We start from the raw sequence: 50,537 nt of genomic DNA, 5'->3' as shown, positions 1-50,537 counted from the left end.
TCCTCGTAACCCAGTGTGTTGAATAATCGATCCATGAAGATAGCCCCCCCCTTCAAGCACGAGCTCCTGCGAGCCTTAACCTTAACTTTTCCTTTCAACGGTCCAGGTACATCGGGGTAGCGTGTATGGAAAATATAAACGGCAGTGGTATTGTCGTGGTATGCGGTGGGTTTCCAGCTGGGGTCGGTGTAATGGAGCCATTTCAACTGTCTGGTGTATGAGTACACACAGGGCCCGGTTACATGCTGAGAGTTATTGTTAGAAGCCAGTTGCACGGTGATATGCAAGTACTGGCAGTGTGGTTAACTACCAGCTGTTAGAGTAACTACATTCCGGGTGCTAGGAAGGGGATCTATTCATGGGAGCAATGACTGACGAGTCTATGCCTCGCCAGTGACTAGAAGACCGGCCAGAGTTAAGCTCTGATTGCCCGGTGATCCTCTGTATCCTCTTAAGCATTATGAGTCCGCCGAAGGGCAGGAACTATGCTAGGGAAGTCTACAATAAGTGAAAGCTCTACAGCAATGATTAAGCTTACACCTGAGCGGCAGCTCATTCATGCAGGCCCTCGGTTGTGTGGCAACCAATGCTGCAGGTGTTACAAAGGCTTTGACTAAGGGTGGTTGCCTTGGGTATCGGAAACACCTGCTGACGCTTAGAGAAAAGCGGGGTAGTGGTGGTATTGTTTCCGGCACCAAGGAAAGGCTTCACCGGAACTTAGTAAGGAGTTAGGAGCAGAGAATAGAGGCCTTCGGAGTATAAGTACTCAGGTTCATTCCCGCCCTTCAGTCGGATTCTCTCCAGTCTTCATTAGAAAGAAAAACCAAGTTCTTATCGGTAGCAGAGCCCTTAAAGATTATTGAGTTCTAGCGATAGTATCTCTGAATAATCTGCAACCTGATTGTCTATCTTGCACGGCCGTCTCTATTCTATCCGATTCTATTTCTCCTAGAAAGGACCCCCGTTACAGATAATCTTTAAGGCTCAAGTCACCTTCAGATTATTCTTCCTCTATACAAAATGTCCGCCCTCCCAGCTCCGGATGTGCCCCTTCAGATTGAATGGCAGCCGGTGCCCCTCCAGCTTGATGCCACCGGGCAGATACAGCTTGTTAAGAAGCCCAGGACCACTCTACAGACCTACATTCCCGGTTGTGAGCCTGCCTGGCAAGATACCGACGAGGTTTCCCTTCAGCAGTTCTTCACAGAGCTCCAGACCTACCTCCAACACAGCCTGCAGAATCAGTTGACCCGAGGCGGTCAGGCACTCCTCGTTGTACAAGAGCATCAGGCAGCACAGAATGCTCTTATGGCAGAAGCTCTCGAGTACATGAAGATGGAAGTCAACGCTGTCCAGGAAGAACTCCGGAGGTATGCGGAAAGAGATGAACTGGAGTCTGATGCCATGGAGATCGAGTGGACAAATCCGGCCACCCCACCAGACTTTGTTGCCGAAATACAGCGAGCCCTCGATGAAGGAAGGCTGGTGGTGGGTAGACCAGGAACTCCGGCACCAAATCCTCACTCCAGGTCCTCTTCTAGGGCAGCCACCAGAACAATGCAGCGAAAGACCAACCCCTTCGCAGCATTTCCGGTCCGATCCTCTAGGAGAGTTATCCCTATTGTGCAGCCAGCAGTGGGAGCATCTCCCTTACCTCCCAGCCACTTTAGTGGAGTACTCCCATATCTTGGAGGAGCCGACCGATCCTTTGACTATGAAGGAGAGCTCTTCCCAGGTGCAGGGCGAGGACCTCCCAGTCCACTAGCCAGGAACATGGGAAGGTTCACGATGTCTGGGGCCGCTCAAGCAGCACCAACCTCACCGTTGGCCAGCAACCCGTCACCAGTAGCACCTGTGGCCCCTCCTGCTGCGGCCGCCGCTCCCCCTCCTGCTAATGCACAAGGTGGAAGCGGTGGAAATCAGAACCCTCCACCTCCCGTGGCCAGCGCTCCCGCCCCAGGAGATTCAGACAGTTCTGACAGTTCAGACTCGGAACCAGAAGGTGGTGATAGAAGAGGCTGGTGGAGATACCTTAAGAAGAAGTTGGAGAAGCAGCAGAAGAAGCTGTTGGCAATGATGTCCCAGCAGTACCGACCTCCGGCCGCCTCTCCCCCTTCTGTATCTACCAGGGCCCGAGAACCAAAGGCACCACCACCCTCTAAGTTCCAAGGCAAAGCGGAGCAAGTGGAGACCTTCATCAGGCAATGTGAGAATGTGTTCTCCATTGAGAGCCTGTCATTTACCTCTGAGGAGGTTAAAATTCGATATGCAGGCAACTTGATGGAAGGAGAGGCAGCGATCCGATGGTATGAGGCATACCACAACTCAATTGATCAAGCCTCCGCCAACCATCTTGCTGGAATGCCGGTAAAGTTGGAACAGAGATGGAAGCGCTGGGATTCCTTTGTGGATGCTTTTAGAGTAGCCTTCGGTGAAGCCATCTCTAGAGATGATGCGGTAGCCCATTGGAATACCCTTACCCACACGGCTCGAGGAGGAATAGACCTCTTCTTGAATACTATCATTCAGCTGATGTGGAAGACTGGCTATGAGGGTCAGTTGGTGGATGATAAGATCAACAATTCCCTCCTTCCGGACCTATGCATGAGTTGGGCCCTTTTCAATCCCGAGCCAAAGTCCTTAATGGAGCGGATAGCTGCTCTAAGAGAGTTAGGGCACACCCATGAGAGGTACCAAGGATTGGCAGCTGAGAAAGCGCCCCCTCGGACGAAGAAGGATCCTCCCGCTCAGAAGGACCAGCAGCCCAAGAGGAAAAGAGAAGCTGCTAGCTCCTCTAGACCTCAGAAGGCCCCTGGACCTAAGGACAAAGCGGTGGAACTGAAGGGTATCCCGGGGGATATTCTAGAAGAAAGAAGGAAAGCAGAAGTATGCTTGAAGGTATGACCTTCCGGTACTCCCTATTGGTAGAGTGCATAGACTGACTTGTGCAATAGTGCGGCAAGTCCAGACACAAATGGACCGATTGTTGGTCAAAGGAACCTACTGTTGTCCGAGTGGCAGCAGTGAGAGTACAAAAGCGGAAAAGAGGGAATGGCAAGTCCAGCTCTCAGAAGAAGGCTAAAGTGGCTGCTGTTGTAGCAGAAGATCCACTTGTTGTACTCCCGGAGGTTACAGAAGGTTTTGTTTTTCAGCCTGAGCAAGACTCGGACAATGAAATCATCTGGTAGAAAAGTCTCTGTTTGAGTCTATGTTTACTAGTTTTCTGTTATATGGGTTTTCGGTTTCTATGTTTCTCTTGAATAAATTATGATTGAGTTTCTGCCTATTTGATTGCTCCAAGCACTCTGAGGATGGGTTTAAGACCCGAAACAGCTGGCCTGTCAGTGCTCTACCAAAGTTACATTTGCTACAAAGACACTTCCAAACCGCTACCTAAAAACTACTACACATCATACCTGCTATATAATCGCTTGGGAATAGAACCAAAGGATCTTTGATCTTAGTAGTGCCCGAAGCTATTAGCTATGTTGAAAAGACAAAGAGAAACGAGTTCAGAACCCGCTGTTAAGCAGAGAAGGTTGGAACAGAGGCTTCCCTCCTTACCAGTACATGGAAAAAGACCTATACTGAAGGCAGGACTGTCATGGACGGTCAAAGGAAAGGATGAAGGCACCCAAGGCTCTTTCCTGTTTGACACCGGTTGTACAGGAGCTATCCTCAACCAGAGTTTTGTCAGAAAACATGGAATTCCCTTAGTGCGGCGGGATCATCCTCTGACAATGTTTGATGCTCAAGGAGATGTCATGATGGGAGGAGGCGAGTATTACACTCACCCGGTCCGCATGACTATGGGAGATCATAAGGAGACACTCCGATGGGAGGTGGCTACACTGGAAGAAGGAATGACCGGTTACCTGCCAATTAGTTGGGCCAGGAAGCATAACCCAGACATCAATTGAGAACTCAACACCATGAGCTGGAGGAGTGACTACTGCAAGCAGAATTGTCTCCCAGTGGCCACCAAGATCGAACTGATCTCTCCATACCAGATGTTGGAAGAAGAAGAGACAGTCTATCAATTGGTTGCTTCAGTATGGCATGATGAGGACGGAGGTGATATTGCTGAGAAAATACACCACCTATACCGGGAATGGGCTGATGTGTTCAGTCAAGAGAAGATTGGGGAAATGCCGCCGCATTCCCATAATGATTTGAAGATCAAACTCTTGCCTGGTACCGCTCCCCCATTTGGCCCGCTGTACCCATGTTCCGCTCCAGAATTGAAGGCCCTCCGAGAGTACCTGAACAAGGAATTGGCTTCAGGAAAGATCTCTAGATCTAATAGCCCTGCTGCGGCGCCCATATTGTTCATTCCTAAGAAGCATGGTACATTGCGGATTTGTGTGGATTACAGAGGTTTGAACAAGGTCACTGTCAAGGACAAGTACCCGCTGCCTATCATGAGTGAGCTCAGAGATAGGTTGTTCAAGGCCAAGATCTTCACAAAGATAGACCTGAAGAACGGCTTCAATTTGATCAGAATAGCCGAAGGTGATGAGTGGAAGACCGCTTTGAGAACCCGCTATGGACTGTATCAGTATAATGTGATGCCGTTTGGTCTATGCAATGCTCCCTCCGCCTTCCAGGCAATGATCAATGATGTGCTAAAGGAACTACTGGATGAAGGAGTGGTTGTCTATATTGATGACATCCTCATCTACTCGGAAACTGAGAAAGAGCATGAGCTACTGGTCAAGAAGGTACTACAGAAGCTTAGAGAAGCTAAGCTCTGTGCCTCGATCAGCAAGACATCCTTCCATGTCCGAGAAGTAGAGTACCTAGGCTATCATATCTCGGAAAAAGAAGTATCTATGTCAGAAGACAAGGTGGAGGCAGTTAAGGAATGGCCGGTCTCTGAGAATATCAAGGCAGTACAGGCATTCCTCGGATTTGCAAACTTCTATCGCCGCTTCATTGAAGGCTTCAGTAAGGTTTGCAAGCCATTAACTGACCTCTTGCAAAAAGACAAGAAATGGTATTGGACGGCAGCACATGAGCAGGCCTTTGAAGAACTCAAGAGGCTGTTCACAAGCGCCCCAATTCTTCTTCATTTTGACCCTAGTAGGAGAACGGTGGTCGAGACTGATGCCAGTGATTTTGCCAAAGGAGCGGTGCTCTCTCAGTATGGGGACGATGGAAAGCTACATTCGGTGGCATTCTATTCTAAGAAGTTCTCCCCTGCTGAGATCAACTATGACATTCATGATAAGGAAATGGGAGCTATTGTAGCCTCTTTCCGGGAATGGGAACACATGCTCAAATCTTGCGAGCAGGAGATCACGGTTTTTACAGACCACAAGAACTTGGAGTATTTTAATTCTACCAAGGTTCTCACTAGGCGGCAAGCTAGATAGTCTGAGGACCTCGCAGGCTATAATTTTAAAGTTGTCTACAGACCGGGAGAAAAGAATGGCAAGACTGATGTGCTATCTAGGCGCTGGGACCACCGCCTTGGAGAGGGAGGTGAAACTCTGCAGCTGGAGCCACAGATCTTTTTTAGGCCAGGTCAATTGGTTTTGGATCCTGCAAAGCTAGCGGCTGTCAGGGTGAATCAATTGCAGAATACATTCTTAGAGCGCCTATATGCGGCTGCTAAAGAGGATAGTTTCTGGCAGGAACTGCACCGCTCCCTGGTTGAAAGGAAACCAAATTTGGACCAGAACTTGTCGGTCAAGAACGGTCTCATCTTCTACAAGAATAGATGGTATATACCCAAAGACAAGAAGCTTCAGATGGAAATACTGTCCGACACCCATGACTCTAAGGTGGCTGGTCATTTTGGCCAATTCAAGACACTAGAGCGGGTGAAAAAAAACTTCTTTTGGCCCAAAATGGATAGGGATGTTGAGGAATATATCCGGAGCTGCGACAGCTGCCAGAGGAATAAGACCTCAAGACACAAGAAGTTTGGTATGCTCCAACCGTTGGAGATACCCTATCGGCCATGGACTTCCATCTCTATGGACTTCATTGTGGGATTACCGGAATCTAGTGGGTTTACAAAAATCTGGGTAATAGTGGACCGTTTTTCGAAGATGGCACACTACATCCCTCTCCCTACCCTCAATAAAACGGAAGATTTGGCTAAGTTGTTCTTCAAGGAAGTTTGGAGACTCCATGGTTTACCTGATGACATAGTCTCGGACAGAGACAGTAGGTTCATCTCTCACTTTTGGCAATCTCTCATGAGCCTCCTCAATGTGAAGCTGAAGATGTCCACATCCTTTCACCCTCAAACAGATGGTCAAACAGAAAGAGTTAACCAGACCCTGGAACATTACTTGCGAAGTTATTGTTCATATCAACACGATGACTGGGTAGAACTCTTGCCTTTGGCAGAGTATGCATATAACTCGGCGGTCTCTGAGTCTACCAAAGTATCGGCTTTTTATGCCAACTATGGTTATGAACCCAGGACCAACTGGCCGGCCCCAAAGGAAGGAGTAGAATGGAACAATCCAGCAAGCGAGGTCATGATTTCTCAATGGGAATCTATCTGGCAGGCTATGAACGCCAGCTTGGGTAAAGCTAGATTAAGGATGGCCCGGTGGTATGATGCTCATGCCCTGGCACCACCTGAAATCAAGCCCGGAGATGAAGTAATGTTGGACCGGCGCAATGTGCAAACAAAGCGGCCTTTGGGAAAACTGGATCAGAAGAAGATGGGACCTTTTAAGGTCTTAGAAGCTATTGGTACCCGTGCCTACAAGCTCTCTCTTCCCCCTCAAATGGGAATCCACCCGGTCTTTCATATCTCTCTTATGGAACCTTACAGAGCACCGGTAGATCCTGAGAGAAGAGTTCCGCCACCGGAACGCGAGGAGATTGAAGGAGAACAGAACTGGGTTGTCCGAGAGTTAGCTGATAGCCGGGTCAATAAGAAAGGGAGACGAGTGGAATATCTAGTGCTGTGGGAAGGTTATGAGAATGAAGATGCTACATGGGAACCTTGGGAGCATCTCAAGAAGAGTGCTGAAAAAGCCCTTCGGGATTTCCATATGAGGTATCCTAAGAAACCCAAGGACAAGCGGATTGTTGGGGTGTAGTTTTTCTTTAGGTTTTCATTCCTTGCATATTACGGAATTTCTTGTCACATAGAATAGATGGTAATAGATTAGTTATAGATCTCGGAGACCAAGATCCTGGAAGAGGGGAGTGGTGTAACGGAGCCATTTCAACTGTCTGGTGTATGAGTACACACAGGGCCCGGTTACATGCTGAGAGTTATTGTTAGAAGCCAGTTGCACGATGATATGCAAGTACTGGCAGTGTGGTTAACTACCAGCTGTTAGAGTAACTACATTCCGGGCGCTAGGAAGGGGATCTATTCATGGGAGCAATGACTGACGAGTCTATGCCTCGCCAGTGACGAGAAGACCGGCCAGAGTGAAGCTCTGATTGCCCGGTGATCCTCTGTATCCTCTTAAGCATTATGAGTCCGCCGAAGGGCAGGAACTATGCTAGGGAAGTCTACAATAAGTGAAAGCTCTACAGCAATGATTAAGCTTACACCTGAGTGGCAGCTCATTCATGCAGGCCCTCGGTTGTGTGGCAACCAAGGCTGCAGGTGTTACAAAGGCTTTGACTAAGGGTGGTTGCCTTGGGTATCGGAAACACCTGCTGACGCTTAGAGAAAAGCGGGGTAGTGGTGGTATTGTTTCCGGCACCGAGGAAAGGCTTCACCGGAACTTAGTAAGGAGTTAGGAGCAGAGAATAGAGGCCTTCGGAGTATAAGTACTCAGGTTCATTCCCGCCCTTCAGTCGGATTCTCTCCAGTCTTCATTAGAAAGAAAAACCAAGTTCTTATCGGTAGCAGAGCCCTTAAAGATTATTGAGTTCTAGCGATAGTATCTTTGAATAATCTGCAACCTGATTGTCTATCTTGCACGGCCGTCTCTATTCTATCCGATTCTATTTCTACTAGAAAGGACCCCCGTTACAGTCGGTGTAGCCTGTCCATTTAACAAGATATTGCAGGCTCTTATTTTTTGTTTCCTGTGAGTCGAGGATTTCTTCGACCGCGTACTCCTCTTCCTGTTCAAAGATGATAGGTGGTGGTGGTGTTAGGATTTGCCCAGGGATGGAATCATTTGCAGCGGAGTCTAGCAGCGATACATGGAAGAGTGGGTGCATTTTCATGCTCCTAGGCAGCTCGATTCGGTACGCATATGGCGATATAATCTCTTTGAAAGGGAACAGTCCCAGCTTCTTCCAGTGTAATTTTTGAGAGTCACGGGCAGTTCGGATGTTTTTTGCTGAAACAAACACCATATCACCGACATCGTAGCGTAGGGCAAGCGTTCGTTTGGCATTAACACTTGGTCTTGTTGGTCTTGTGCCATGCAGATATTGGAATATAGGTATTCGTGGAGCTCTTTCATATTCGAAGTGAAGCCCTTAGCGTTGAGGATTGGTGGGATCCTGTCAAGCAGCTTAATTATCACTGTAAACCGGCGGTGGAAGCTATAGTTCGCGAAGAATGGTGTGGCTTTGGTAGATGCGGAAACCTTATTGTTGATGGAGAATTCTGCCATAGGGAGCCATTTTACCCAATCATCCTGTTGGTACGAGACGTATCTACTAAGGTTTTCTTCCATTACGGCGTTCAGTCTTTCAGTTTGGCCATCGGTCTCCGTTTGGAAGGCGGTGGACATTCTTGCTTCGATGCCGAAATGTTTACAAAGAGCTTTTCAGACTTTGACTATAAATTGCGTGCCGCAGTCAGAGGTGAGATGTGTGGTAGACCTTGGAGTTTCCATACATTTCGCAAGTATAACTGGGTGAAATCTTCGGAGTTGACGGTCGTATTGCAGGGTATGAGATGTCACTTCTTTGTTGATCCATCAACAATTACTATGATTGCGTCGTACCCTTTGCTGTCTGGTAGGTCAGTAATGAAGTCCATTGATACCTCTTGCCATGGTTGTTCAGGGATCGGTAAAGGTCGAAGTAGACCGAGTTTTCCATGGATATTGAGTTTACTTCGTTGACAGGTATAGCAGTTCGAACATTGCGGGCAATAAGATTCCGTATCAGGGGCCAGTAGTAGTCACGACTGATGAGTTCAAATGTTTTTTCATGTCCAGGGCCTCCGATGGAGAGAGCGTCATGCTATAGTTTGAGGATCCGTAGTTTGAGAGGGTCATAGTCAGGTACATATATGCTACCTCGTTAGAGCAATCGGCCTTCAACCTTGGTACACTCGGTGAGTGATATATCTTTGATTGTTGTTCACCTTTGTTCCGCATGTCCAGTATCTTTTGTGGAAACGGGTCAGTGTTATATCTCTCATCGAATAGTCTATTCAGTGAGGCGTTCTTTTCAGCGGGTTTGTTTGAGAAAGAACCCGTCAACAAACTTAGCTTTGCTTCAAAATTCTCCTTTTTCAATACGACTTGACTCTGCTGTAATTGCCTTTCATCCCCCTCTTCAGGGAGATTTCCTGATCTCCTTATCGATGCGTCCAGTTTTCCTCCTTGTTTCCCTGGTCGGTACTTGATGACAAAATTGAACAGTGAGAGGTATTCCACCCAGCGTGCTTGTCTCCGGTTGAGTTGTTTAGTACTCATAAAGTATTCGAGATTTTTATGATCGGATATGACGGTGATTGGGTATGCAGCCGTTTTAAGGTCCGGTCGCCATTCTTCAGAGGATCGAATGATCGCCATTAATTCTTTGTCATAAATCTCGTAGTTGCATTCGGTGGGGGAGCGCTTCTTTGAGAAGTATGCGACGGATCAAAGGGTACCATTATCATGGTATTGGGAGAGTACACTGGCAGAGACGTAGTCAAATGCATCTGTTTCTACAGTAATTTCCTTCTCAAGGTCGAAATGGGTGAGGATGGGAGCGGTTGTAAAGACTTCCTTCAGGACGTTGAAGGCAGCTTGGGCTTCGAGTATCTATTCAAACGATATGTCCTTGCGTGTCAGTTTGGTAAGGGGAGAAGCCAGTTCTGAGAACCCACGTATGAATCGGCGGTAAAAGTTGGTGAACGCCAGGAATGCTTGCACATTCTTGATTGTTTTGGGGATGGTCCAGTTCCTCACTGAACCCACTTTCCTTGGATCCATTTTAATGCTATTGGGTTCGATGATGAGGTCGAGGTAGGTGGTACTTTGTGTATCAAGCTCGCATTTCTCTGGTTTCAGCAACACTGCATTTCTTTGTAGGGCTTCCAGGACTTTTTCGACATGTACCTGATGTTCCTCGACAGTGTCGCTATAGATGAGAATATTGTCAAGGTAGGCTGTACAGAATATGTCGAGGTAGTCACGGACGGAATCATTGATAAAGTGTTGGAAGATGGTTGGTGTATTGGTGAGGTTAAAAGGCATTACCGTGTATTCTAAATGCCCATAACTCGTACGAAAGGCTGTTTTCCTTTCCTTACCCTCATACATTCAGATCTGATTATACTCTTGTCGAAGGTCGAGTTTGGTATACCACTTGGCTTTGGAGTGGCGGTCGAGAGTTTCTCGGATAAATATCTCAATGGGGTGAGTAGTGAGTATTCCGCAGGGTACGAAGGAGGTAGTAGGGGTCAGTGGGGGAACCTGCAATTGGGGTCTTGAGGAACTCCAGTGTTGGTAAGGGCCAACGGGACAAGAGGAGCAGCAGCGCAGTGTTCTTCTTGAGTAAAGAAGAGGTGATGATATTGTATAGTAATAGATAGCGTAGGTACAGAAGACATTGCGTATCAAAAGAGAGAAGAGAAAGAGAACAAATACAAGGATGAAAACCTCCTAATATACCCAAGGAAATCCCAGCGTTAACAAATCCAAAGTGACTTATACCCTTACGACCGACAGAACCCGATAGAATTCAATAGAATCTTTCTGACTAATCCAACTCCCTGTAACCAAGTGTATTAACGAATGAATCTATAAAACCCCGTCAACTCAGCCTAAAGATTTCTCTATTCCCCACAACGTCTAGTTGAAGTGGGAATGTCCAGTACAGTAAAGAGCCCTTGGCAGGTTCCAATACTGTCTGGCCACGATGGAATGTTCCTATATCGCTGGTAGTCCCATATCGGCCGTAATAGTCTTGCGATGTAGGTCTTGCCGTGGGCTTTGGAAATATGTACACATGTTCTCATTACATGTGCTATGCTCTCAAAACAGGTTGATCCCGGAATACGCATAAAGCATGCAAACAAATAATAAGATGAGGCGAAATGATTTACCGTAAAGGTAACAGTACTAAATGTTGTAGAAATTACGGAACGCTGTGGAAAGAGGAATCACAGTGAAGAAAATGAGTGATGGGTTGTGATGCGAGTATGGTAGGGTAAGGAGAGGACAAGCATAGAAAGATATTGGGTAGTAGGTCTAGGACAATAGTATGATACAGCTCGGCTACTAGCATTTGCAAGGATTCAAGGTTACGTGTCGGAATTCGGAAGGAGAACGGGACTAGACAGGGGCGCTTTTCTATTGGGGTTATCTTCAGGTTGATGGTGTTATTCTATTATCGTCATGTTTTAGCATTAGGAAGTGGGCCTTGGCATAGGTTCCAACATGTATAAATAGGAGACGGTTCTGGCTCGACTTAGTGGTATCATCGGCCGTCAAGCGAGTGGAATCCGGTCCACAATATTAAATCGTTTAAAAGTTACAGAATTATCGCTTAGCCTTGGCATTTCCCCAAACACTACGTAAATCTGGAACGCCGCTTTCGTAATATTGTCGACTCGCTGGGTGCTGTCGCGCTAGTGAGCGCTTAGATAGAATTATGGACTCGTGTCACCATGTGGGACCTATACTGTGTCCCGATGGGTCACCACAATATAGATAGATAGTTACCGAGGAATAGCCTCCTAATCCATCAGTCTTCTGTCTCTCGATTAGGTCCTATTGATTCTAGTCTTGATACCGTTCATCCATCACGAGAACAGCGCCCCGCCTTACAGTGCCAGAACCTTTCCTCCAACTCCCACTCACCAAAACTGACTCTTTAATCAAGACTCGGGGCTGGCGGTATATCACACATAAGATGTCACCGTTACCGTTACCGTTATCTAGCCTGGGATTGTGAGGTATTCCGGCAATAGATTTCCTCTACTTTTGGACTTGTAGAATCTTCACATCGTCTCCTGAGGTCGGAAGTGGTTCATGTTTTTAGGTTATCTCATATTGGTCGTATGTAGACCTAGCCCAATTCGGAAGCTACATACATACGTGTATCTATCTATCTATATACCTGTTCAAGGGATCTGTTGCGGCCGTGGGGGTTTGGGTCCGAGACCACTACTTTGCGCTCGAAACGATTTTTGAAAACATTTAAGATCTTCATACATGGACTATGCCACACGACCTACGCGTTGGGTATAGACCCCGGAAGGATTGGGGTATAGCAAAGTTCGAGCTCGGAGGAAAGGCGGGTTTTGGCTTGAAGGGGGTTGTCTACATAGCCGGGCTGAAAGGATCTTGTGGCGAGAAGCGGTACTACGGGGGGCAGGGGACGGACACGTTATTGTGAAAACAGAAACCTAGCCCTCGCGCCAAGACGATATCCTCGCCGTCCCTTCCAGAGGACCAGCCAAGTTCAACACCTCCGGAACCATACCACAGCAGTGGGCTATCACATTTCCTCATTGTCCGCAGTGTTCCAGTGTCTAGCATTGGCGAACTGGTATATGGAGGGTAACCAGCCGCGGAGGCTGTAATTTCACTGCTCGTGTTTGGATAAAGATCAAATCCGTGGAGGCCCTGGTAAAATCCCCTGAAGCATGTATATTCCTTTTCTTAAACGCCTGATCCCTCCATCGATGATCTTCTCTACAACCCACAGCTCGAGAGTTTGACATCAGGCGAGTTCGGAGACCACATGTATGAATCCGTTGCATTTACTGTTCTCGCTCTTGTGAAACATACCTTTCTATTACAACCACGGATAATTGACAAATGTACTCTACAAAAGATGTTACTATCACTATCATGTTGAATACGGGGTTGTGTTGCGTTCTTGATCAGTTTGTACCATTCCTACATGTATCCAAGCACCAATGAGCATTTTTGGCTGCCGCTTTGAGCTTTCACATGCGTGGGACTTTGCTGTGGGCTCACGCTGCTTGAGTACAGGTATGGTGCGCCCTATCTTTAAAGGTGACATGTCACTATTGCAGTTGGAACAGGTTTAGCCACCCAGGGTGTTTTTGGACCAATCAAATAAATTAAATTTATTGATTTCCAGCCATAAACTGGGCCAGGTGAGGGTATAAATAGGTATAATACAGTTCCACTTCAAGTTTTAGCGCTTCTTACAAAAACGCCCGTTTTCAAGCTCTAATAACTCCTAAAAAACATAGATAAAATAGTCCCGGCTAAAGAACATCTAGAAGATAGAGGAGCGGGCTTTCTATAGACGGATTCTTGATATCTTGCTTGGTTAGAAAGTTATTAGCGATGCCAATTGCTGTCACCTTTATGATCGGGGGTTTCATACGTTTCGGACAAGCGCCTGATGTACGGCTCGAGAATCGATGGTGGGTGTAAACTTTCAGCAGACAATCTCAAGGCCCGCGGGGGGGGGGGGGGATGGGGTTCGCGCGGAAGCCAGCCACACTTCGCCACAGCGATACTAAACCGCGGGCTACATCTTCTTCCGCTTTTTTAATTGCCAGATATTTTTTTGTTTACACACGTGCCCCCCCGCCGGTTCTTGAGCCATATCGCAGATCTACTCGTAGAGGTTGAGCAGGAGTACAGTGGTGGTTATTAAGTCATCGGACGGCCTAGCCACAATTTTACCTGTAAACGTACGTCAATGCGGTACACGAACAGGAAAGATAACGTATTACTTACAGAGGGTCAAATTGTATCCATTTCTTTTTGAAAAAAAAGAAAAAACATATATACAGCAGATAATATACCGATAATAATCATTCTACCAATTGCAAGATAAGTCTATCCTAAAAACTCCTGAAAGTACACGAGTTGTGTATGTGGAAGCATAGATTATCTTCGAAAAGAAATTTATGTCATGATATTAGTATTAGATCACTCACTATCAGGGCGGCAGGGATAGTGCGGCAGTGCAGCGGGCGTAGTGCGGCCGGGCAGCAGGCTCGTAGGCATTAGCGCGGGAGGGGTCAGCAGCGCATTACAACAAATTCAATCATTGCAACCAATCAACGTTAACCAATTCAGGTGCTGTGCGAGTGACCCGCGTGCGCAAGTGTCTCCTCATGAGTGGTATTGTACAAAGGATACAAGCAATGGAAGTCTAATCAGGCGATTGCCAACGTACTCTAGGGAGTCAATGCAAGGGTGGATCTATAATTCCTTGGCTAATCAAAGCCAAGCCTGTCAAACAATGCTTCGGATTCCCCAGCGCAAAGGGTCTACTGCTCCTCATAGGTATACTTAGTTGTATGGCTTGCAATAGCGGTCGTGTTAGGAACGTTTACCAGGATCGAGGACGGATTTCAGCTGAAGTTTGATATGCAGGGCGCAGATCGGTGCACTAGCGCGCCAGATTGGCCCGTCAACATGCTGCTGGTGTGGGGTATGTAGTTGGTTCGCTAAAATACCTTATTTCAACATGACCGCTATTGCATAGGTCTAGAATATAAAGGTCCGACGCACTCTTTTGTATGGTATACAATATCAGTCATGCCCCGGGATCGCCAACTACGAGGATCGAGAACGAATTTCAGCTGAGGTCGGTCAATTCTAATATGCAAGGTGTTGTAGCGCGAAGAGATCGGCCCCTCAACATGTTTCCTGTCTGGTACTAGCTGCGCAAAAACACTTTATTTGAACACGACTGCTGTTGCGTCAAGTGTAAAAGTCCGATGCACCTTTTTGTATGATATGCAATATCAGCCATTCTCGGGAGCGTCAATTACGAGGATCGAGGACGAGTTTCAGCTCAAGTTTGACAGATCTGATATGCAAGGCGCAGATCAATACCACGGTTTTATGTCTTGGCATACTCACCATGAGAACAGTCCTAAAAATAGCTCCCCACGTTCTCAAACAGGGTGTTCGAGCTTTGGAACTGAGATGTTCGTCCGCAGGAACTGGGGTGTTCGAAGTCATGAACATGAGTTATACAAACTGTTTATACCGACTGTATAACCGGTTTGGCAGATTCCTAAACCGTTCAAACAATGTAATGAGAACGATGAACACTGCACCAACTGTTAAGTTAAACGGTGCAGTTAAACCGGTTTGAACCATATAACCGGAAAACCACTGGAAACCCTGGTCAGTTGGCACTCAATACACTATATGCAAAGCTCTTTGTATGGGCAAGGCCGTTATATCTCGAGAAATCCACTATTACTGTATTCGTATGTGCTCGGTCCACACCAAGGCGAATTGGAGGCATCAAACTTCACGTCTTCGTGCAGGTTATACACTCCTTTCTACCCCAGAATTAACCTTTAACTAAGTGGAGATATTACATTTCGCCCTCTGCGCAGAAAGTGCTGGCTCCAAATTCCCCCTGTATGATCAATTGGTTGTGGGAGGATCGGCGCCGGTCGGTTTAGTGTGGTTTACAGCTAAAGTCATCTGGGCAAAGGGACTGTCATGTGTAAGACATGCGAGAGGGCAAGGATTCACCTTGAGGTGAAACGGTGGATAGGACGAGTCTTAATCTTTTCAATCCTGTGTACTTGGCAAATAAGGGCTAACTTAATACGTGGGTATCACCCGGACGCTCAAGACATTTGCTAAATCTCTCGAGTGCATAGATACCATAGAAAACGACTGGGTAGGTATCCCTTGGACTGCTGAGACATGAAGATTCGCTACCTTCCTGATATGGGAGGTAGAGGCAGTGGCTCAGTGACTTCGCCATAAGAGAGCCACGGAGGTAAAGTCACTGACCCACCGCATATACCTCCTAAGAACGGAAGGTAGCGAATCTGCATGTCTCAGCAGTCCAAGGGATAGGCACCTCTTTGCTGCATTATCAGTCTCTAAAATAATCAGCAAGCCCATAAACTTCACAGATTGGTTCTCTACTTTGGCTCATCATTTCCTCGTAGGCCTGTTAGCGCATGAGAGAGATTTTGCTTCTTCAACATCCAGGTGATGACGACCGGCTCAGGTTGATTTCTGTAGATCAAGTGTAGAAGGAAGTAGAGATCTCTTTCTGGTCCGCTGCATCTGTCGTCTGATTTCTATCCACCATCCATTGAACTAGAGCGGTAGAGGATTGGGCAGGACGAAGGGAGGCTATGACGAAAATTGTTTCTGAGGTTTTGATTCGAATCCGGTTCGTCGTTAATCGCCTCAGTATTCTCCGTCTCGCCCAACTATATGTTCATTTTATGATAGATCCTCGATGCACACAGACCCCTTCAATTCTAGCTTCAGCCTAGGGAATAGGGCGATGATGGATGCAGCTGACCCTCACTGAACTACGTCATGGCAAAGGGAAGGGCGACAGTACAATATATACGGGACTAGTGTCCGCAAACCAACGCAAAATAGTCTTTTATCGCACTTTAACGAATACCAGCGGTGTAAATGAGTGGGATGAGTTGTCTGTGAAGGGAGCCAAACCCCAGCCTGAATCACGGGTGGGGTAGTAACTACAAAGTTCATTAGAATTAATGTAATGTGCAAATGAGCGGATAACTGCTAAGTAAAACAAGAGATCCTGTATTTCTGGTTAAATCTGGGTTCTAGCTCCGCGTGTGTGAGTGGTATGTCCGGACAATTTGGAAGAAGGCTCCGCGTGCGCATATGCAGAAGTTGGTTAATATTGATTCTACCAACCTTTCTTTGACCCAGACATACAATTCATATTTGGCGAGATAGTCGATTTGACGACAAATAGCAGGAGGCTATCTGGTGAGTTCTGAGCTTATGGTAGGTTCTTTCTTACCTGAATGTAGCACTCTTGCATAAAAGAAAAAGAAAAACCAGTGGTGTGCCGAAATGTGCTGGAGTTTTGAGAGGTCCACCCGCGACTGAGGTGGAGGGGTGGGGGGATCGATTGATCAAGTAAACTGGGACCCGCACGCCTTATCAATTCGACCAGAGGAAAAAAACTATTTAAGGTAGAACATCACCGTGCCTTCCTACCTCTCGTCACGCAGACTCAACAGCCAACTTCACTCTTCAACAATCAACTTCACTCTTCAACAATTTACAAAAGTGCGAAACTCCTAAGCCTTCCTTGAGTATATCTTTCCAATAAGCAGCGAGTAGTAGGCGCAGTTCAACCAAGAATTATTCCTCCAGGCGGCTATTATATATAACGTTTAAGGTAGGTCCCCGAGAGCGGTAATCTCTCAAAACACATTTAACTAATGCTTCTAGATGGAAGGCGAACGCCGCGTTTCGCTTCAACCTGGGACCCGCTTTAACCTGGTCATCAACGAACGCCGCCTGATCCTTGACTGTGACGCCATACAGGGCTGGAACATTGAGCAAGTTCCCAATGAGGCGGAGCAGTTCCGCATCCGGAGCATCGGAGATAACTTGAACTTAGCGGTGCGAGTTAACACAGTTGTGGAGCCCAATGTCATCCTTGTCCCTCTTGCAGAGGAGGCAACCCAGCGCTGGAGGATGGTTCCAACCGACGATGGGTACGTAGCTTTGCCAAATTTTATATTTAGCTATTTACTAACCCGCCTTCCCTAACCGTTTAGCAAATTCCTATTTGAGAGCGTGGCAGTCCCTGAAGTCTACCTAGTTGGTGATGAATCTATGGAAATTGCCCGAGGCAAAATGAGTATCCGAGTCATCAAATTCTCGGGTATGATGGATAGCCCAATTCCCTCCCGGGCCAAATGGAACATTGAGGGCACACAGGTGCGTGTGCGAGATTCATAAGCCTTCTTTGAGTCTTATAATCTCTCAAACACATTTCACTAACGCTTTTCGCCTATCTCAGGTTTCGCTGCGACTTAGACAGTATAACATGGTCAGAAACGGGGAAGACGTGATGATGAACCGTGCGGCCGGACAGGGCTGGGAATTTGTGCAAGTTCCCGGTGCAGCGCAAGTGTTCCACATCCGGAATAATGGAGAGAACGTAGCGGTGACCGTTGACACGGTCGACGGGGAGACGGTTGTGGGGCCCGGTGTCAGCCTTGTCGCTGCCGGGGAGGAACCCACTCCCCAAGAGCTCGCCGCCCAGTCCTGGGAGAGGGTTCCAATTGATGGGTATGTTGCTTTGCGAAATTTTATAGTTAGTTATTTACTAACCCGCCTTCCCTAACCGTTAAGCCAATTCCTTCTTCGAAGCATGGTAGACCCTGACGTCTACCTAGCTGCTTATAATGTTCTCCAGCTTCGTTTCGACGCGGTGTATATCGAAGCTATGAGAATCTCGAATGTTATGTTTAACCCAGACCGTGCCCTGGCCAAATGGAACATTGTCGAGGACCCGCTGGTGCGTGTGCCAAATTCATAAGCCCTTCTTGAGTCTTATAATCTCTCAAACACATTTAACTAATGCTTTCCCTAGAATGGAGGCCTATTTCACGTTTCGTTCGTACCTAGACCCTTTAACATGGTCGCTAACGAACCCAGCGTGGTCCTTAACTGTAACGCCACACAGGGCTGGAACTTTGAGCAAGTTCCCAATGAGGCGGGGCAGTTCCGCATCCGGAATATTGCAGAGAACTTGAACTTAGCTGTGCGCGTTAATATGATCGGCGACAACATGGCTGTGGGGCCCGGTGTCATCCTTGTGACTGCCGGAGGGGCACCGACTCCCCTAGAGGAGACAGCCCAGCGCTGGAGGATGGTTCCAATTGATGGGTATGTTGCTTTGCCAACCTTTATAGTTAGCTATTTACTAACCCGCCTTCCCTAACCGTTTAGGCAGTTCCAACTTCAAAGCGTGGCAGACCCTCAAGTCTACCTCGGTGGTGAAGAAACTAGTCCCGACCTCCCCCCTCATTCAGGCCAAATGTGTGTCCGGACCAAGAGTGTCCCGGCCAAATGGAACATTGTTGAGGACGCGCAGGTGCGTGTGTGAGATTCACAAGCCTTCCTTGAGTGTTATAATCTCCCAAACACAATTAACTAACGCTTTTCGTAGAATGGAGGCCTGCGTCACGTTTCGTTCTTACCTAGACCCTTTAACATGGCCAGCGGAGAAATGCAGGTCTTGGTTAAACGTAGCGTCGCACAGAACTGCATCTTTGAGCATGTAGATAATGAAGCGGGAGTGTACCGCATCAGATTAGATGGATCGCTCCCCAATATCGTCACCCTTGACGTAGTCCAAGGTAGCCAGACCGGTGGGAATGGGTCCCGTATCATCCTTTCTCTTCCTGCGCATCAGCAAGCCGGGGTGGGACGCCAGCGCTGGAGGATAGTTCCATTTGAAGGGTATGTAGCTTTGCCAAATTTTATAGCTAGTTATTTGCTGACCCGCCTTTCCTGATCGTTTAGCAAATCCCTACTTCAAAGCGTGGCAGACCCTACACTCTACCTAGCTGGCCGTTATTTACCCCACCTCTCCGAGGCTGCTGGAGACATCATGGAAGTCGAGGCCGCGCTAATCCAGAATATGGATAGCCCACATCTTGTCCGGGCCAAATGGGACATTTCGGACCCGCCGCCGCCACCCACGCCGGAGGAGGCTCGGCAGGCTGCGCAGGCTGCGATGACTGCGGCGGTTGCGGAAGCTGCGGAGGCTAGGGGGGCTGCGGTCGCTGCGGTGGCTGCAGTGGCTCTGGCGGTTGCGGGTGATCCGAATGATGCGGCTGGGACGGCTGCGACGGCTGCGGTGGACGTGGTGGCTGCCAGGGCTTTGGCGACTCTCAATGCTGCGTGGGGTGCGGCACTTTGGGTGGCTGCGGTGCTTGCGAATCAGGCTGCTGCGACGAATGCGGTGGTTGAAATGGCTACGGCTGTTGAAGAGGCTATCGATGCTTCGGGGGCTGCGATGACTGCGGTGGCTGCAGCGGTTGCGGGTGATCCGAATGATGCGGCTGCGACGGCTGCGACGGCTGCAGTGGCTCGTGCGGCTCAGAGGGTTTTCGAGGTTAGGATTGCTACGAATATTGTGGGGGCTCAGGTGGCTAGGGTGGTTGCGATTCTTGCGGGATAGAGTGGATTGGTCTTGGGAGCCACGCTTACACTTTTCGCGGGACTTGAATCCGAGTTTCCGCCAATGGCTACTGACTGGTTATGTTTGTTTTCCGTTTGGTGTGGATGAATCATGTCTTCTTGCAGTCCGATGATGCCTGTAGTGTAAGCAAGAGATGCGGATTCGAGCTTGTTTAGCAATTGAAAAACTTGAGGAGAAATTACATGTGCTGGTGTTCCTTGGACTCAACCCGTGATGGGCTTTGCTAGCCAGCTCAACATAGATAGATAGATAGCCCTATACACCAAAGAATATCAGTCAAGTGCCAAACCATCAGGGGCCTACTTGGTATATCGTATACGTAGCTCTGTGATATAGCATCCCATTCGTAGGATACGGACATGGATATTTCAGAGGAAGCCACCTTGGCCGTTTGATTTTATAATGTCTGTTTGCTAGATGCCGTACTAATTGCTGACTGTTCTTAACAAGCAAGCAGGTATCAGATTTCGATGGCATAGTATCCAATCTGAATCTTTCGGTGGTCTTTGATAATAGCCAGCATATCTGTGCATACATACACACTAGTCATCTTCTGGCCCGCCTGGCGGATGAATTAAACAAAAGAGAAAAGAGAGACGACCTGTCTGGAAGGACCACCGCTGCAGATCCGAGACCCTAGTCCCCCTGTGGTGGCAAATATATGTCAACAGGGTTTCCAGTGGTTTACCCGTTCCAACGCGCGAACCGGCTCTGATAAGTTCTAAACCGGTTAATGTTGATGATGATTCAGTTCGGTTTATCATCTATAAAAGTTGAAAACCGGCTTGAGCTGGTTTGACGAACCGTTCTAGCATGCGGCTACCCGTTAGCGATTAGTGGACCACCGGAACTGCTCTACATTAGAGTAATCAAGTTTCGGTCGGGAGTACCATAATAGAAATCTTTCGTTGTAGATACTCTTATCAATTCTCCCAGTGACTGGCTCAGTTCTAATGATAGGCTGCTTACCTGGAGTAAGACAACTACTACGAAAGCAGACCACCGTTCTGGAAGGGAAAACCGGTTTACAAAACCTCTATCCAGTCCAGTCCAGTCCAGTCCAGTTCTGCGTCCAATCGAGTCTAGTTTGGTACGGTATGAACCTCCAACCAACGTGGTCTTTCCCTGATGAGCGGGGTACCCGATTCGTACGCTGTGTTGAATCGGAGGGCTTACAGGTCGGTTAGTAACGCCGCCACAAGAGGAAGACATGTTGAAAACCAAGAAATAAGTAGAAGCTCAACCTAGCGTGACATTAGAGGCCAAAGGACTAACAACGTGAATTACCTCAATAAGTAACTAATTTACTCTCTGTTAAAAACAAACAAAAGGATCGTATGTGGAATATTGGCTGGCTCCCACCACCGAGCTGGCTCTCAACTTCGGGAATATTGAGAGGGTTTAACTGGTGAGATTGCTGTAACTAACGAGAATACTGGCTGGCTCTCGCCACCGAGTACGTATCCTAGCTTTAGAATTTCATCACCAACATGTCTCCCACTTGTACTTGCTGGCTTCCACAACCGAAGTGCTCCCACCACCTCTTGAAATAGTACGCTCAGCACATTTCATAGTATTGGAGGATTCTCATTTGTCATTATGAGTCATGGGTTCTGACTCATTATCTCTCTGGTATTTATTAGTCATGTCTTTCTATTACTTATACGGTTATGATTTACTATGTTTTGTGTTACCTTTCTTTAGTATAAATATGGGGTATTCCCCCCTCTAGTTAGTTGGGATAACACGCTTAATTACTACACTTCTCTACATACATTTTCTCTACCACCGACATGGCTTCCATCACCGAGCCAGCTCCCACCACTCACTCACCTGACTAAACACTCGTCCCGACCACACCCCCCGGAGTCTGGAATCCAACAGGCACCTAACACCAAAATGGCTCTCAATCTGACCGTTACACCTCTGAAGTTGCAATATAGGTGGCCGACTCTGCTTTGTATGTGAATTGGAAGCCAGGCTTCGACCACCAAGAGGGCCTCCAGTGGGCTTCCATGGAGCTGGCTTCCGCCGCCGAGTATATATGCAGGCTCCCACCACCCAGCGGGCTCCTAACACAGGCTCTCGCCACGGACTCACCTCCCCCACTACCGACATGGCTCCCAGCACCGACTGGCTTCACCACTCAGTCGGATCCCACCACCTTGATGGCTCCCACTACTGCGGTGTTCAGTCACATGTGTGGCCCAGGAGGAGAGGAGGATTTGGATTGCGTGTGTTGAGTATGAAGAAGGAAAGAGGGGGGGGGGGGGTCGAGGGCGGTGTCGAGGTTGGTTTGTAGGTGGAGGGAGGAGGTGGTGGGTTTGGAGGTGGAGGGAGGAGTGGGATATGGTGTGGTTTAGAAGGAGGTTGTTCAAGGCACGACGACGAGAGGGGTTTAACCTCCTTTTCCTGCAGATCTCACTAGATCTCGTCGAACCGAAGACCGTATGTACCCCCCTCTATCTCTATCTCCGCGCCCTGCATGGCTGCGCCCACTATGTTTAATTTGTATCGGAGATCTATTATATTTGATAGTAAAGCCACACCAGATTTTTCTTGTTTCGCAACCGAATACTTCGCTTATGATCGCACCCCAAGTTACATACGTATACCACCGCTTCACCCCCGAATCAGGCCTTTCACGAAGACTCCACTTCACGGCCGCGCCCAAAAACACCGCACCTCAAGATCGCAAGCTCACATCCAACTACATCTCCACACCGAATGTAGTCGTCGATTTGGAGGCATCAGAATACGAGGCGAGGGGGGTACTCCAGATGGAAGGTGGTTGAGGGGTGCAGGGAAGTTCAGAACAATACGTGCTCGCACGTAAGGTGCCTACCACTACTGGCAGTACAGGTATCAAGTAGTGTCTTGAGATAGATCCACGGTTTCCTGGGCCAAAAAGCCCGCAGAGCAGATCCTGAGGCAGATGCCCGCGGTTTCCTGGACTAAAACGCCCGTAGTGTCTTGAGGATGTTGGAGATGGAGAGGATCCTCCGGACCGAACCCGCCGCATCGTAGTAAAAAAGAAAACAAAACAAAACAAAACAAAAATGAGGCATGCGGAAGAGGTTGCAGCCCCGGAAATGGGTAAACAAACAATAAAACACTACCAAGACCAGACGGCAAAAAGGAGCAGGTTATGTCTTCGCTGGTTGCCGGTTTTCACGACTTATTAGCGTGAAGATATTCAACAGGCTAGGTGTTAATGGGGCTGTCACACTACCAATAGAGAACAAATTTGCTCCAAGTAAGAAAGATCTGCCGAAAGAGGGGTGACGGGCGTGACGGAATCAGGTTTATGCCCACTTAAGGTAGATTTACAAGGGCCTGAAAACAGACGAAGACATCGGAACGATTGCCGACTGCCCCTGACGGGGGTAGCAACCACGGGGGTGAGGTGATTCTCCGACCCCAACGTAGTGAGTCCAAAATGAATTATCAAACCTCATACGCGATTGGGAATATACTTGTTTTGTTAATTTAGCTGCCCTGTAGAAGGAAAAAACCTTAAATCCCCACACCCGTGAGCGCCATATAAAGTATCTTGAAAAGTTGATTATACTGATCATGTTTGTTCCTTGGATGAGATCGGCCTTCTCCCTATCCTCTAGGATGGGTTGAGACCACCTTATAGCTGCTACATTGCGTTACTCGCTTTCTGAATACAATCACATCTTGCTTGTACCTACGTGAACATGTGTTTGTATATGTTTTTTTCACTCGAGTGATAGGGGTAGATTGGTAAGCACAAATTGCAGAGCAACCGGCTCAACCCATAAAAATGAGAGTGTTGCTCGCAGCGGGTAAGAGATGTCCGAATATGCATGTTCTGAGATGTAATTGGTATTATGGGTAATAACAGTTGAGTTAGACGAGCCGGGTGAGTTGAGATTTAGTGCCTCTATGGACCCTTATGCTGCCCCCCCAAAGAAAAAACAAACCTGGTATGCCTTTAGTATTAAGCAGGGGCGCCAACAGTCACGCCAGGCAGCCGGGCAATGGTAAACGTTGGATGAAATTGATGGCACTGGAATGGATTGATCTCTCAGCGAACTGAACCTTGGTTGATGTGATTGCTCAACCTGAATCCTATCACCTATGCTACGAGACAATATATTGAATTGACAACGCATTGGCACCATGGGAAAAGCATTATCTGGGAAAGGCATCGCGGAGAGGCATCAAAATGATGCATTTCCCCCCTGGTGCAAATGAATCTGAGTGCCTCTGACAAACGCGTGCCCTGAAAATGAACCAGAAGATTCGCTTCTCAAAACCTGCTTCGTGGGAAACGAATCAAATGATTCATTTACATGGCTGGTAGAGCCTCTACCCCTTGGACGGATGAAACCGTCAACTTCGCAGCTTGCCTTTTTGAGCTGATAATAGCCTAAGCAGGTATCTAACAGTTATTTATGATTGGCTCTATGCATATCATCAACCATTAAGCGCGAACGGATGAACTCAACTCAGTGCACGCACGGCCCAGACCTGGGCTAAGAATTTGACAGTTTCAACAGTCCAAGGGATAATACTTATGAAACGCATCAACTGATGCGTATACCCCATGGTAAAGATAGTTGACGACTATTTCTTTCTCTTTATTCTCCTAGCGATGTAAATAAATCATTAAATTTATGCATTTCCTATGAAGAAAGTCCTGGGAAATGAAGCTTTTTCTTCACTTTCAAGGGACGCTTGATTGTAAAGAAGGCAAAAGATTCGTTTACAAAGTTCATTTTGTCCCTTTTTTATGCCCTTCTTAGCATCAACCTCTTATGGTAAGATATTTACAAAGTTAAATACGTGTGTTGATAATATAGGTAGTAATGTACACCCGTGTGAAAAAAGGGAGGAAACAACCTCTACCAAACCCCAATGAAAAGTGAAACGAAAAATTACGAGAAGTTCTTTAACTATATCATGAGAAAGAGAATCGATACTACGGCCTCTGAACTGTATTCACCATCCTGTATGGCCTCCCTTGCCGGACTTGCCATAAGGTATGGTTTTTGATTTCAAGTCATTGTTTCGTCACCTTTTTCAAGCGGGTGTACGAAAATAACGAAAATAATCTCAGTGTTGGGGTAGAATTAGTTAGTTACATGGTGGTCATTTGGTTGTATTGATTATTGAACTAATTAGCTAAATATAGGTAAATAATTAGTTACATGTTGGTCGTTTACGATGGGATGAATCATTTATCTAAATAGTCAATTATTTAAATTCTGGTCGATGTCTTTTTAGAAATTCATTTAGAATTGATCTTGACTTGAAAAATGACGAAGTCATTTGTTAAATAGCTTAGTGATCTAAAGGTGTCTCCTAGAATTTATGAAGTATAACTAGATTTCAGTATCTTTGCTGGGAGCAGCAACTGTGTCCCGTAGCATACGCAGTTGATCATGAATCTATGCCAAAATCTTTGGAAATAATATCAAGTAAATGAATTTAAATCTCTAGTTCCCATCGAAATAGCTCTGTAGTGATACTAAGAATACACCTATCTATCCCAGCTATTTAAACCTTATACTTTCTTTTCTTTTGACAAGTTCCTTAAGAGTTGTCAATAGGTCAACCCTCTGATTCTTAACAGGTGATGGTGTGTCATCATGTAACTCAATGTCATGTGATGCAGTGCATGATCTCTCGGATTCATCCAAAATATTTTTGATTGTATACTGGTTCAGGCCAGGAGATTCCTCCATTGGTGCTGACTCATCTTTCAATGATAAGTTTGATTATCGATCTCTTGTATAGGTTCTGCCTAAGGGAACAACTGTTATTATGCTTGAGACAGTGATTGTATGTGGAGATTACAGTTACAGCATTACTGATTTTTTGGATACAGAAATCTCTGGCTCTCTTGCATTTACAAATTCCTCTGCATGAATCACACATTGGCCAGTTGATTATTGTTTTTTTCTCCATTATCCTTCTTTCATGGATCGATTAGTGAATACACTGGGTTATGGGGAGTTGGATTAGTCAGAAAGGTTCTATTGGGTTCTACCGGGTTCTGTTGATCGTTAATGTATGAGTCACTTTGGATTTGTCATCGCTGGGATTTCCTTGGGTATATTAGGGGGGGTTCGTTTGTATTTCTTGTTCTTTTTCTCTTTCTTTCTTTCTTTACGCAACGTCTTCTGTATCTACGCTGTCTATTACTATACAATATTATCTTCCTCTTCTTTACTCGAGAAGACCACCGCTTCGCTTCCCCTTGTCCCATTGACCCTTACCGACGCCAGAGTCCCTTAGGACCCCTATTGCGAGTTCCGACACCGGCCCCTACTACACCCTTCGTACCCTGCGGAATACTCGCTACTCGCCCCCTTGAGATTACGTTGCTTCGTCATCCGCACCGTATGACATGTCCACCCCCGACCCACCTACATGGGCCCCACCCAACGATGTAGAAGAATTCAAGCGGCAGTATGAGGTCGACGCTGCCGACTTATTTAACAACATCGCCATCCTTGTCCAGCGCATCCGCCTCCAGAGGGATACCTTTAGTACACAACTCGCCACCGCCAATGAAACCATTGACAACCTTGAGGAGCAGGTAACCCAGCTCAACCTCGACCTCAATGTCGCTTGCGCTGCCCCCGCCCCTGCCGCCTCTGCCCCCGTTGCCGCTGCTCCCCCACCCACTACTGTCCCCGCCTTCAGGTCTGAAAAGTTCCCAGACCCTGAAAAATTCGACGGCACCCGTACCAAGCTCCCCGGATTCACCACCCAACTCCGAATGAAACTTGAGGTCAACCATGATCGATTCTGAAACGAGGCAGCAAAAGTTATCTATGCCGTCAGCTGCTTGGAAGGAAGGGCCCTTGACCAGGTCGTTCCACTTGTTAACGCTAACCCTGCTGCCCCCTTCTCCTCCGTCACTGCCTTAGTCACCCACCTGGAAGCCTCGTTTGGAGACCCAGACCCCCGGGGTACCGCCCGTCGCCAACTCATCGCCCTGAAGCAAGGCAAAGGGGACTTCGCCACCTATTACTCACAGTTCCTCCGTATTGTAGCCTACCTAGACTACAACGAAGGAGCCAAGATCGATGCCCTGGCCGGAGGACTGTCGGAAGACCTGAAGGATGCTATGACATACCGGACAGGCAGGCCTAACACGGTAGAGGCATACGCTACCATGTTAATGACAATCGACAACCAGGTTCGGGGCCGTAAAGCTGAACAAAGGGCCATCCGTAATACGATGGGACAATTTACCCCCCGCTGCTGTCGCACAGCCATCTCATACCACCGGAGGCCTCGCCCCAATGGACCTCTCCGCCCTCCAGGTCCGTTCCGCTCAACGCCCTGCCGCCGAACAAAGATACACCTTTGTTAATGGAAAACGCAAAACCTCTGCCGCCGAGAAATAATGGCGAAGGGACAATAATCTCTGTATGTACTGCGCCAACCCCGGCCATGTCTTCGCCACCTGCCCCTGTGCCAATCGCCCGCGTGGTAATCAACCGGTTATGAGGGGCGCCCTCCTCGTACCAGCTCATAATGCCGCCGACCCCCCTACCCCACCGATCGCTAGTCCCGCCTCCTCCTAGTCGGGTTTTCAGTAGTTCCGGGCTTGATCAATGGCCACTGGCTGGGACCTTCTAATGTTTCTCCTTTGTCTGCGTTCTCTATCTCTGGCTTCTCGGTATCGTCTGTGGAGGATAAATTGGATGGGGATCATTTTGTTGCTTCGTGTAAAATTGTAAACAATAAAATATCCATTCAAACCCACGCATTGATCGATACCGGTTGCTCCGGGTTCGCATTCATTGATGAAACATTTGCGCGCCATAACAACCTCCCATTTCTCTCTCTCAACTCACCTCGCACTCTTGAAGTCATCGACGGACGGCCTATATCCTCCGGACAGATTACTCACCTCTGCTACCTACCGCTATCAATTGACTCCCACCATGAAACTATCGCCTTCTTCGTCACCAAACTCGGCTCATATCCACTCGTACTCGGAATCCCTTGGCTTCAATTACACGACGCTACATTACGGTTTAAGGACAATAGCATACTGTTCGACTCCGAATACTGCAAACGCAAGTGCAACTCCTCCGTAACACCCGTTCCCATCAGAGGGATTACACCACCACCCCGTTTCCACCTCGTCAGTTCAGCTGCTCCCTGCCGCTTCGCTCGAAGGGACAAGCTCCAAATCTTCAGCACAACTATCGAGGAAATAGACCAAGCCACGGGCGAGCCCCCCAAGGAAGACTGGAGGAGCCGAGTCCCAACCCGGTACAAGAGGTTTCATGAGATGATGGACGAGAAGTTCGCTAACGAAATGGCGCCTCGCCTCCCCTATGACCATAAGATACCGCTTAAGGAAAGAAAAGAGCCCCCGTTTGGGCCACTTTATGGTATGTCCCGTGAGGAGCTCATCGTGCTTAAGCAGTACATACAGGACAACCTCCAAAAAGGCTTCATTCAGGCTAGCTCTTCGCCTGCCGGTGCCCCTGTTCTATTTGTTTAAAAGGCCGATGGCACACTCCGTCTCTGTGTCGATTATCGTGGCCTCAACGAACTCACTGTTAAAAACCGCTACCCGCTGCCGCTCATCCGGGGAACTCTCGACCACCTCTCCAAAGCCAAGTGGTACACCAAACTTGACATTCGCCAAGGGTATAACCAGATCCGAATGGCTGAGGGTGAAGAATGGAAAACAGCCTTCCGTAGGCGTTATGGGCATTTCGAATATACGGTGATGCCCTTCGGCCTTACCAATGCGCCGGCCACCTTCCAACACTTCATTAACGATTGCGTCCGTGACTACCTCGATATGTTCTTTACAGCTTACCTTGACGATATTCTCATCTATAGCGACACCTTCGAAGAAAATCAAGTACATGTCGAGAAGGTCCTGGAAGCCCTACAAAGAAATGGAGTACTGCTGAAACCAGAGAAATGCGAATTTCATACACAAAGCACCACCTACCTCGGCCTCATCATCGAACCCAATGGCATTAAAATGGATCCAAGGAAAGTGGAGACAGTGAAGAATTGGACCGTCCCCAAAACAGTTAAGGATGTGCAAGCATTTCTAGGTTTCGCTAATTTTTACCGCCGATTCATACGTGGGTTCTCGGAACTGGCATCCCCGCTTACCAGACTGACACGCAAGGACATATCGTTCGAATGGATGCCCGAAGCCCAAACTGCCCTCGACACCTTGAAGAAAGCCTTTACAACCGCTCCTATCCTTACCCATTTCGACCCGGAGAAGGAAATTACCGTGGAAACCGATGCCTCTGACTATGTCTCTGCCGGTGTACTCTCTCAATACGATGATAATGGTACCCTTCGACCCGTCGCATACTTCTCAAAAAAGCACTCCCCCGCCGAATGCAACTACGAGATTTACGACAAGGAATTACTGGCGATTATTCGATCCTGTAACGGCGCCATTTCAACTGTCTGGTCTATGAGTACACCCAGGGCCCGGTTACATGCTGAGAGTTATTGTTAGAAGCCAGTTGCACGGTGATATGCAAGTACCGGCAGTGTGGTTAGCTACCAGCTGTTAGAGTAACTACATTCCGGGCGCTAGGAAGGGGATCTATTCACGGGAGTAATGACTGACGAGTCTACAATAAGCGAAAGCTCTACAGCAATGGCTAAGCTCACACCTGAGCGGCAGCTCATTCATTCAGGCCCTCGGTTGTGTGGCAACCAAGGCTGCAGGTATTACAAAGGCTTTGACTAAGGGTGGTTGCCTTGGGTATCGGAAACACCTGCTGACGCTTAGAGAAAAGCGGGGTAGTGGTGGTATTGTTTCCGGCACCGAGGAAAGGCTCCACCGGAACTTAGTAAGGAGTTAGGAGCAGAGGATAGAGGCCTTCGGAGTATAAGTACTCAGGTTCATTCCCGCCCTTCAGTCCTATTCTCTCGAGTCTTCATCAGAAAGAAAAACCAAGTTCTTATCGGTAGCAGAGCCCTTAAAGATTATTGAGTTCTAGCGATAGTATCTTCGAATAATCTGCAACCTGATTGTCTATCTTCCACGGCCGTCTCTATTCTATCCGATTCTATTTCTCTTAGAAAGAACCCCCGTTACAGATAGTCTTTAAGGCTCAAGTCACCTTCAGATTAATCTTCCTCTATACAAAATGTCCGCCCTCCCAGCTCCGGAAGTGCCCCTTCAGATTGAATGGCAGCTGGTGCCCCTCCAGCTTGATGCCACCGGGCAGACACAGCTCGTTAAGAAGCCCAGGACCACTCTACAGACCTATATTCCCGGTTGTGAGCCCGCCTGGCAAGATACCGACGAGGTTTCCCTTCAGCAGTTCTTTATAGAGTTTCAGACCTACCTCCAACACAGCCTGCAGAATCAGTTGACCCGGGGCAGTCAGGCACTCCTCCTTATACAAGAGCACCAGGCAGCACAGAATACTCTTATGGCAGAAGCTCTCGAGTATATGAAGATGGAGGTCAACTCTGTTCAGGAAGAACTCCGGAGGTATGCGGAAAAAGATGAACTGGATGCAGATGCCATGGAGATCGAGTGGACAAATCCGGCCACCCCACCAGACTTTGTTGCCAAAATACAGCGAGCCCTCGATGAAGAAAGGCTGGTGGTGGGTAGACCAGGAACTCCGGCACCAAATCCTCACTCCAGGACCTCTTCTAGGGCAGCCACCAGAACAATGCAGCGAAAGACCAACCCCTTCGCAGTATTTCCGGTCCGATCCTCTAGGAGAGTTATCCCTATTGTGCAGCCACCAGTGGGAGCATCTCCCTTACCTCCCAGCCGCTTTAGTGGAGTACTCCCATTCCTTGGAGGAGCCGACCGATCCTTTGACTATGAAGGAGAGCTCTTCCCAGTTGCAGGCCGAGGACCTCCCAGTCCACTAGCCAGGAACCCGGGAAGGTTCACCATGTCTGGGGCCGCTCAAGCAGCACCAACCTCACCATTGGCCAGCAACCCGGCACCAGTAGCACCTGTGGCCCCTCCTGCTGCGGCCGCCGCTCCCCCTCCAGCTACTGCGCAAGGCAGAAGTGGTGGAAATCAGAACCCTCCACCTCCTGCGGCCCGTGCTTCCGCTCCAGGGGATTCAGACAGTTCCGATAGCTCAGACTCGGAATCAGAAGGTGGTGACAGGAGAGGCTGGTGGAGATACCTCAAGAAGAAGTTGGAGAAGCAGCAGAAGAATCTGTTGGCTATGATGTCCCAGCAGTACCGACCTCCGGCCGCCTCTCCCCCTTCTGTATCTACCAGGGCCCGAGAACCAAAGGCACCACCACCCTCCAAGTTCCAGGGCAAAGCGGAGCAAGTGGAGACTTTCATCCGGCAATGTGAGAATGTGTTCTCCATTGAGAGCCTATCATTTACCTCTGAGAAGGTTAAGATCCGATATGCAGGCAACTTGATGGAAGGAGAAGCAGCGATCCGATGGTATGAGGCATACCATAACTCAATTGATCAAACCTCCACCAACCGTCTTGCTGGAATGCCGGTGATGTTGGACCAGAGATGGAAGCGCTGGGATTCCTTTGTGGATGCTTTTAGAGCAGACTTCGGCGAAGCCATCTCCAGAGATGATGCTTTAGCCCATTGGAATACCCTTACCCACACGGCTCGAGGAGGAATAGATCTCTTCCTGAATACTATTATTCAGCTGATGTGGAAAACTGGCTATGAGGGTCAGTTGGTGGATGATAAGATCAACAATTCCCTCCTTCCGGACCTAGGCATGAGTTGGGCTCTTTTTAATCCCAAGCCAAAGTCCTTAATGGAGCGGATAGCTGCTCTAAGAGAGTTAGGGCATACTCATGAGAGATATCAAGGGTTGGTAGCTGAGAAAGCACCCCCTCGAACCAAGAAGGACCCACCTGCTCAGAAGGACCAGCAGCCCAAGAGGAAAAGAGAAGCTGTAAGCTCCTCCGGACCTCAGAATGCTACCGGACCTAAAGATAGAGCGGTGGAACTGAAGGGTATCCCGGGGGATATTCTAGAAGAAAGAAGGAAAGCAGAAGTATGCTTGAAGGTATGACCTTTCGGTACTCCCTATTGGTAGAGTGCATAGACTGACTTGTGCAATAGTGCGGCAAGTCCAGACACAAATGGACCGATTGTTGGTGCAAGGAACCTACTGTTGTCCGAGTGGCAGCAGTGAGAGTACAAAAGCGGAAAAGAGGGAATGGCAAGTCCAGCTCTCAAAAGAAGGCTAAAGTGGCTGCTGTTGTAGCAGAAGATCCACTTGTTGTACTCCCGGAGGTTACAGAAGATTTTGTTTTCCAGCCTGAGCAAGACTCGGACAATGAAATCATCTGGTAGAAAAGTGTCTGTTTGAAGTCTATGTTTACTAGTTTTCTTTTATATGGGTTTTGGGGTTTCTATGTTTCTCTTGAATAAATTATGATTGTGTTTCTGCCTATTTGATTGCTCCAAGCACTCTGAGGATAAGTTTAAGACCCGAAACAGCTGGTCTGTCAGTGCTCTATCAAAGTTACATTTGCTACAATAACACTTCCAAACCGCTACCAAAAACTACTATACATCATACCTGCTATATTTTCACTTGGGAATAGAACCAAAGGATCTTTGATCTTAGTAGTGCCCAAAGTTGTTAGCCATGTTGAACAGATAAAGAGAAACGAGTTCATAACCCGCTGCTAAGTATAGAAGGTTGGAGCAGAGGCTTCCCTCCTTACCAGTACATGGAAAAAGACCTATACTAAAGGCAGGGCTGTCATGGACGGTCAAAGGAAGGGAATAAGGCGCCCAAGGGTCTTTCCTGTTTGACACCGGTTGTACAGGAGCTATCCTCAACCAGAGTTTTGTCAGAAAACACGGAATTCCTTTAGTGCAGCGGGATCAACCTCTGACAATGTTTGATGCTCAAGGAGATATCACGATGGGAGGAGGCGAGTATTACACTCACCCAGTCCGCATAACTATGGGAGATCATAAGGAGACACTCCGATAGGAGGTGGCTACTTTGGAAGAAGGAATGACCGGTTACCTGCCAATTAGTTGGGCTAGGAAGCATAACCCGGACATCAATTGAGAACTCAACACCATGAGCTGGAGGAGTGACTACTGCAAGCAGAATTGTCTCCCAGCAGCCACCAAGATTGAACTGATCTCTCCCTACCAGATGCTGGAAGAAGAAGAGACAGTCTATCAATTGGTTGCTTCAGTATGGCATGATGAGGACGGAGGTGATATTGCTGAGAAAATACACCACCTATACCGGGAATGGGCTGATGTGTTCAGTGAAGAGAAGATTGGGGAAATGCCGCCGCATTCCCATAATGATTTGAAGATCAAACTCTTCCCTGGCACCGCTCCCCCATTTGGCGCGCTGTACCCATGTTCCGCTCCAGAGTTGAAGGCCCTCCGAGAGTACCTGGACAAAGAATTGTCTTCAGGAAAGATCTCTAGATCTAATAGCCCTGCTGCGGCGCCCATATTGTTCATTCCTAAGAAGGATGGGACATTGCGGATTTGTGTGGATTACAGAGGTTTGAACAAGGTCACTGTCAAGAACAAGTACCCGCTGCCTATCATGAGTGAGCTCAGAGACAGGTTGTTCAAGGCCAAGATCTTCACAAAGATAGACCTGAAGAATGGCTTCAATTTGATCAGGATAGCCGAAGGTGATGAGTGGAAAACCGCTTTCAGAACCCGCTATGGACTGTATCAGTATAATGTGATGCCGTTTGGTCTATGCAATGCTCCCTCTGCCTTCCAGGCAATGATCAATGATGTGCTAAAGGAACTACTGGATGAAGGAGTGGTTGTCTATATCGACGACATCCTCATCTACTCGGAAACTGAGAAAGAGCATGAGCTACTGGTCAAGAAGGTTCTACAGAAGCTTAGGGAAGCTAAGCTCTGTACCTCGATCAGTAAAACATCCTTCCATGTCCGAGAAGTAGAGTACCTATGCTATCACATCTCGGAAAAGGGAGTGTCTATGTCAGAAGACAAAGTGGAGGCAGTTATGGAATGGCCGGTCCCTGAAAATATCAAGGCAGTACAGGCATTCCTCGGATTTGCAAACTTCTATCGCCGCTTCATTGAAGGCTTCAGTAAAGTTTGCAAACCATTAACTGACGTCTTACAAAAAGACAAGAAATGGTATTGGACGGCAGTACATGAGCAGGCCTTTGAAGAACTCAAGAGGCTGTTCACAAGCGCTCCAATCCTTCTTCACTTTGACCCTAGTAGGAGAACTGTGGTCGAAACAGATGCCAGTGATTTTGCCAAGGGAGCAGTGCTCTCTCAGTATGGGGATGATGGAAAGCTACATCCGGTGGCATTCTATTCTAAGAGGTTCTCCCCTGCTGAGATCAACTATGACATTCATGATAAGGAAATGGGAGTTATTGTAGCCTCTTTCGGGGAATGAGAACATATGCTCAAATCTTCTGAACAGGAGATCACGGTTTTTACAGACCACAAGAACTTGGAGTATTTTAATTCTACCAAGGTTCTCACTAGGCGGCAAGCTAGATAGTCTGAAGACCTCGCCGGCTACAATTTTAAAGTTGTCTACAGACCGGGAGAAAAGAATGGCAAGACTGATTTGCTATCTAGGCGCTGGGATCACCGCCTTGGAGAGCGAGGTGAAGCTCTGCAGCCGGAGCCACAGATCTTTTTTAGGCTATGTCAATTGGTTTTGGATCCTGTAAAGCTAGTGGCCATCAGGGTGAATCAATTGCAGAATACATTCTTAGAGCGCCTATATGCGGCTGCTAAAGAGGATAGTTTCTGGCAGGAACTGCACCGCTCACTGGTTGAAAGGAAACCAAATTTGGACCAGAACTTGTCGGTCAAGAACGGTCTCATCTTCTACAAGAATAGATGGTATATACCCAAAGACAAGAAGCTTCAGATGGAAATACTGTCCGATACCCATGACTCTAAAGTGACTGGTCATTTTGGCCAATTTAAGACACTAGAGCGGGTGAAAAACAACTTCTTTTGGCCCAACATGGATAAGATTACGAGGAATATGTCCGGAGCTGTGATAGCTGCCAGAGGAATAAGACCTCAAGATATAAGAAGTTTGGTATGCTCCAACCATTGGAGATACCCTATCGGCCATGGACTTCCATCTCTATGGACTTAATTGTGCGGTTACCGGAATCTAGTGGGTTTACCAAGATCTGGGTAATAGTGGACCGTTTTTCGAAGATGGCACACTACATCCCTCTTCCTACACTCAATAAAACAGAAGATTTGGCTAAGTTGTTCTTAAAGGAAGTTTGGAGACTCCATGGTTTACCTGATGACATAGTCTCGGACAGAGATAGCAGGTTCATCTCTCACTTTTGGCAATCTCTCATGAGTCTTCTCAATGTGAAGCTGAAGATGTCCACATCTTTCCACCTCCAAACGGACGGTCAAACAGAAAGAGTTAACCAGACCCTGGAACATTACTTGCGAAGTTATTGTTCATATCAACAGGATGACTGGGCAGAACTCTTGCCTTTGGCAGAGTATGCATATAACTCGGCGGTCTCTGAGTCTACCAAAGTATCGTCTTTTTATGCCAACAATGGATATGAACCGAGAACCAACTGGCCAGCCCCAAAGGAAGGAGTAGAATGGAACAATCCGGCGAGTGAGGTCATGATATCTCAATAGGAATCTATCTGGCAAGCTATGAACGCCAGCTTGGGTAAAGCTAGATTAAGGATGGCCCGGTGGTATGATGCTCATGCCCTGGCACCTCCCGAAATCAAGCCCGGAGATGAAGTAATGTTGGACCGGCGCAATGTGCAAACAAAGCGGCCTTTGGGAAAAGTGGATCAGAAGAAGATGGGACCCTTCAAGGTCTTAGAAGCTATTGGTACCCGTGCCTACAAGCTCTCTCTTCCCCCTCAAATGGGAATCCACCCGGTCTTTCATGTCCCTCTTCTGGAACCTTACAGAGCACCGGTAGATCCTGAGAGAAGAGTTCCACCACCGGAACCCGAAGAGATTGAAGGAGAACAGAACTGGGTTGTCCGAGAGGTAGCTGATAGCAGGGTCAATAAGAAAAGGAGACGAGTGGAATACCTAGTGCTGTGGGAAGGTTGTGAGAACGAGGATGCTACATGGGAACCTTGGGAGCACTTCAAGAAGAGTGCTGAAGAAGCCCTTCGGGATTTCCATATGAGGTATCCTAAGAAACCCAAAGATAAGCGGATCATTGGGGTGTAGCTTTTTCCTTTAGGTTTTCATTCCTTGCATATCACGGAATTTCTTGTCATATAGAATGGATGGTAATAGAGTGATTATAGATCTTAGAGACCAAGACCCTGGAAGAGGGGAGTAGTGTAACGGCGCCATTTCAACTGTCTGGTGTATGAGTACACCCAGGGCCCGGTTACATGCTGAGAGTTATTGTTAGAAGCCAGTTGCACGGTGATATGCAAGTACCGGCAGTGTGGTTAGCTACCAGCTGTTAGAGTAACTACATTCCGGGCGCTAGGAAGGGGATCTATTCATGGGAGCAATGACTGACGAGTCTATGCCTCGCCAGTGACTAGAAGACCGGCCAGAGTGAAGCTCTGATTGCCCGGTGATCCTCTGTATCCTCTAAAGCATTATGAGTCTGCCGAAGGGCAGGGACTATGCTAGGGAAGTCTACAATAAGCGAAAGCTCTACAGCAATGACTAAGCTCACACCTGAGCGGCAGCTCATTCATGCAGGCCCTCGGTTGTGTGGCAACCAAGGCTCCAGGTGTTACAAAGGCTTTGACTAAGGGTGGTTGCCTTGGGTATCGGAAACAACTGCTGACGCTTAGAGAAAAGTGGGGTAGCGGTGGTATTGTTTCCGGCACCGAGGAAAGGCTCCACCGGAACTTAGTAAGGAAGTTAGGAGCAGAGAATAGAGGCCTTTGGAGTATAAGTACTCAGGCTCATTCTCGCCCTTCAGTCCTGTTCTCCCCAGTCTTCATCAGAAAGAAGTACCAAGTTCTTATCGGTAGCAGAGCCCTTAAAGATTATTGTGTTCTAGCGATAGTATCTTTGAATAATCTGCAACCTGATTGTCTATCTTGCACGGCCGTCTCTATTCTATCCGATTCTATTTCTCTTAGAAAGGACCCCCGTTACAGATCCTTTGAGGAATGGTGACCGGAACTTGAAGGGGCTGCACACCCAATCGCCGTCATATCCGATCATAAGAATCTCGAATACTTTATGAGTACTAAACAACTCAATCGGAGACAAGCCCGGTGGGCGGAATATTTATCACGATTTAACTTTGTCATCAAGTACCGACCAGGGAAATAAGGAGGGAGACCGGACGCTTTGACAAGAAGATCAGGAGATCTCCCTGGAGAGGGGGATGAAAGACAATTAAACCAGAGTCAAGTTGTCTTGAAGAAAGAAAATCTTGACGCAAAGCTAAGTTTGTTGACGGGTTCTTTCTCAAATGAGCCCGCTGAAAAGAACGCCTCACTGAATAGACTATTCGATGAAGGATATAGCGCTGACCCGTTTTCACAAAAGATACTGGATATGCGGAACAAAGGTGAACGACAATCAAAGGACATATCACTTGCCGAATGCACCGAAGTTGAACGCCGGTTGCTTTATCGAGGCAGTTTATATGTACCCGACTACGACCCTCTCAAGCTCCGAATCCTCCAACTTCACCATGACGCTGCCTCCGCCGGACACCCTGGACGCGAAAAAACATTCGAACTCATCAGTCGAGACTACTACTGGCCCCTTATGTGAAATTATATTGCCCGCTACGTTCGGAACTGCCACACCTGTCAACGAAGCAAACCCAACACCCATGGAAAACTCGGCGTACTTCGACCTTTACCGATTCCCGAACAACCATGGCAGGAGGTATCAATGGACTTCATCACTGGCCTACCGGAGAGTGAAGGGTACGATGCGATTATGGTAGTTGTTGACCGGTTAACGAAGATGCGACATCTCCTGCCCTGTAATACCACCGTCAACTCCGAAGACCTCGCCCAACTATATCTGCGAAATATATGGAAGCTCCATGGGCTACCCACACACGTCACCTCTGACCGCGGTACGCAATTTACAGCCAAGTTCTGCAGGGCTCGCTGTAAACACCTCGACATCGAAGCCAGAATGTACACCGCCTTCCAACCGGAAACCGACGGCCAAACCGAAAGGCTGAACGCCGTAATGGAACAATATCTACGTGGGTATGTCTCTTATAAACAGGACGATGGGGTAAAATGGCTCCCTATGGCAGAATTCTCCGCCAATAATCAGGTCTCCGCATCCACCAAAGCTACACCATTCTTCGCGAACTATGGTTTCCATCCTCGATTTACAGTGATGATCAAATCGCTTGACAGGATCCCACCAAGCCTCAATGCTAAAGACTTCGGCTCGAAGATGAAAGAACTCCACGAACACCTTCGTTCCAACATCCGCACGGCGCAAGACCAACAAGAGCAGGCCGCTAATACCAAATGAACACCGGCTCCGCGGTACGATATCGGCGATATGGTGTTTGTTTCAGCAAAAAACATCCGTACCACCCGTAACTCTCGGAAGTTGGACTGGAAGAAACTGGGACCATTCCCCGTCAAAGAAATCATATCGCCATATGCGTACCGAATCGACCTGCCTGAGAGTATGAAAGTGCACCCCGTCTTCGGTGTATCGTTGCTAAATCCCGCTGCAAATGACCCTGTCCCGGGGCAAACTCAACCACCACCGTCGCCTAATATCGTTGAACAGGAATAGGAGTATGCCGTTGAGGAAATCTTGGACGCAAGGGAAACAAGAAACAACGGCCTCCAATATTTTGTTAAATGGACAGGCTATACCGACCCTACCTGGGAACCCGCCTCATACCACGATAATACCGCCGCCGTTGACATCTTCCATACACGTTACCCTGACAAACCTGGACCGTTGGAGGGGAAGATTAAGGTTAAGGCTCGCAGGAGTTCGCGCTTGAAGGGGGGGGCTACTTTCATGCATCGACTAGAGAATACACTGGGTTATGAGGAGCTGGATTAGTCAGAAGGGTTCTATTTGGTTCTATCGGGTTCTGTGAGTCGTAAGCGTGTGAGTCACTTTGGATATGTCATCGCCAGGATTTCTGTGGGTATATTAAGGAGGTTTCGTTTTCATTTCTTGTTCTTCTTCTTTTCTTTCTTTTACTACGCAACGTCTTCTGTACCTACGCTGTCTATTACTATACAATATTATCTTCCTCTTCTTTACTCGAGAAAACCACCGCTTCGGTGCCCCCTGTCTTATTGACCCTCACCGACGCTAAAGTCCCTCAGGACTCCTATTGCGAGTTAACACACCGACCTCTACTATCCTCTTCGTACCCTGCGGAATACTCGCTACTCGCCTCCTTGAGAAAAGACGGAAATGCAAAATATAGGGTGGGTCAATAAAAACACCTCCGAATTGGCTGCGTTTAATGCCCTATACGTTTACTTAATGAACCTGCCATCTCTCAATACCTTTCTGACAATTTGGACTGGGGGTGATGCCTATGCCCGTAGAACACTGGCGAATGCTCTACAGTGGCTCATTGTGGATGTTGGTACAAAGGATAGTTATCAAAGGCACAGAAAAACCGTCAGTTCAAAGAAGCTGCCAGTGATAGTGTTGATAATCTTGATGGCGGTGGTCAGGCAGCTGGAAAACGCTCTCGTAAAGGGAAAGAGAATTCGGTAGCCCCGAAACTCATGCGACCTTCTATAATAGTTACAGCGGTGGACTCCGATTGTCTATAGGCATTCCTTATCCTCGTCCTACCACTTACTCATGACTTGAATGATCCTCTGAACAAACTTTTGTTCATCAACATTTTGACCCAGAAAACTTTCCCCGAGTTATGCAACTTGATCCTGAAGTACACTTCATCCGGCAAAGTAGTCGGAACTATCTGGGGGGCAATTGAGAATGTTTTCCATATAGCTGTTCCTGCTGTTTGGCCGGTGGAGGTATAAATTATGGATTCAGAGGAGCTCGAAAATTTTTGAAGAGCAGTAATGCCAGACTCTTAAGGGGGCGAGTAGCGAGTATTCCGCAGGGTATGAAAGGGGTAGCAGAGGTCGGTGTGGGAACTCGCGATGGGGGTCCTAAGGGACGATAGCGTCGGTAAGGGTCAACGGGATAAGGGACAGCGAAGCGGTGGTCTTCTCGAATAAAGAAGAGGAAGATAGTATTGTATAGTAATAGACAGCTTAAGTACAGAAGACGTTGCGTAAAGAAAGAAAGAAAGAGAAAAAGAACAAGAAATACAAACGAACCCCCCCTAATATACCCAAGGAAATCCCAGCGATTACAAATCCAAAGTGACTCATACATTAACAATCAACAGGACCCGATAGAACCCAATAGAACCTTTCTGACTAATCCAACTCTTCGTAACCCAGTGTATATACTAGTCGATCCATGAAACAGACTTCAGGGGATATTAGCCGTTCTCCACAGAGCAGGTGTGGGTGCTAACATGAGTAGTGCGGAATCCTCCTCCTTGAAACCGGCTTTCCCTCAGGTTGAGGAAGATGATTATAGGATGATCGATATTCCTGCAAAAGATTTAAATTACGAGAAGGGAAAGCACCAGATAAATCGCAAAGAACTGAGGGTATATGTGCCTAGAACTGATGTCAGTAATCAAAGGTCAACTTAGACTCTTGTCATGCGTAACAATGGATAGGAAGATGCTATCTACGATTTAGACCCTAAATATTTTAGGAAGTATGATTTGGTTGTTGGGGTTATTGACTCAAACTTCTTAAAGGGGATGATCTGGACACCTGGTGGAATAACTACCAAGAGAGCTGCTGGTGCTGAAGGTGGTCGTGTCGGTAGGCGTGGCAGTTAGGGTTAATCTAGTAGTGGAATGTCAGACAGGATTTTGAGGTTGCCCGGGAACTGTCGCCCCACAATTCCGGGCTCCGTGGCTATGGGTCGAACAGGACGACCCGAGTCCATTCCCATCATCAGGTATGCGCGTACAGGGGGTCGTGGTCGTGATTGCGGGGGCGGAGGTGGTGGTTGGGGGCTGTTGAGTAGGGTAATTCACTGTGAGTCTTGGCAACCCGTCCTGGTTCACTCCATCACCGACACTCACAACAATCGACAACTGCACCGTACCGAGCGTGCCTTCTCTATCCTACAATCATGACGGCGTTCAAAACTGAATCATGCCATGTTTCCCCATCTTGTAGTTCGATGAAATACACGAATTTCAGATTCTGAACCCCGGGTTACCGCATTGGGCGAATCCCACTTCGACGCTCGTAACCCTAACCGCCAACAGCCAGGTACAAACCACCACCAAATACAGATTTATGTATTTCATTTCTGCCAAAAATTCTATTTTGCACACCTAACCGAACCAGATGGCAGCGCTCGTAACCCTAACCGCCAACAGCCAGGTTTAAACCACCTCGTAATACAGATTCATGCATTTCATTTTGACCGAAAACCTTATTCTCTAACCCTAACCAAAATCCCACTTCAACGCTCGTAACCCTAACCACCCCATCCAGGTTTAAACTACCGCCAAATACAGATTTATGTATTTTGTTTTGACCGAGAATTGTATTTTGTATACCCAACTGAACCAGATTGCAACACTTGTAAACCTAAGCAGCAACGTACAGGTTCAAACCACGATCGAATACGCATCGATTCCTAATTCGGATTTCAATACTTGCAACCCGATATGTGAGTGACATTTCATTATCGACACCTCATCTAGTAGTGGAATGTCAGACAGGATTTTGAGGTTGCCCGGGAACCGTCGCCCAACAATTCCGGGCTCCGTGGCTATGGGTCGAACAGGACGACCCGAGTCCATTCCCATCACCAGGTATGCGCGTACAGGGGGTCGTGGTCGTGATTGCGGGGGCGGAGGTGGTGGTTGGAGGCTGTTGAGTAGGGTAACTCACTGTGAGTCTTGGCAACCCGTCTTGGTTCACTCCCGGCACCGCCCGGTGTGTTTTCTAACACTAATTCGGATTTCAATCTCAAACAATGCTATGCGCAATACCTGCAACCCAATATGTGAGTGATGATCCATGACCGACATTCAATATTGTGTATTGTCGCAGTCTGGTTTTGCATATCCCCTTGTTAGGGTTGGTCAAAATTACTAAGCAAATGGATTACTTCTCGTAACTTACTGGATTATATTTTTCCAACCCAAAAACTGAATTCTTTTGAAACATGTTAGTTTTATATGAGAGCCGCTAACCCGGAAACCCAAAGAAAATTTTCAAATATACTCATAAACTAAACTCTAATACATAACATTAACAACTTATAATCCTAACAAAATCAATAAAACCTTTTTGCAAACACGATCCTGTATGTCCGTAGACCACATAATATACAAAAATCTTATTGCAAATCTGTTTGTATATTAAGTTATTGTCACTCTGGTCCCTGAATTGTGAACTCTTATCCCCCCCAAACCCCTTGCTTAAGAAAGGAAAACAACCATTGTGACCGTAGCAAAATACTTATAACCTGGCATACCCAACCCCATTATGCTCCTCTACCCCACCGAGCACTTCAGGCAGGAAAAGAAGACTTTCACAAGTCTCCCCTACCCCCAACCGATCCGGAATATCCGTCATGTCCTAGCAAGGCTTCCTGAACTTCTGCTTTGTGAGAACCCTACCCACAGGAATTTTTGCACCCCCATCTTTCGCCGAAACCCAACAGGCTCAATCAACTCAATCTACTATCATCGAACAAATCCAACTGAACAATGAACCATTCTTCATCTTCGCAGAACACGCCCCATACAATGAACAATACACACCCAGATATGACTACATTTTACTCAAGGATTGTCCTCCAGGAATCAAACGCCAGAATAGACCTCAACTATATGTATTGGGTAGTTAGTAACGCCCTCAGAATCGCTATTGAACCAATCAAACAAAACACCAACCAGATCAACCGCGATAACACTGCCAATGAGACAGTAAAGATTATCCACGCGGTCAGCTGTTTGGAGGGAAGAGCCCTTGATCAGGTCAGACCACTTGTTAATGCCAATCCTGTTGACTTCTTTTCCTCCGTCACCTTCTTCGTCGACCACATGGAAGCCTCATTTAGAGACCTAAACACCCGAAGTACCACCCACCACCAACTCATCCCCATGAGGTAAGGCAAAGGAGACTTTGCCACCTACTACTCGCAGTTCATCAGAAACGTTTCCCACTTGCATTACAACAAAGGAGTCAAGATTGATGAATTGGCGGAAAGATTGTCGGACAGACCCAATATGGTGGAAGCATATGCGACCATGTCAATGACGATCGACAACGACATGTAACTGACGTACTATGATGACGCATAACCGTGACTTCCTTTCGAATAGTGTAAATAAAGAGAGTGAGTTTTGATGATACTCGTTCAGAAAGAAGAAAATGCAGTTTGTATGTTTGAACGTTCTCAAGTCTAGAAAATTATAACTTTAAGGGGTCTTCTCTCTATTAAAGATCCGTTGATGATGAGAGGCCAACCTGGGGCAACACCGAGTACCTTATAGAAATACGGCGCGTATCCTCAAGTTCTTTTTCCGACTGACAGTCTGCCTGTTGATAGTCGGGGGTACAGCAACTATTTTCTATCAAGGGAGAGGAGAGTAACTACGACACCTTGAATGAACTTCTGTCCGAGTCAAATCATGCAATTTGCCGAAAGCTGTAGTCGGAATCTTAAGAACTATTGGAAACAGCCGACCAGATAATAATTGTTTATTCTAACTTTATTAGAACCGATTTGAGTGTTTGTAAACCGAAGTTTTGCTTTAGTAGCTTGAGTCGCATTCCCACTCCCCAAAGATACTCCGGAGCAAAACAAGAGCATTCCGGCAGTTTGACATTGGGGAGGTTAGTGTTGGGGATTAAAACGTGTTTTTGGAATTAGATTTTCCATTAGCTCCGGGACACCGCCAGAATCATGTCTGTAGTGCTAAATCATGATCTTTGAGCGTCGGTTGCAGAGATATGAAAACTCAAAGATTCGACTGCATAGGTAGGGAACTCCCATCCTGGGTTCCCTGTGCTATCAACCATCTTTGTACTTCTGTTCCAAGCTTGCTCAGCCCCCTATTTTTAACTTATAAGACTTCTTACTCATCGAGATCCCTGTCCTCTATACGAATAAAGGTACGAGCCCAACTGCTCTTGTCTTCACACGTCGATGAAGAACAAGCTGCTGTCACTTAAGGTCGGTACCTTAACTGATGGAATAGGTTCTTTTGTAACAGCCTCATAGTGGCCTTGTTACATTACTCCCCTTTATGGTAGAATCGTTTTGAGTCCACTGTAGTGTTACTGGAATATTAGTATGTGGCATAGAAGAAAAACAGTAGCTCTATTGGTGATTACGTACAAACTATATGTCTGTTTCTATCTCCATCAGAGAAGGAAAACTGTAAAATGAAATGCCTTTTAAAACAAAGAAAATGACATATTCTCCACTCTTGTCGTAGAACCTTCCGTTCCACTAGTGGAGATTTCGATGTTAGCAAGAATCTCTCTTTTCCCCTGTCTTTTTTAAGCGGGTTTCCTCACGCTTCGGTTTTCTATCGTTTCTTGCATTGTTTTCAGGGAAAAATGGTATCCGAACTCTGTCAGACAGATGAAAAACCTGGTACAGGAGAGTTGGTTTTTGTTCCCGGATTTCTTCTGAGATAGAGAGCTACTCACGCTGTGTTTTGAGGATCCCTAAAGTTTCACAGTATTTTCCGAGGTTTTTGCGGGTATTTTTGATGAAATACTTTCAGGACCTCATCAGCTCTTCCTTGCAGAATTTCATATGGTTCTCAGGAGTCTTCCGAACGATAGCCCTCCCAAACAATACGATACTCTACAAACATTTTCTGATGCCCAGCCTGTTGCCATCGGCTATTAGCTATTTCTTGGGGAACGTGACTGTATTCTCCTTCGACCTCATCTGGAGCAGGAGGGACTTCAGTGCGTTGAGGGTATTTCAGTCCCCGATAGGACTCCAGCAGAAATATTTGGAAGTCATCATGAATTTTCCATTGAGAGGGAAGCTTCAGCCTGTAGAACGCAACAACAAGTTTCTCATCAACCTCAAAGAGACATAGTTTCTTGTAGTCAAGCTTGCTTGAGGGTCGATTGACAACCATATTGCGTCGGTCCATCATCACCTTATCCCCAACTTCAGGTTCTGGAGCTTTCATATGCTTCTGGTCATACCATTTCTTCTGCCGAGCCTGTGCCTGAAAAATATCAGTCCTCATAGTTTCCTAAGAGCTTTCCACTTGGACTCTAGTACGGCGCTGGAAACATTGGCATTGTCCAGCTTCCTTCTGTGCGAATGCGAATTGGAATCAGGCTCGAACCCATAGTTCGCGTAGAACTGGGATACTTTAGTGGACTATTGGGTTGCAGTTTTGTAGGCGTACTCTGCAAGCGGGAGTAACCCTGCCCAATCATCCTACTGGTAGGACCAAAAGTTTCTGAAATATTGCTCTAGCATTTGATTAACCCTCTCAGTTCACCTGTCAGCTTGAGGACGATATGCCGTAGACAGACAGAGGTTGACTCCGAGAAGCTTCATCAATGAATACCAGAACTTGCTTTCGAATCTAAAGTCCCGATCAAAAATGATTTCTTCGGATAGTCAATATAGTCGCCATATTTCTTGAAGGAATATATGCACAAGTTCCTTGATTGTTGCCTCGGTCTTGAGTGGTATGAAGTAGGAGATTTTGGTAAAGCGTTCAACAATAACCCCGATGAGGGTTTGGGCTTCAGATTCTGGCATGCTGACGATAAAGTCCATCGAGATGGAGGTACAAGGAGTGTTGAGGACCTCTAACTGTTGTAGCATCCTGTACGACTCATGACTTGAGCTTTTATTGCTTTGACAGCTATCGCAATACCGTAAGTATTCTTCCATATCTTTCTCCATCTTTGGGCAAAAGAACAGTGCCCGAAGACGTTCTGCAGTTTTGAATTGACCAAAGTGGCTTGCTGGCTTCGAATCATGTAGGGCGCTCATGATTTTGGGTTTGAGCTCTCGGTGATTTGGGATGTACCATCTTTTCTTCTAAAACACATCACCGTCTCTCAAAGTCAGGTTTCGGCCTACTGGCCTACCGAAGGTGTGTTTCACAGCCTCCTGGCAGGAGAAGCACTCTGGGTCTGAAGCTGCATGAGGTCGGATTTTGTCCAGAAGCACCGTTGGGAGTTTTCAGACTTGAGGTGATTTTGGCCATTATCATTTGATCATAACGATCGGTGGTTGTACAGGACGCATTCTGGTAGGGCAATTTAGGACTGGATACTGAGGTTGGGCGAGAACCGTAGCCGTACAATTCCTAATTCCATTGCTATACATCGGCCAAGATGACGAGAATCCATTACCAATGTCAAGTATATGGGTAAAAAGCACCATGATCGTGATATCTGGGGTGAAGGTGGTAGGTGGGGAGCTGTTGAGTGTTAGCTAGGCTCATGGCCAAGATAAGATTAACTATGGTTAGCTAGGGTTAACTAGGGTTACAGGCCGAACTAGGGTTAGCTAGGGTTAACTAAATCTAGTAGTGGAATGTCGGACAGGATTTTGAGGTTGCCCAGGAACCGTCGCCCCACAATTCCGGGCTCCGTGGCTATGGGTCGAACAGGACGACCCGAGTCCATTCCCATCATCAGGTATGCGCGTACAGGGGGTCGTGGTCGTGATTGCGGGGGCGGAGGTGGTGGTTGGGGGCTGTTGAGTAGGGTAACTCACTGTGAGTCTTGGCGACCCATCCTGGTTCACTCCCGGCACCGCCACTCACCGGGCGGGTACAACGATCGATGACTGCATGGCACCGAACGCACCGTCTCGAGCCCACGATCATGACGGCGCACGAAATTCAATGATGCCGCGTTTCCCCATCCTCTGCTTCGATGGAATACATAAATTTTGGATTCCGAACTGCGGGTTACCGCATCGGGCGAATCCCACTTCTTGTCTCTGCTGTGTGTTCTTACGCCAACTCGGATTCTGACCCCCAGGTTACCGCCCGGTGTGTTTTCTAACACTAATTCGGATTTCAATCTCAAACAACGCTATTTGCAATACCTGCAACCCAATATGTGAGTGACGATCCATGACCGACATTCCATATTGTGTATTGTTGCAGTCTGGTTTTCCATCTCCCCTTGTTTGGGTTGGTCAAAATTACTAAGCAAATGGATTACTTCTCGTAACTTACTGGATTATATTTTTCCAACCCAAAAACTGAATTCTTTTGAAACATGTTAGTTTTATCTGAGAGCCGCTAACCCGGAAACCCAAAGAAAATTTTCAAATATACTCATAAACTAAACTCTAATACATAACATTAACAACTTATAATCCCAACAAAATCAATAAAACCTTTTTGCAAACACGATCCTGTATGTCCGTAGACCACATAATATACAAAAATCTTATCGCACATCTGTTTGTATATTAAGTTATTGTCACTCTGGTCCCTGAATGGTGAACTCTTATCCCCCCCAAACCCCTTGCTTAAGAAAGGAAAACAACCTTCGTGACCGTAGCAAAATACTTATAACCTGGCATACCCAACCCCATTATGCTCCTCTACCCCACCGAGCACTTCAGGCAGGAAAAGAAGACTTTCACAGGTCTCCCCTGCCCCCAACCGATCCGGGATATCCGTCATGTCCCAGCAAAGCTTCCTGAACTTCTGCTTTGTGAGAACCCTACCCACAGGAATTTTTGCCCCCCCATCTTTCGCCGAAACCAAACAGGCTCAATCAACTCAATCTACTATCATCTAACAAATCCAACTGAACAATGAACCATTCTTCATCTTCGCAGAACACGCCCCATACAATGAAAAATACACACCCAGATATGACTACATTTTACTCAAGGATTGTCCTCCAGGAATCAAACGCCAGAATAGACCTCAACTATATGTATTGGGTAGTTAGTAACGCCCCCACCATCGCTATTGAACCAATCAAACAAAACACCAACCAGATCAACCGCGATAACACTGCCAATGATACAGTAAAGGTTATCTACACGGTCAGCTGTTTGGAGGGAATAGCCCTTGATCAGGTCAGACCACTTGTTAATGCCAATCCTGTTGACTTCTATTCCTCCGTCACCTTCCTTCGTCGACCACATGGAAGCCTCGTTTAGAGACCTAAACACCCGAAGTACCACCCACCACCAACTCGTCCCCATAAGGCAAGGCAAAGGAGACTTTGCCACCTACTTCTCGCGGTTTATCAGAAACGTGTCCCACTTGCATTACAAGAAAGGAGTCAAGATTGACGAATTGGCGGAAAGATTGTCGGACAGACCCAATATGGTGGAAGCATATGCGATCATGTCAATGACGATCGACAACCACATGTAACTGACGTACTATGATGAGTCATAACCGTGACTTCCTTTCGAATAGTGTAAATAAAGAGAGTGAGTTTTGATGACACTCGTTCAGAAAGAAAAAAATGCAGTTTGTATGTTTGAACGTTCTAAAGTCTAGAAAATTATAACTTTAAGGGGTCTTCTCTTTATTAAAGATCCGTTGATGATGAGAGGCCAACCTGGGGTAACACCGAGTGGCTTATAGGAATACAGCGCGGTTGCTCAAGTTCTTTTTCCGACTGACAGTCTGCCTGTTGATAGTCGGGGGTACAGCAACTATTTTCTATCAGGGGAGAGGAGAGTAACTACGACACCTTGAATGAACTTCTGTCTGAGTCGAATCACGCAATTTGCCAGAAGCTGTTGTCAGTGTTGGGGATTAAAACGTGTTTTTGGAATTAGATTTCCCATTGGCTCCGGGACACCGCCAGAATCATGTCTGTCGTGCTAAAGTATGGTCTTTGAGCGTCGGTTGCAGAGATATGAAACCTCAAAGATTCGACTGCATAGGTAGGGAACTCCCATCCTGGGTTCCCTGTGCTATCAACCATCTTTGTACTTCTGTTCCAAGCTTGCTCAGCCCCCTATTTTTAACTTATAAGACTTCTTACTCATCGAGATCCCTGTCCTCTATACGAATAAAGGTACGAGCCCAACTGCTCTTGTCTTCACACGTCGATGAAGAACAAGCTGCTGTCACTTAAGGTCGGTACCTTAACTGATGGAATAGGTTCTTTTGTAACAGCCTCATAGTGGCCTTGTTACATTACTCCCCTTTATGGTAGAATCGTTTTGAGTCCACTGTAGTGTTACTGGAATATTAGTATGTGGCATAGAAGAAAAACAGTAGCTCTATTGGTGATTACGTACAAACTATATGTCTGTTTCTATCTCCATCAGAGAAGGAAAACTGTAAAATGAAATGCCTTTTAAAACAAAGAAAATGACATATTCTCCACTCTTGTCGTAGAACCTTCCGTTCCACTAGTGGAGATTTCGATGTTAGCAAGAATCTCTCTTTTCCCCTGTCTTTTTTAAGCGGGTTTCCTCACGCTTCGGTTTTCTATCGTTTCTTGCATTGTTTTCAGGGAAAAATGGTATCCGAACTCTGTCAGACAGATGAAAAACCTGGTACAGGAGAGTTGGTTTTTGTTCCCGGATTTCTTCTGAGATAGAGAGCTACTCACGCTGTGTTTTGAGGATCCCTAAAGTTTCACAGTATTTTCCGAGGTTTTTGCGGGTATTTTTGATGAAATACTTTCAGGACCTCATCAGCTCTTCCTTGCAGAATTTCATATGGTTCTCAGGAGTCTTCCGAACGATAGCCCTCCCAAACAATACGATACTCTACAAACATTTTCTGATGCCCAGCCTGTTGCCATCGGCTATTAGCTATTTCTTGGGGAACGTGACTGTATTCTCCTTCGACCTCATCTGGAGCAGGAGGGACTTCAGTGCGTTGAGGGTATTTCAGTCCCCGATAGGACTCCAGCAGAAATATTTGGAAGTCATCATGAATTTTCCATTGAGAGGGAAGCTTCAGCCTGTAGAACGCAACAACAAGTTTCTCATCAACCTCAAAGAGACATAGTTTCTTGTAGTCAAGCTTGCTTGAGGGTCGATTGACAACCATATTGCGTCGGTCCATCATCACCTTATCCCCAACTTCAGGTTCTGGAGCTTTCATATGCTTCTGGTCATACCATTTCTTCTGCCGGGCCTGTGCCTGAAAAATATCAGGCCTCATAGTTTTCCAAAGAGCTTTCCACTTGAACTCTAGTACGGCGCTGGAAACATTAACATTATCCAGCATCCTTGTTTGCGATTGTTAGGGTTAGGGTTAGTTAGGGTTAGGGTTAGAGTTAGGGTTAGTTAGGTTAGTTAAGGTTAGTTAGGGTTAGCTAGGGTTAGTTAGGGTTAGGGTTAGTTAGGGTTAGTTAGGGTAGTTAGGGTAGTTAGGGTTAGTTAGGGTTAGTTAGGGTTAGTTAGGGTTAGTTAGGTTAGGGTTAGGGTTAGGGTTAGGGTTAGTAGGGTAGTTAGGGTTAGTTAGGGTTAGTTAGGGTTAGTTAGGGTTAGTAGGGTTAGT

General features: G+C 47.1%; 10 protein-coding genes across 10 annotated transcripts; 8 read left to right on the top strand and 2 right to left on the bottom strand.

Annotated features, from left to right (window-relative positions):
• Positions 1-9,053: 9,053 nt before the first annotated feature.
• H6S33_001006 (uncharacterized protein) lies at positions 9,054-10,358 on the bottom strand (the record flags this gene model as incomplete). The annotated part of the gene is made up of 3 exons (XM_044832436.1): positions 9,054-9,737; positions 9,795-9,913; positions 9,989-10,358. The coding sequence occupies 3 exons, from the start codon at positions 10,356-10,358 to the stop codon at positions 9,054-9,056; spliced, it is 1,173 nt and encodes a 390-aa protein (XP_044693973.1).
• Positions 10,359-16,922: 6,564 nt separating this feature from the next.
• On the top strand, positions 16,923-20,055 carry H6S33_001005 (uncharacterized protein; the record flags this gene model as incomplete). The annotated part of the gene is made up of 10 exons (XM_044832879.1): positions 16,923-16,942; positions 17,229-17,253; positions 17,307-17,575; positions 17,639-17,801; positions 17,884-18,155; positions 18,219-18,384; positions 18,460-18,755; positions 18,819-18,963; positions 19,039-19,331; positions 19,395-20,055. The coding sequence occupies 10 exons, from the start codon at positions 16,923-16,925 to the stop codon at positions 20,053-20,055; spliced, it is 2,310 nt and encodes a 769-aa protein (XP_044693972.1).
• A 2,606-nt stretch (positions 20,056-22,661) lies between these two features.
• On the top strand, positions 22,662-22,871 carry H6S33_001004 (uncharacterized protein; the record flags this gene model as incomplete). Its single annotated transcript, XM_044832868.1, has 1 exon — positions 22,662-22,871. The coding sequence occupies one exon, from the start codon at positions 22,662-22,664 to the stop codon at positions 22,869-22,871; it is 210 nt and encodes a 69-aa protein (XP_044693971.1).
• Positions 22,872-26,458: 3,587 nt separating this feature from the next.
• H6S33_001003 (uncharacterized protein) lies at positions 26,459-27,467 on the top strand (the record flags this gene model as incomplete). Its single annotated transcript, XM_044832857.1, has 3 exons — positions 26,459-26,798; positions 26,877-27,290; positions 27,352-27,467. The coding sequence occupies 3 exons, from the start codon at positions 26,459-26,461 to the stop codon at positions 27,465-27,467; spliced, it is 870 nt and encodes a 289-aa protein (XP_044693970.1).
• Positions 27,468-27,513: 46 nt separating this feature from the next.
• Positions 27,514-29,572, top strand: H6S33_001002 (uncharacterized protein; the record flags this gene model as incomplete). The annotated part of the gene is made up of 3 exons (XM_044832846.1): positions 27,514-27,552; positions 27,632-28,489; positions 28,583-29,572. 3 exons carry the CDS (start codon positions 27,514-27,516, stop codon positions 29,570-29,572), a joined length of 1,887 nt encoding a protein of 628 aa, XP_044693969.1.
• A 3,553-nt stretch (positions 29,573-33,125) lies between these two features.
• Positions 33,126-35,018, top strand: H6S33_001001 (uncharacterized protein; the record flags this gene model as incomplete). Its single annotated transcript, XM_044832835.1, has 3 exons — positions 33,126-34,433; positions 34,488-34,541; positions 34,569-35,018. Coding segments are annotated over 3 exons (1,812 nt in total), but the record flags the coding sequence as incomplete, so codon positions are not given.
• A 2,352-nt stretch (positions 35,019-37,370) lies between these two features.
• Positions 37,371-38,515, top strand: H6S33_001000 (uncharacterized protein; the record flags this gene model as incomplete). The annotated part of the gene is made up of 2 exons (XM_044832768.1): positions 37,371-37,782; positions 37,834-38,515. Coding segments are annotated over 2 exons (1,094 nt in total), but the record flags the coding sequence as incomplete, so codon positions are not given.
• A 4,282-nt stretch (positions 38,516-42,797) lies between these two features.
• On the top strand, positions 42,798-43,202 carry H6S33_000999 (uncharacterized protein; the record flags this gene model as incomplete). Its single annotated transcript, XM_044832657.1, has 1 exon — positions 42,798-43,202. The coding sequence occupies one exon, from the start codon at positions 42,798-42,800 to the stop codon at positions 43,200-43,202; it is 405 nt and encodes a 134-aa protein (XP_044693966.1).
• A 4,724-nt stretch (positions 43,203-47,926) lies between these two features.
• On the top strand, positions 47,927-48,220 carry H6S33_000998 (uncharacterized protein; the record flags this gene model as incomplete). The annotated part of the gene is made up of 1 exon (XM_044832546.1): positions 47,927-48,220. One exon carries the CDS (start codon positions 47,927-47,929, stop codon positions 48,218-48,220), a length of 294 nt encoding a protein of 97 aa, XP_044693965.1.
• Positions 48,221-49,754: 1,534 nt separating this feature from the next.
• H6S33_000997 (uncharacterized protein) lies at positions 49,755-50,264 on the bottom strand (the record flags this gene model as incomplete). The annotated part of the gene is made up of 1 exon (XM_044832435.1): positions 49,755-50,264. The coding sequence occupies one exon, from the start codon at positions 50,262-50,264 to the stop codon at positions 49,755-49,757; it is 510 nt and encodes a 169-aa protein (XP_044693964.1).
• Positions 50,265-50,537: the final 273 nt, after the last annotated feature.

Source organism: Morchella sextelata (genome assembly GCF_020137385.1).
Source record: "Morchella sextelata strain SCLS chromosome Unknown scls_10, whole genome shotgun sequence".
In the NCBI taxonomy this organism is placed as follows: Eukaryota; Fungi; Ascomycota; class Pezizomycetes; order Pezizales; family Morchellaceae; genus Morchella; species Morchella sextelata.
This window is presented reverse-complemented; position numbering and strand designations above follow the sequence as displayed.